The sequence below is a fragment of the Spea bombifrons genome, chromosome 2, assembly GCF_027358695.1.
Source record: "Spea bombifrons isolate aSpeBom1 chromosome 2, aSpeBom1.2.pri, whole genome shotgun sequence".
NCBI classification, from domain to species: domain Eukaryota; kingdom Metazoa; phylum Chordata; class Amphibia; order Anura; family Pelobatidae; genus Spea; species Spea bombifrons.
The window spans coordinates 32,283,691-32,355,779 of NC_071088.1; the positions used below are offsets into that span (position 1 = coordinate 32,283,691).

The 72,089-nt window shown below is 38.4% G+C and overlaps 1 protein-coding gene across 3 annotated transcripts; it reads right to left on the reverse strand.

Moving 5' to 3' along the window:
* Positions 1–25,088: 25,088 nt before the first annotated feature.
* PNPLA4 (patatin like phospholipase domain containing 4) lies at positions 25,089–44,620 on the reverse strand. Of its 3 annotated transcripts, none has more exons than XM_053457394.1 (7): positions 44,478–44,620; positions 43,306–43,491; positions 39,617–39,711; positions 39,277–39,412; positions 32,531–32,596; positions 26,159–26,311; positions 25,089–25,476 (listed from the first exon to the last, which is right to left on the reverse strand). In XM_053457394.1, exons 1-7 carry the CDS (start codon positions 44,523–44,525, stop codon positions 25,345–25,347), a joined length of 816 nt encoding a protein of 271 aa, XP_053313369.1. In that variant the 5' UTR covers positions 44,526–44,620; the 3' UTR covers positions 25,089–25,344. The 3 variants fall into 3 exon arrangements, with proteins under 3 accessions (XP_053313369.1, XP_053313371.1, XP_053313370.1); XM_053457396.1 differs by lacking the exon at positions 44,478–44,620 and adding an exon at positions 44,116–44,206; XM_053457395.1 differs by lacking the exon at positions 44,478–44,620 and adding an exon at positions 44,116–44,138 and having other exon boundaries at positions 43,306–43,486.
* Between the last annotated feature and the right edge of the window lie 27,469 nt (positions 44,621–72,089).

The following is a 72,089-nucleotide window of genomic DNA, read 5'->3' on the forward strand; positions in this document are numbered from 1 at the left end:
ACTGTGCAATCAGTAAAAAATAATTGTTGTTCTCGCCAGAGCCGGCCTTAGGTGTTCTGGCGCCCTGTGCGGACTACTCGTCTGGCGCCCCCCCATCCCAAAAAAAGAAAGGAATCAAAACTTGTAACAAAACCCCAATCACTATATACTACGCCAAACATTGATGTGGTGTAGGCCTACCACTTCATTGTCTGGCTTAGTAGTAGGGATGCACCGAAACGAATTCTGGACTGAAACCAAAAGTGCAGCATTTACCTGGCCAAAACCGAATATGACCCCCCCCACACACACCATAACACATAACAAAACAAATAAATAACAATATTTATATATATATATATATATATATATATATATATATGATTAACAGCAATCACATTCTTATCATGCCCGCAGATTCCAGGATGTACTCGTAGACTACTTGGCATGATAGGAGTATGATTGCCCTATGTACCCCGTCTCACTCCATTCTCCCTATCTACCCCCTCCTAACTATCTACCCTCTCCCTCTTTGAAGTTCACTTACCTTTCAGAAGTCCTGCGGTGAGGGTGCAAGGCCTCTGCCTCCCAGCTCTGCCACTGTATGGAACAGTATAGAGTGATGGGAGTTATGATGTACTTTAGAGCATAATTATATAATGAAAAATACATTGGAAATGGTACAGCATAACACCCATCACTCTCACACACTTACCAATCCACACACATACACCAATCCACACATATACACCAATCCACACACACATACACCAATCCACACATATACACCAATCCACACACATACACCAATCCACTCCACACATATACATCAATCCACATATATACACCAATCCACACACACATACCAATCCACACATATACACCAATCCACACATATACCAATCCACACATACACACCAATCCACACATATATACCAATCCACACGCATACCAATCCACACGCATACCAATCCACACGCATACCAATCCACACGCATACCAATCCACACGCATACCAATCCACACGCATACCAATCCACACATATATACCAATCCACACATATATACCAATCCACACATATATACCAATCCACACATATATACCAATCCACACATATACACCAATCCACACATATACACCAATCCACACATATACACCAATCCACACATATACACCAAACCACACATATATACTAATCCACACATATACACCAAACCACACATATATACTAATCCACACATATACACCAAACCACACATATATACTAATCCACACATATACCAAACCACACACATATACCAAACCACACATATATACCAAACCACACATATATACCAAACCACACATATACACCAATCCACTCTCACTGTCACTCTATGCTTTCCTACCTTTCCTCTTTCAGTTTCTTTGCCTCCTCTTCGCTCTTCTTCTTAGTTCTTCTGTCTTCTCTTCTTCCGGGTCAGAGGGCACGGAGACCGGTGGGCGCGGCTTCAGTGCTGTGCGCCGGGATCTGACAGCAAACCCCGGCGCACAGCAGCTGTTGCCGCGGGGATCACAAGGGAGCGGTATCGGAGGTCTGTTAAAGACCTCCGATACCGCTCCCTTGCGAGCCTGCTCCTCCAGCGGCGGACATTACTGTCCGTCTCTGGAGGGACGCCACTGCCGCCGCGGGGTCTGCCGCAGCGCGGTCCGACGCCCCTGCCGCCGCGGGGTACGGGTGCCCCCATACTGGCGGCAGCGGACCCCGCGGCGGCAGGGGCGTCGGACCGCGCTGCGGCGGACCCCGCGGCGGCAGTGGCGTCGGACCGCGCTGCGGCGGCGGCGGACCCCGCGGCGGCGCCCCCTGGAGTGTGGCGCCCTGTGCAGTCGCACAGGTCGCACACCCCAAAGGCCGGCCCTGGTTCTCGCGGTTCAGTGCATGACAAAACACACCAGAACCAAATTAAACAATACAAAATGGTTTGTTCAACATTTTATGTGGAGTAAAATATGTCAATTTCTGAAACGTAGGTTATCGCTTGACTTGTCATTACATAATACGTAGAAATCATTTCTCTTTGTCATCTAAGTGCTTTACCATTTGCAACCCAAATTCCAAATACATTTCAGTGAGAAAATTGCATTAATATGCTTTTTTTTGTCTCTAAAATACTTTACATTTTTGCCAATAGATGTTTTATCAGCACGAGTCACAGCTTGAAACGTATGATGATTAGATTTGCATGAGGCCAGTAAGAATGGATTTTCTATGCTTGGTATAATTAATATTGCCTTTTTTATGCTACTGCAGTAAGTAACAGTAAGCCAAGGGAATATTAATAGAGACGCCACCTGCATTTTTATAAATAGTGATACTAATGCATCAAGTATCTATCATACATCCTAAGGGAATTGTGCAAAAATCAAAGTCAATTTTTCATTCTTGCTTAGAATGCATATTATATATTATTTGCAAGAATAAATTATCCACTACAGAATGATTTTCATAGGCAAATCAACAAGTCATTAAAATAATATAAACCTTTAAAGTCCCTGTTGGTCACTTTTGTACACCTTTAAAGAAGAGAAAATATTTTTAATAGATGTTTCCGTTAGCAAAAAGCATTTACCTCCATTAAGCTATAAAAATAGGTGGCATACAAACATTGTTTACTCAGAAATTTCTATGCATTCAAAATGTTCTATGTCAAGAAATCTGCATTGAAGGTACAGTCACCACCAACAGCATCAATGGCCATTCTTTGTTCTTAAACAAAGGTGTAACATGATACTGCAACTACAAAGAACATGTTGTACATGAAGAATTACGAATTAACAGACTGCCATCTAGTGGCAATTACAAAGTAAGCACATACATAGACCCACATTTTTAAAGAAACAGTGATGCTATGTTGAGTAATGCCAAAATCACTTTGCATTCAGTGTCTATAGAGTGATCAACACGTTTCTTCTCAAATCCACATACAATGCAATCTTAGATTAATATATATTTCTTAGCTTTGTGTTTCCAGTATCATAGCTTAAACCTATGGTTATAATACAATTGCTTTACCTTTGGGTTTATTCACTAAAACACAAGTTTGTAGGTAAGTTGCAGTGAGTTAAAACATTTATTCACCAACTTGCTTATCCCACAAAAAAGGTTTGAGCTGACCATGCATAACTAAATAGCATATATTTCTTAAATATTACCAATGTAACAATGTATCATGTAGTACTTTTAATATTTGTGAAGAATGCATTTTCATATTTTTAAGCAGTCCAAACTTCAGAGGTCATTCCTTCAGATGAAGCATTTAACAATATTATTGACATTTTTAAATATAAAACCATAGATATACAAAATAATGGCTGCATGTCCAATGTATGGATCCCATTGTTTTAATAACTGATCATTGCACTCATTTCAAAAGAAAAAATCCATTTCCAATCTAAAAATGAATGCCAAGCCTTACTTATTAGTAAATAATTCAAATAAGCAATTCCACTCTCAGATCACATAATCAAGTAACAAATGCTAACCACTTAACCTGACATATACATTGAGATACAAAGTAATTGAACAATTAGTTTACTTAAGCTTAATACTTTTTAAATGTGTCCAGATCTCCTTAATATCAAATAGAATTGGAATACAACCTTACACACACTATATATCATAATGATGTTACAACTGTTTAGCCTACATATACAAATAATTGAAACATACACAATTTTCTCTATTTCATGCCTTGTGCTCTCTTTTGTCTTTTGTATCTCTGTTTTCTCTGAACTCTCTCCCCCTCATTCTTTCTTCTTTCTCACTTCTTGCTTTTCTCTATTTCTTATGTCATACTCTCTCCTACTCTTTCTTTTTGTCTTCTCTCTCTCTCTCTCTCTCTCTCTCATCTTTGTCTCTCTCCTTACTCTTCCTCATCCTCAATTCACTCCCCCCTTTCTTCTCTGTGTTCATCTCTCTTACTTTTCCTCTATTTCTTTTTTACTTCAGCATCCTGTACTCCACTCAACACTGTCCAACAGCCCCTTGCCCCACACACAACTGTCCTGCAGTGCCTTTTACCCCAGACTGTATCGCCTCCCTGCATATAACACATTCAACAGGTTCTGCCTCCTATGACACAATACCCTCCACCAAGTACTCCCTCCCTGTACACAGTATGATTTCACAGGTGCTTCCTACCTCCCGTCACACAATAGTTTCCAACATGTTATCATTCTATGCATACCAACAACATCATCAGGCAGGTACTCTGAGAATTCCCATATATATATACAAAGTATAATATTTAACAAGATCTAAACATAGTGAACAAGATTTAAACGGATTACCTCTGCAATGTTGGTGCTTTTTAAATTGTGGATTGTGAAAATGATCTGATCTATTACTTATTGTGTTTTGCTTTAATGCTCCTGTTTGTGTTACATATTCAGAGGTATTTTCTTGCACTTATCTAATGAATGAATAATTATGATTATTATTGTATTCTTATCTGGGATGTGGGAGATATATCAGGCAGTTAAAGGGTTGAGCATTGTGACTGTTACCTTTGTGGTTGACATCACTACTGTAGGAGGGACAACAAGCCGAAGGAGGTACAAGGCATACATAATAAGAGGGAATCTGACAAATGCTTGGCTACTTTGTGACGTGTTTTACAGATGTTAGTAACGTTATGGATTCTCAGCTTTTAAGAAGAAATGCTTGGGTTAGGGTAGCTGGAGCGGATCTTTCTTCTTTTGTTCCTCATGTCATCACCTGAGAACTCTTGCCGTGGATAGCTTATTCTAATACTGTAATACTGTTTTAAGTTTATCTGATGATATGTATTTCTGTATTTTGATCTATTATCTGAGAGAATTATTATGATTAGCACATATGAAAATATATTAATGTGCACTACAAAAACTACTCTTTTCTTTATTGCACTAGAATGCTGACTCGTATTACATTTAGTCTGTTTTTTTAGAATAACGTCACGTATCAGTGTTAAACATGCAAATGTCCTTTGGATCCCAACGAAGATGTTTCCATTAGCTTCTATTGTAATGTTTTATTAAGGGGTAAGTTGTCTAGACAGTTCATTTAATTGCAAACCATGCATTTTTCACGTCCCTTAATGGGACAATTGAAGCATTGCAAATGCAACCAACTAGCTGCTATAACACATGGTGCATATCCATATACATAGTGAATAAAGTGCATACAAATAATGCAACAATCATCATGTGGGCGGTCATATTTCTGGGAGGATATGTCATAGTATGACAGGCGGAGACTCGATGTCTGTTGTAACACTCCTATGTGTCGGCATGCAATGCTGAAGTGCGTCATTGCTGCAGAAGTGCATCCTGTAGTCCATTCACTGGACTTAAAATGAATAAGTTCAGACCCTACTGGGCATAGTATTATGGATCTCACTATGGGAATGTTTTTGCTCTCCGTCATTTGGCGGAACTACTCCAGCTGGAATGCACAATTTTGCGCTTTTCACAAAGTCTTTGTGTGCTTCAAGTGTCATTGAGGTGCTTGAAGCCGTTTCACCAATTTGTGGGCTGGTTCACCAACAATCCTTTGCAGAACATTAAGAGCGGTGGTGTCCCACATTACCATATCATGCCTCATGTATGCCAATTTCTAACGTGACCTCATTCATATGTTCACCTAAAATAGCTTTCTTACTGTATTTGTGTTAGTTTTATGTGCATATATAGCTCCAATTTCATATTTGTTTACTTGAATGCATATCTGTTGTGTGGTTGGCAGTCATTGAATAAAGCTAGATATTTTGTTAACTGATGTACAGTTCATGTTTATGATTTTAAAGTATTTGGACACACGTCCAACCAGTCATTGAAGCTGGCAAATATGAGCAGTTTGTACTCAGCCCTAACATATTTTCATCCAAGGCCACTTTTCAGACTTATAGATAACTTCCTCAAATAAATTTGTACCAAAACAAAGATCAGGGTCTAGATATTATTCCAGTTGAGCTTTTGTATTTCTTTGTATTGTGACCTGAAACTAAGACTGTGACATTGAGATGTAGTCACTATGAATGAGTCATTCAAGAAATATCCTCAGAATTAGTTTTTAGACATATATGCAGACAGACATTAAGGGTGTAACATTTCTGTTTGGAAGGTATGGTACGTCTGTATTTCAGCATTCTTGGTCTAGTTATATTATAACAAGACTGTGTCTAACTTGGATCAATAAACCTTCATTTTAATTTAACAGCCTGAAGATGCCTGTGAATTTTTCACACACAATACGCCTTAGCTTTTGAAAAGGTGTGTACTTTTAGTGAAACAAAGATTTCCTGAAATAAAGCTGAAACTAAAAATTAGCATGTTGAGCTATTCACAGCAAGATTAACAGAAAAATATATCACACACATCTATTAAGATACCTCTTCAGTGCTCTTTTTGTGCATTTACCTTATGTCACTCTTAATACAAATGTGTGTATATACATATATATATATATATATATATATATATATATTACAGATCCAAATATAGACCCAGCACTGAAAACATCTAATGAAGTGTTTTAAGTCAAATCTACCATGACCAATTCTATAACCAAAGCTTTTCCTCCAAATTAATCTCCATTTCCCATGATCTTTCATTGCAGATTATATTAGAATCCTACTGTTGGCCAAATATATAGCTAGAATTACTATATATGAGCCTCTTGTGCTTGAAATTCGTTTCAACCTTGATGTTATTATTATGGCACCAATTTAGGTCAAATAAATTGAGTAACAAAATTACAGTTCTTAGACAATGGAAGGTGTAAAAAAAAAAAATATATATATACATATTGAACAAATGTATGAAGTAGCAATTCTATGTAATGCATACTAAAGTGTTTCAAGTAGTACAATGCAAATCAGTGCATCCAATCCTGTTTTGTGAGAGTTAGAAAATGAGGGTTTTGTGTTATTTGTCTCCTCCAGTGCCCACTCATAGAACGTTAGCTCAACTCACATTATTTTTTTTTCTTTTTCAGTAAGGAACGTCAGATGGTCACATTATCTCTGCTAGGCAATGATGACCAGAACGAACAGCAGTTAAATTATTTCAGATAGGTCTTCTCCATAAAGTGTAGGACGTTAAGGCTTTATAATCTACTCCCACCTTCGATATAAACCTATGCCCATCAATATACTTTTTGGGGGCTAATGCAATTGTTTAATGAAGTCTGGATTTTAAAAGTGTATCTTTTTCCCTTATTTCTTCTTCAACGATTAGGAACACGTGAATCCATTAAGCAAGTAACTAAGAAGTTAGAAACCTTGATTACAACGAGGTGTCTGTTTTCACAACCATATGGCAAGAAAATCCCCTGAGAGGCAAACACTTGAAACATAATAGATTGAGGAAGACTACATTGCATTAGTAATCAGTCAGCGTATACTGATTATGTCTTGTACTACTAATGGGCATCAAAGTTTCCTGAAATCACATACTTGCAATTAATACTTGCAATTAAACATAGTTTTAAAGATGATACGGATATATCCTTACTGTAATATTGCTTAATTAATTTGCACTTGAGTTTTTATATTGAAATGAACTACTGAACTATCATAAAACTTTTGCTGGAGTCATCCAAGTGCAAACATTGCTTTGCAGGGTAATTCATGCACAAAATGAAAAGATACAGTACAATGCTATCCGAAAACGCAAGGGATTACACCAATCAGGTAGCCAATATTGTAGAAAATATTAAATTAGAGTGCAAGGTGACTGCTGATTTATGTCTGTATCTGGAAACATACTTTGTGAGTCAGGATGAGTATTAAAAAAAAAACAAAAAGGGACTAGGGTAAACAGTAAGCGAAAAACAAAGATTTTTTTTTTTTATTATAATTTAATAAATATTCCAGGGCAGCCATGATTTTCAGGCACTGTCCTGCAGTCCCACATAGCTGAGATCATGCGTCATTTGATAAGATCTGATCTGACCTGACCAGCCTAGAGATCTATAAAATCAATGGAGGTCTGACCTCCTCCCAACATTGAGCTGGGTGCTATTTACTGCTATATTATGAAATAGACCAAATATGTAAAGAAGCATTTTTAAAGAAACATTCAAATATATTTATGGGTGTATGAGGGTATGTAGGATTCTACCAGTCTCCACTACTGAAATGCATGGCTAATTTATTTTGTGTATGGAAGGAGATAGAGACACAACTGTGGCTGTGAGTATAAAATGTCATAGATGCCAACTGTTCCTGGGATAGGCTTGGGATTTGGGTGCTCTTCCCAGGAAGTTGGGGGTGTTAGCAGGGCTGTGTGTGGGATTGGCACCAGTACCTAACTAAAGGGGGGCACAGGCTGCCAGAGGTGCAGGGCTGGTTAGGGAAATCTGTGATCTCCTTGTAACTGGCCCCAAGTTAAAGGAGCACAAAGTCTGTCCCTTCAGACCTCTGCTTCAGCACTCCCTAGCACTGTGTGCCAAGCGCCAGGCTATAATGTCATATCCAAGCCCTCAGGAGGCGCCATAAGTGAGCACTGAAGCTAATCTTTAAAGAAACAGACTTTCTCCCACCACAGGGTTGAAGAATGAAAAAAGAAGAGGGAGGAAAGATAGTAGAGGATAGTGAGAAAGGGGAGAGATAAAGATAGTGAGAAAGGGGAGAGATAAAGACAGTGAGAAGGGGAAGAGATAACGATAAAGAAGATAGACGGTGAGAAAGGGGGAAATAATAAGAGAAATAGGGATAGGTTAAGAATAGAAGAGACAAAGAGAAAGAAGATAGGTAAAGAAATAGGGGATGGTTAATGAGAAAGCGGAAAGAGAGTGTGTTCAGATTTTGAAAGTGTGTGTATATTAGGGCAAGGACTAAGTAACCATGTGACTGCAAGGCCAAGTGTGAGCTACTATGTTTGTGTGTAATTGCAAGCTTGAATGTGTATATGGGTAGGCATTTGTAAGGGCTGTGTATGTGTATATATTTGGCACAATTCCTCACTCAATGGCAGCTGTCCTTCGTGCCCCATGGAATTTATAGTCCTGGGCACAAAAAGTGTGAGAATATAATAATGGAAACACCATGCAAATGAGATACAAGTGATAAAGAGTAAGAAGAAAGGGTAAGAGAAATGGAAATGAAAATAATAAAAACAGAAACCAATAATAAAAACAGAAAACAATAACATAAAATAATGCAGGTTATGCAGGAAAATATAAGGTTACCTGCTAGGCACAGAAATGCTTAATTCTATTTTAAAATCAAACAAGGAATTTGTAGTACTACAAAACCTAAAGGAGAAATCAAAGGCCTGGGTTTAACCCTCTTAGCATCAGAGTGATTAGTAATGTATTATGTCCCCTATAGCAATGAAAGGGTTTAAAAAAACGTATCCGTTACAAAAAAAAAAACATATGTAGTATCATCTGCATTATTAGATGTACAAGTTGCAATAGAATTACCAGGTCTTACTTCAGCAGCTGGGAAGAAAGGTAGTGATATATTAGCCCCTTCAGGGTCTTGCTTGACAGAAATGATATTGAAAACTGTGTTTTAGGAGGCTACAGAGTAATCACCAAGGAAGAATTCATTGCCAGAAAAATCTAATCTAATTTCCTTCATACTCCCATCTTTCTTTCACGCTTGTACAAAAAAATATATAGTTTTGTGACTTTAGAAACACTAGAACAACAGCAAGTACTACATGGAATGATATTGCAAGTACCACACTGGCTTTTAATGCAAGTGTGCAAATTTACAATCAGAAACATGGAAATGTGGTGATTCATTATTAACAAGATAGAGTGCTATTGCTTTAAAAGGTGTTGCTTAATGTAAAGGAAATTATTAGGTTACCTTCAATATAAACCAGGGCTGGACTGGGGATGACAAGGTGGCGCTGGCACTTAATGGCCGGAGGTTGCCAAATGATGTAAACTGTTTAAAAAATGCCCACCAACTAACTATATTGTAAGTCACAAATACTATTGCTTGACACACTCGCTATCTCTACTTCTATCAGTTTTCCCTACTTATTGGTATATGAAGCTAGTTGTGTGATGTCTTCTTAATACATATTTGTTCTTAACGCAATACTCCTGCTTCGGGGGCCCAGGAAATACTTTTTGTACATGCATGGAATAATTCTGCAGAATCTCTACCTACATATGCCACCCCGCAGCTACTTTGGCTGAAGACATTTCCTTGCATGTGATATCCTTTCTTCCAGTCAGCTTCAGCATGGTGGGCAGGTGTCTACTCAGACTTCCATGTGCATGTACAGAAATCGATTTTTTCGGAGCTTGAAGCCGCCAATCAGTGGCGCGAATCGTGAGACCACAAATGAGAAGGGCAGTTGCATGGGGTATTTGGAGGAATGCATTTTAAAGTACTCACCACTCCTTTAGTGGGGCTGTCAGGGTCAGTAAACAAAAACTTTAAGTGGAACCAATGGAATTTTTCTAATCATGTTTTCTAAATATATGATGGGAAAGTGCTATTTTGGTATAATAATAACCAATTAATCCAATTATCTAATTAAAATACATGAAAAAAATATTGCTCAACTTAACTGTTGATCAAGCCTTACGGGACTGAGGCTTTTTATACCCTTAGGATCAGAGTTTTTTTTTTTTTTTTTATCTTATGTTTGGTAAACCATGATTCCCCTTTTTCATATTTGATGAAACCACAGAAATTATATATCATTTTGTTCAGGAGAAGCAGGGCTTTCTTTTACAATCATAGAAATACTAAAACATGATAATTATTAGTGATAATGGGTAAATAGAAAAAAAAACTCTACAAAAATAAAACAAAAATCACATTTTTGCAATTTTGCTTAAAATTTCTTCCATACTGTAGATGCCACAGCTGAACAATGACCCAATGTATGTTCATGCATTCAAGAATGAGTAGATATAGGTTGCAATGCCCAACCTACATTTTTCACTACCTAGAAAAGAGAAGAAGCTTAAATTACCAGAAGCACACTCTTGAAAATGCCTACTTAAAGCAGAATTACTATCCATCCTTTTTTAGACATATAGTATGTTCCCTCGTTCTATGTCGTAATAGTCAGCTAGGGCGGCCAACATATTGTATGGAACAGTTAGTACATGTAATTAAATAGATGACATTTTGTATTGCAATTGATATAGCATTTTAAGGGGGACTTTTTATTTTTGGATGTAGAAAAAATAACATTTTGTAATGTTTACAGCAACTACAATCCACTCGGCTACATACCTATAGTAGGTAGCCAAGTTTTGTCTTTCTTCGGGACAGGTAGACAACTTGGAGATAACATATGTTGTAAAGAACATGCCTTCCTGGCTATATATATCTAATTTCACAAAAGTTGTCTCAATTTTTTATCTGTTTTAAAAATTTGGAAGATGCCTTTCTATAATCCTCTTAATTGTATCAAACTCCATGTTATAGTGAGTAATAAACATCAGATCATCATCAGAGACTTGATTTTTTAAAGTTCTCTTGTTTATGACATTAGAGTTCAGAAGGTCTGCCCTACATTTATCATTAGTCCTGATATAGGCCTTATTTATGGTTGGTCATGGTTGGCAACCCCTTTCAAACAGGCGCACAGACAATTCCTCAGCTTGTCTTTTAAAATCAGTTGACTCAGAGAGGGCCGTATGCATCCTTTACATATTACCCTGTATGACATATTTTTTAATACTATTAGCATAAGGGGTTTGAGGTCAATGGGTTTCTTAAAAATAATTATTTTACCTGTAGTGGTAGGGCTAAGAGGCACTCTCAAAAAATTTTATGTTATTTTGGTATTTTTGTTTCCTTTTTTTGCAGTATGGATCGCGATCCCTTTGGGGGACCTTACACATTTTTGAAACCAGTGATGTCATTTGCCAATTAAAAAATGACAACATTTTTTAAATCTTCACCATTATCTTGGCACTGGAAGGATTACAACTAAGATATGAACTATGTTTCCTATCTGGCTACTTGTATGTGTTTACTTTACTGGTCCAATTTGCTTCAGGTGGTCTACTTTTACCCTAAATAACACAACACATGTGCTTTATGCATGGGATATATTAGAGGCATTATAATTATGCCCGTTTTACTTTAATGAGTGGGTGGTAGATACATGAAACAACCAGGGCCGGACTGGAAACATTTGGACACCAGCCCCATATCTTTTATCTCGTGGTCGACCTCTTGAACCCACACTCATCCATCATGCATACCCAAGTCACACTATTTGCCATCCAAATAACTATAAATCATTAATCACATTGTTTGTATTAAAATCCCAGAAACCAAAAAGTGCCAAAAGGCCCATATTAGTTACAGAGATTAGACATAATGCAATCAAAACATTTGCTACTGTAAAAACTTTTAGATTAAAAAGTTCCAGTTCTGCCAGTGTGTGTGTGTGTGTAAAATGTTCTTCCTTAAGAGGGAAGGATTGTGAAACCAAAGGGAATTATCCACTGTAGAGCAGAATCAAATCAGGCCTTACAATTAAATTGGGTTTCACAGACTCTGAAGACCCCAACCACCGTCCAAGCTTCTGCGACTACACAGAGCCTTTACTGATTTCTGGGCCTAGAAAGTTTTGTCCTCTGAAGTGACTACAAATTCAGGAGGGTGTTCTATCTATAAAGTTCAATTTATTCCTACAGTGAGTAAAGTGCCAGGAAACAGATGACCAAATACACAAAACCAGGACAGGCTCTGCTACACCGACACCCAAACACACAAACCAGGACAGGCTCTGCCACCCCAGCCACCCCCCTTAAGTATTATTTAATTTTTAATGATGTCCCAAGGAAATTCCCCCACCCCTTAAATATGGGTCTACTTACCCCTATTTTTTTGCTTTACATTTTTGCTTTTCCTTTTTTTTGCTCTCTTCTGACATGATGATCCTCTCCTTGTCACAAGGAAATCTTCTGTGAGCCCGCACCACTTGAACGTCACGTCTTGAAAGGGGCCACTGAGCGGCACGGTGTGCACACACAACAGCCGCTTTGAACCAAATGTTGGTCTGCCTGCCCACCCGGTTTCCAGGTGGGCCAGTCCAGTCTTGGCACTTGTGCATTCTGATTCGTACAAATTTTTAATGGAATTTGCCAATTTTGTCAATTAATATGAATCTCTGAAAATGAAAGCTCTGAACTTCCATTTGAATTTTGTTTGTTCTTTCAATCTCTCTCTCATGCTCTCTCGCACTCTCATCCATGTTCTCTCATACTCTCATATACCCCCACGCGCTGTCTGAATTTCTCTCTATCATCTCAGACATGCATTTGGCCCTTTTGCACAAGTCTAATGTAAATATATCATAATAAGTAATAAAAGGTAATATGAAATACATGGAACAAGCATTATTTTTTTCTATAAAAAGTGTGAATAGTTAAAACAAATTTTAAAGGCTGTAAGGAATGTGCTGACCAGGTGGGTCTTGTGATTTTATGGGCTGTCAGATTCTGTTTATTTTAGGAGTAAATTCTGACTTAGACACATTAAGCTGCAGTAATGGACTTTATGAGCTGTAAAGGACAATGTAGTGAGGAAAGGGGAAAGAAAGAGATAAAAACATAACGTTCAAAATTCAAGAGTTTGCAGATATATATATATATATATATATATATATATATATATATATATATATATATAAATATAAATTAATATGTGTGTAAACATACCTTTAGTTTTCTTAATATATTTGACAGTACTAATACACAGTACGTAGTAGAATTAGCCAAGTTATGCTTTGGAATTAAGAGTTTTCTTAGAGCCTTACAATAATGTATTTATTTAAAAAACTTAATTTATAGACTTGTCCATTCAGATTTGTATGAATTGCAAATTTACCGAATTTTGGTAAATTCAGAGATTCGTATGAAGCCCTGAAAACTAGGCCAGATCCTTCCCCCATTGGACAAAAAAAAAGCAAAAAGCTCTGAATTGTCATCTGACAATTTGTGGGTTCACATTCACTCACACTCTCTCTCACACTCTCATTTTCTCTCACACTCTGTTTCCCCACCTTTTCTGCTGACCACTTCTGCTTCTGGTGACCACTTCTGGTTCAACATCTTCTGTCTCCTATCTTCTCTTTTTTCTTCTCTATTCTATCTTCAATCTTTAATCTGCTATATTTTTTCATCGTCTGCATCTTCCCGGACATAACCCAGCAGCAACTTTTGTCAAATGATGATTGACCCTCCGATCAGGGAAGAGGACGTCACCACAATCGCCACCATATTGCCCTCAGTTATCCACAGAGACTTTTTGATCCCCGATGGCCATTATGCAACTGCTCTGACTCCTAGTAAGCTGCAACACCCTTAGTTGAAGGTTTTACAAAAGGTGGGTTTCCTTCTTAGATAACATTCCAGATGCTGACCTCTAAGAGCTGACAGACACTGGGTGAGAGAGATGTAGGGATTAGGTTAGATGACTTAGTTACATAGTCATCAGGTTAAAACATGTAATATCATAATGAATTTGAAAGTATTGCACATAATTCATTGTATCACATAGTGAAATTGCATGACCTTTTATTTAATTGGAACAAAAATACATATAGAAATACACGTGTAAATACTGCAGAATAAAATATGTTCTAACCTATAAAAAATGTAAACCTAATGTAAAGTTTAAGGCTAGATTTTTAGTAATGATAATTAAAATTTGCACTGTAAAATATTTGTTCCTATATGTTACAACCTCTCTCTGTTTCATCTGTAAACAATTTTTTTGGATAATATAAAACAATAAATGGTAACATTAATGACTAGACAGGGGAAGTTCAGGGTCAGATGGAGCCTGGGGCGACATCGATGTAGACATACACATACTGTACATGTGCAACACAACCCCAAGCATTAGCAAGCCATTTGCTGCCCAGTGTTACCACTATTCTTTCTTCTTTTTTTTTTTTTAGCTAGACAAAGCTGAATTAAAGATATAAAATCTAACCAAATGTCAAAATCTAGCCAAGTATTTGTCAGACAGTTTTATTATTTATTTATTATAGCTCCATCATATTCTATCACACTTTACAATGTGTACACAGAGCATAACAAGTAGTGTATAACAACAATTTTCTATTTCAGAAATGAAAAATAAGAAGGGCCCTGCTCAAATGAACAATCTAGAAGCTACATAGTTACATAGTTCATAAGGTTGAAAAAAAGACCTAAGTCCATCAAGTTCAACCCTTCTACCTAACCTTCCTATTCTTGATCCAAAAGAAGGCAAAAAAACCCTAATTAAGCTACTTCGAATTCTGCTATCAGGGGGGGAAATTCCTTCTTAACTCCAAGAGGCATCGGATTTTCATACCTTTATTGTCCTCACTGTAAAGGCTATGTTACACAAGGCATAAAATGTCCAGGCTTTTTTCTAAGATGGGAGTTATGGTAGCATGCTTAAAGGAGGATGGGAAGGATCAAGTAGAGAGGGAGAGATTGAAGATGCGAGTAAATGCAGGGACAAGAATAGGGAATAGGATTGAGGGACATTTATACTGCTTATTTATTGTGTTGTTGCACTGATATAACAGACAAAGGCATGATGCATACACATTCCTCCCCCTCTCACTGCAGGCTAATGGCGCCACTTAATGTGACGTTACATGACTCGGCAGAAGTACAGTGGCAGCTTGCCCTGTGTTTGCTAGCTGCTCTGAAGTACCAGTGGAAGGAAAGAAAATCTGAGAATGTGTGTGTGTGTGTGTGTGGTGTTAGAATGAGTGGAGTGTATGTGTGCTATTTAACAGTAAGTGTGTAAGAGTGAATGAGATCAATTGGAGGAAAAGGGTTTCTGAGTCACATGAATCTGAAAATTAAAAAAATAAAGATATTGTTGCCATTTTGGTTTTCAGAGTGCAAATGACCGTATTTTGAACTGCATTAGATACTATTAGCATTTTTACTTTCAGAAACATATTTAGAAAGGGAACAGATATAGGGCTGAATTCCATGCATGTGTATGTTTGTGTATAAAGTAGGTATTAGTGTGCAGTGCTAGAGTGAGTGTGTGTGTGTATAATTGTAAGGTGTTTAAGTATGTGTGAAACTGTATGGTCTTAAGAGTGTGTTGTAGAACTAGCTTGTCAGGGGTAGGGCAGCTAAGAAATCCTGTGCCCCTGAACTGATTGAACATAATTGATTGTATTGAGTATATGTATGCACATTGCTTCTATTGAGTATCAGTTCCTTGTTTAGGAATCATTGGTAAAAATTGGTGACCTAGTCACAAGTCATCAAATTGAGTTGCTTAAGATGTAAGTTGGGGGCTTGATCAGATTTTACATGATTTCAACTTGCATATATATTTTCCTGGTGTAAATTAGTATATTGCCTATATTAATTGACTACACCATATGTTTCTGATATCACGTATGCCCCTAGGAATGTATAAAATTAGAATGAATCATCCTAATACTTGCGAGTACATTCTACATTTAGTTTTTTCTTTGTAAATTAATTATTGATGGAACATCTTATTTTCTTATTGTAACATTTTATTGTATTACCTTCGTGTCATGTCTCTTTCATTGTGTTATTCTGAAAAAAAATCTCACACAACAAACCCTCCATTTGCTGTTTCCTTTCTCAAAATTAGTCATAGACCTTCTTGAAATTTTTCAAGAGGTACATATTTTTGGAAGTTTTTCACTGAAACAATATTTTATTTTCGATTTCAATACAACCATTAAAAATTAGTATTGTACTTTATTGACGTAACTTTTTCTTTAAAAAGTAGGTCATAATTCATGGACTATTCCAATATCTCAAGCAGGGCTCCAAGGACCATTTAACTTATTATTATTTTATTTTAGAGATTCGGAAGAGGCTGCCCAGTCTTGACTTTATGTTACCAGCTATTGTGAGTAAATTCCCCCAAAAAGTTCCTAAACATAACTTGCATACACCCATTTTAATTGGCACACGTAGATACAATATTTGTAGTATTTATATAGTTCAACCTTTCCATCATATTAAAAGGCTACACTGAATCAATAATAATAAATGAATTGGTTAACTGGGCTTTATTTATTATTTTCTGTATGCTTCAATTACATAAATATATTTTATGCAAGGCATATTATAAAGTATATGGAGTTCCAACTGAATCGATGACACTCATTTCAAGTATGGAAAGCCTTAAGTGGTTTCTTGAATTTGACAGGCTATATTTTATTTATCTGTCAGTCTAGCTACGTTATGAGTGGCTTACTCACAAAATTGTCAACTGACACGATGGCTGTCGACATGGATTTTTCAAGTGATAGTATGACATGCGAAAGGTTGAAAACACAAAAATACACAAACATTTATTATTTTTCTAAAGTGATAAAAAACACAGTTTTTTTTATTATGACTTTTATATTACTGTAAAAATATATTCAAGACATGTGTAGTTAAATGAATTGCACCTTAATAATAATATACCTGTATTATAAAATATATATTTTAAATAATATGGGTTTGCCTTAGTGTCACATACATCACTTTCAGGAGTGAGTTTTTTTACTTAAAACACAAAGATATTATTCCTATGTGAAAGGACAATTTCAAAGACCCGCTTTCATTATATCGCTGAACAATATCTTTCTAAAACGTGATCTTTATTACACTTACCTTATTCTTGCACCTCAATAGATGTGATGTACAAATCTTAGACACTCTTTCCACAGTGGGTACCTTATGAGGAATGTCATCATTGCTGTGATTTATGGGACCTAAAGGGCTACATTGATAAAATATATCTGCACCAAGAGTATTTCCTATCAACACTTTAGTTTACATCAGAGAAGAAACTTATACCATCCCTCTGTAGCCACGAATACATTTGAAAGACTCCTTTTTTCTATGAAGCAGGAACACGCCTAGGCCAACTTGGCCAAGTGCGGCAGGTCCAGGGGGCCCAGTCGGGCTTCTCTGTGTGCTGCAGCTCAGTGGTCCTGTTACAAGGAAGATCTCCCCAACCAGCCCATTTTCCCTATGGCACGTTACCCCTTTTAAGACACAGAGAACTGGATTATGGGGATGGTGGCTGCTTCTGAGGGTGCTGCCCTTGGACACCCCTGGACAGTGCATAATGTATTAATACTGCTGAATGAATGTGTACATTTTTGCAGATTAGTCTTTGTCAAGGTTTTCTATACTAAATAAGTAGTTTAGCTTGAGATCTACAGTTTAAATTCCCTGAATTCACTTTACATTATAAAGGTCAACTCCAGAGTGCTTCAGCTCCAAGAATAGCTTATGTGGCCCTGTATGAGATATGTTTAAACTAGTGCGATTTCTTGTCACCTCGCTGATTGAACTATGTTTTAGAAAGAGCCAGCTCATTCCTGCAGAAATTAGCCTGGGATGGCCCTTTATAAAGGAAATAGAATTCAGGGGGAGTAAACTACAACTTTGCTGCCAACTGCTGCTTTAGTAAATAAACCCCTTTAATATTGTCAGTTTTTTAATATGTAATAAACAGGAATAAGTCTCTACAAATTTTAAAGGCAGATCCAAAGCCTGATTTATTGGAACATAAACATAACTAGACACTCACACTAACGCACCCAGACACTTACTACCACAACCATACAGACTAACTCACGTGCCACTTAAGCCTTGTTTTTCCCATTACACAGATTTAAAAGGAAAGCCTCAGTTTATGTGATAATTTTAGAACTTGTTAATTTTGTCATCCTGGAGATGCCAACCAACGTGTTGACTAACCTGGCAGCAAAGACTTCTGCAACCATGACAGACTAGTTTAACATGTGCAGGGAAGTTTATACAGCTACAGTCTCTTTTGAAGCAGGGAGGACCACTTCCTTAGTAGTAGGGTCCATAATACACTAAATGTATTCTACACAATGAATGGCCAGCACACAGCAATTGAAATACAAGAGGTCACTAAAGTGACACTCACTCACTTACCCTGTGAAGCATTAGCCTGTCCTTAATGCACTACTACAGTGAAGTCACAAAACGTGACGGTAAGTGACTTCTGCCTACTACTTAAAATAAGGGGCACACTGCTGTCTTTCTGGAAGGGGTGATTGCACCACTGCCCCCCCCTTCAGATCCACCAATGACAAATTTGTGTATTGTTACCAAAAATGCATCCATTATTCTAAATAATTGGAAATATACAATTAAGCTTTCTGTTAATGTATCTTTTCATCTTCTATAAACTCTGTGGTGATTTTGTTAAGGTTTTATGTTAGAGAAAACCTTATTCTTTAGTCAGATTTTTTTTGTCTGTGTTACATTTTTATTTGTTTCAGAAAGTGGAAACAAGTAATTAATTAATCATATGAGAGAAGCATTTCTGCACCTGTCTTTCTCCGTGAATCAGTCTGCACTGTTCTTGGAGTACTAAAGCACTCCAGGAGGCCGGGTATCAGAGCGGGCAGCATGGAGAAGCAGGCAGACAGTATAACAAGAGGAGTAAACAAATGAAGCAAAGCTGCGGAAAAGGAGACAGGGACACAGGTTGGTTGGCAGAGAAGGTAAGGAGACACTAAGAGGAAGCATGAGAGAGTGAATGAGAGTGTGACAGAGAAATTTAATTAAAGAACGTAAGAGTGCATGCCAGAGTGTGAAAGAGCATGAGAATGTGCGAGAAAGCATGAGTGACAACAAATCATGTTTCCTAATGGAAAAAGACCTCCAACCTTTGCCCTTCCAAAAGGGCAGGAAACAAAATTTGTGTTGTCTAATGGACCAAAAACAAAGCAAAAAATTTGTCTGAATAATTTTTGGTCCATGTGCAGAAGTCTAGTGTGCTGTATGCACAGCAAACACTTTTATTAGCTAAACTGGAGTGCAAACTTTATTGGAAAAAATAATTACAGTAGAACACAAGCTTTATTACCTAACTGAATTATATGAGACTGCACGCTTTCAATGGAATTACATTAGAGTGCAAGCTTTATTGGTGAACTGAATTACATTAGGATATGAGCTTTATTGACGAACTGAAGTATGTTAGAGTGTGAGCTTTATTGACAAATTAAATTACATTAGAGTGCAAGCTTAGCTGACAAAATGAATTACATCAGAGTGCATGATTAATTGGGAAAAGTACACCTGGCACCTGACCCACTTTTTAGAATGATTTTAGTTGTTTATCTAACGAATTGTACAGAACTTTGGAATATGATGCACTATATAAAGCAATAATAATAATAAGCATAATTAATGTCAAGGAAACTTGAGCTTGAATCCATTTGTCTGGAATACAAAAAACTACACAGGTTCCTGAATCATTTATTTAGATTTATAGTGTATGCATAATATTAGCCTTAAGGCATTGATTGGACATGTGCTAAGAGGAAATTATTTTTAATGCCCTGTTTGGAATAAATATTCCCAAGACTATAAATTACCAATTTAACGTTATTTCTAGTTACCTAGATTATGAATATTTCACAGTTTCAATATCATCGTGGAGTACACAGTGAAAATGAGTAGGGAGTATTCCACCGATTTCACCCAGTACTACCATTTCAAGGAGCTAATTACAAAGCTGATAATACTGCAAATATGTTGCATATTAAGAACCTATTCTTAGCAATGAAATAAAAACAAAGATGCTTTACTGTAGATCTGCTTTGACTGCACATAGCAGGTCATACTTAATAAGAAGATATACTTTCACAACCATAGATAGAAAAATGTAGGAAGTGCTAGTAATCCTGACATTTTTAAGGAACTACAACTCTTTATGGAGAGTTAATTATGGTTATTATTATTATTATTAATAATAATAAGTTTTACCATCATAACTGTGATTGCCCACTAAGTCATTTAGTGTGCCCTCACAAAATATATATTGTTTTTTTTAGCAGGGCTTTGTTTTGAAATAATAATTATATTTAAAAAACATCATTAAGTATAAAAAAATATATAAAAATGTTCACAATTTCACCTATATAAACTATAAAAAAAAAACTTCAAAAATGTGTTTAGGTAAGTAATGTCCGCCGTTAGAGAAGCAGGCTCGGTTGGGGAGATCAAGGATCTCCCTCTAACCGGCTTAAAGTCAGTCTAGGGAGCGGGAGGTCTGTTAATGTCCCGTGCGATGCGCGGGGCAACTGATGCCGTGCGTCGAGATCTGATGTAATATCCCGTTGCACAACACTGAAGCCTCGCCCAACGCCTTCCGCACTCACTGCACCGGAAGGACACAGAAGAAGAAGAAAAGCCAAGAGGAAGAACCAAGAGTAGAAGGAAAAGTGACAATTACAACATGGATATTAACCTCTAGATTGGAAGCTTTAAATCAGGCTCCTATTTACCTTTTGTATAGGTTTGTCTGTCAGTTCTAGTTTTGTCATAGCCTTTGAAGGTATGTACTGTATTTCCCAGTTTCTTTATTGAAAGCTTGGGCTTTAACAGGACGCTTAAATCATGACCTTAATTATTAGTGCTGGTTCTTTAGAAAAAAAATGTATACTTTGCATTGAATGTTATTAATAGTTACACGGAGAACCTTTACATCACAGATCCCCTCAAACGACCCTTCTTTTCTTTCCCTTTCAAGAGCTGAATGTGGAGACCATTAACAAAATAAAATATTAATTACATAAGTAATTTGAGGCAAAACTAAACAGAGCAAGAAAGAGAGGGGAATTTATAGTAAATAAGGGCCATTCTGCATTTCTATCTCTCTATAACCAGTAGAGAGAGATAGGAAGAAAAAGAAAAGTACAACTGTGTGTATGAAATGCAATATGTGATAATTATATTTGTGAAAGCACAACTATAATTTTACAGAATATAATGATAAAGTATATGAAAATTATTATTTGTATTTCAAACTAAGTAGTTTTTCTTGTGTTTTTCATCAAAGAAAACATCTTGATCACTTTCTTATTTTATTTGAAAATGATAATTCAGCTTTCATACTTCACATTTACACCCTGACCATCACTGGATAATCATCAGAAGCTATAAAGGCAAATTGAGCAGTAACTTAAAATATAAAGCTCACTCTTAATGAAAGAGATGACCACGCTAGAAAAAGAGCTATTATAGTAGGCGAATAGGAAATAAATTGGCTCGTTAAGTAGAACAGAGCGAGAGTAAAAGCATAGGACCATCTTTGAGATCATTTTTATCTTGGGAATCTGAGTGCTCATAATAACAAGGAAAATAATTAAAAGTTAGCCCTATGAAGTTCCTGAAACTTTTTATTATTTGATTTACAGAGTTCATTATTGGATGACACCCTAAAATTGGAAGACAGTAAAGAAATTATAAACAAAAAAAGGTTGTCTTTGTCCTTAACATGTCTATTGTAGATCCAATGTTTCAATGTCAGGATATAAAGGTTACAAATATCTGTCAGAACACTTGAATGCGGTACTGTTGATGTTTTTTTTTTTTATATACTGTCTGTATGTAACAAATATATATATATATATTACCGTATTGGCTCGTTTATAGGCCGCACCCCTTTATAGGCCGCACCCTAAAAGTGAGGTGCTTTTTTAAAGAAACATTTAGATTCTTAGAAAAAAAACTTAGTGTTATAGATATGCTGCCACTCTGCCCACCCCAGATATGCTGCCACTCTGCCCCCCCGAGATATGCTGCCACTCTGTCTGTCCGTCCGTCCCCAAGATATGCTGCCACTCTGTCCCCCCCTGAGATATGCTGCCACTCTGCCCCCCTGAGATATGCTGCCACTCTGTTCCCTCCCCGAGATATGCTGCCACTCTGCCTCCCCCCGAGATATGCTGCCACTCTGTCCCCTCCAGATATCCCCCCCCCTAGACTTACCAAAGCAGACTCCCTGGTGTCTAGCGGGAGACATCTGCACGATACGCCTACACAACTTCCGGGAGATTGTTAAAGCACATCGAGCAGACGTTCACCGGCTGCGGCTATGCGAGCGTTAACAACCTCCGCTGCATGTCCCGGGCGTCGGGCGATACGTATTGCGCATTCCTGTGCTAAACCCTGCAAATAGGCCACACCCCACTTTAAAGACTTAAAGTGGGGGGGTGCGGCCTATATTCGGGCATATACAGGGTACTTTGGCGTAGTGGTGGGCTTAGCATAATATGGCCATATGATGTGACTAAAACTCCAATTTTGTCATCTTAGAAAGGAGTTTATAACCTATTTGATGTGAGTGCGCTGATTTAGAGATTGTGTGTGGCTTTGGTCTTCAGCAGCACCCCCTTAAATTAATGCTAGTTCAGGTGAGTGCAACCAACAGCAGAAGCTCACTAGGGTTGGACCTCCTTAATGCAGAGTCAAGTCAAGGATCTGAAATAAAACTTTCTAGACTCCACTAGACCTCTAAAGGTGTGCTGTGGTATCTGGCACCAAGACTTTAGCAGCAGATCCTTTAAGTCCTGTAAGATGCGAGGCAGAGCCTCCATGGATTCATCCTGGTGCCATGTGTTCTCCAGGTAAGCGACACACATGACCCCGGCCATACAAATGATGTAAAAGAAAATGTGATCCATCAGACCAGACAACCTTCTTCCATTGCTTCGTGGTCCAGTTTCTATGGTCACGTGCCCATTATAGGTGCTTTTGGCAGTGGACAGGGGTCAGCATGGGCACCCTGACTGGTCTGCAGCTACTCAGTCCCATTCGCAAAAAACCTTTCCATAAGAACCAGCATTACTTTTTTCAGCAATTTGAGCTACCCTAGCTCCTCAGTTGGATTTGAGCACACAAGCCAGCCTTCACCCCCCCTACCATGTGTGGAGGCACAGACAGATTCAGAAGTCCTTAGCCAGGTAAGTTGGCAAGCTGTTTTGGGACAAAGTCCCTTACCTTTTTTCTCAAATAGTGGGATAAACCATAACAGTTGAGGGGGAACTTAATGTAGCGTGACTCTGCTCGTTTTTTGGATCTGCCCCTGTGGTCAGTATTTTTTTTAAGAGAAGGTGGGTTAAGAAATGGAGAGGTGCAGTTTACAGAGGAAGTGGTGGGTCATGAACAGGAAGGGGTGTGACCTGTATAGGAAGGGGTGGGTCAGTTTAAGTTTGGGGGTGCAAAACCTAAGTGGTAGGGTACCAGCAATAAATGAAGATCTTAAGGCATAAATAAGGCGTCACTTCTGTAGATTTGCATACAAATAGCGCCAAGGACAGTTCCTCTTCAAAAACGCTTTTACCATAACATCTATAGATGGCTAGAAACTTAGACAATATAGAGCATATGACCCCATGTGACCAGGAGAAGTACAGTTAATAGAATCTTAACAAAATCAATGTTTAATTATTTCATGGTCAAATACATATAGGGTTAAAGATCTTATTTATGAGACATGCCGTATTTGCCCGAATATAGGCTGCACCCTTACTTAAAGACTTAAAGTGGGGGCGCGGCCTATAATCGGGGTTTAGCGCAGGAATGCGCAATTCGTATCGCCCGAAACATGTATTTCCGGGCCCTGGACAGGCAACCGTGGACGTCTACGCGATGCGCTGAGACAGTCTCCCTGCCAGCACTTTCCACCAACCTCTGCTGTCTGCTCGATATGCTTTAACAATCTCCCTTGCCGGCACTTCCTGACTTGACTAACTGCATAATAGATACCAAAATTTTTAAAATACAGTGTGTTAGTTAGAATACTGATTTACTATTCCACTAATGTGTATTTGTTAAAGAAATCTAATTTTTTCTTTAAAAAGCACCTAACTTTTAGGGTGCCGCCAATGATTGCGTGAGGCCTGTAATCGAGCCAATACGGTATTTCTCTTGGGTCTCTTGGAAATAAGCATTTTTATATGATAGTGTACTATACCGACATTTTCAGCAGAGAATTAATGTGAAAAATACACAACAATAATTAAGGGAAAAAAAGAGACTATTTCTATCTGAGACATACTCAATATAATACATGTAATTACCAAGCCATTTTTTGAGGGTAGATGGAAAAAAAGAACATTTCAAACATGATTAATACTTTTCATCAGTAGCCACATTATTCATCATAGCAGACAAGCCTATATCTTATGCACCAAGTGCAGGCTATGATTTTAATAGGATATCTCATAACATATCCTCTCAAGAATAAATATTTTCTAGTCTTTCAGAACCATGGCTTCACTTTGTAACCTTGTGTAAAAAAGAAAACAACAAAAGTTATATCTGTGTACAGTGGAAATTTATTTCTCATTAGACACGGCCTTCAGTTACTCCTTCACAGTTCTTTAGCAGATTCCTTCATCAATCTGAGACATCAACAAGATAAAGAATGTTGGTTAAGACATTACTTGCAGTTAATGTATTTTTGGTTGATTAATGGTTCTCTAAACAAATACATCAAGAAAATGTGTCACATCATCTCTTCATAATCAAATATGTTGCTAAAATTATCAGTGATCGGAAACGGTTTACTCTATTCAAACCAGTTTTCTGTTTGTAGAAATTTCACTGCGTCTTCAAATCCATCTTGAAAAATTGACTCCATTTGTTCTTGACTTGGTGGGAACAATGCTTGATTAAGTCTTTCAAGATTGGCTGTTGATAGCTGTAGCAAAGATTTAAATGAGGACAAATCCATTATTTACATGCCTAGACTGTCAAAACACACAAGTGCTGTGCAATGCATAAGAATTTATTTATTTCTAATTAAAGAGCCCAAGACAAAAATAATAAATTGAAAACTTTTTATGACTTACATATTTAATATCAACCTTGCAAAACCAAACTAGTAATTTTAGATCAAATTGATCAAACTCTGTCTAGAATTTTATGGTTTGATATTAAATAGTTCTCACCTTGCATCACTGGAGAATGTGTATATTTCACAGAAATAAATCCCAAGCTTTATGTACTTAATTCTGTTATTCTAAATGTGGAGGAGGACGGGCTCTCTTAAATTGTATAGAATATACGGTAGGTATCCAGTTGTGTATGGTACAAAATGCTGCATAGTTAAATAGTGACATGAGAGGATTCTATTTAAACATATTTTTCCTAATGAATATGATATTATAACAATTTAAATAACTAGAGCGGACTATTTGATAATAAATCACAAGCTATATTTATGAACTATGTCCTATAGACAGAGTTTTATCACATTAAAATAGTTGTCATTTGTTCAGAAAGTGTACCAATGCATATCCATTTTACCATCTACAAAAATTAAACACTATTTCATGTAATACAAGTTTAAATTGCACAATTATTAAGCAATAATAAATTACCAATATGTCCTGCTTCGCTACTTTAAGATATAAGTCCACATGTCCTATATCTTCAGGGCAAATATTGTGTCGACCACAAAAAGGTGACACTGTTATAGTGCGTCCAATGGGCAAAATGGGAAGACTGTTTGTAAAACCTCCATCAAACCATTTCTGTAAAAAAAAATGTAGAATTTTATTATATTACATTACATTAATTTTTACTGCACCAGTCGATTCTGTAGGACCATTAGAATAGAGGTAATGAAAATTAATAACGTTAGAATTGACAATCTGACAATAAGTTTTACACACATGAAGACACGCTGGTACAGAAAGAGAGGAGAGTCATGCCTGCATGTAATCTATTAGGAGGTTCGGGGGGGGGTCAGATGGAAGGATAGGGACTGTCCCTATCAAAGATCATTTGATTGTAGGTGGGTTGATGCGGAGAAGTCAGTGGCATGAAGATCTTGACGGTGGGAAGGATTTCAAACTGCAAGTTGAAAATATTAGGAGGGGGGTGACTGTTCCTCTAAATGGGTGGTCTTTCAGTAAGTATTTAGAGTTAGTGGAAGTAGGAGAGGGAATGGGGTAGGGAATTTCAGTGCATAGTGTGTGTGTAAAATCCTGGATATGCGAGTAGGTAGAAAAATCAATTATAAAAGAAAGTAGCAAAAGAAGATGGTTAGGAGAGTGTTTAGAGATAAGTACAGATATACAGAGGGTCACAGTGTTGTTAAGGGCTCTATAGATCAAGCTGAAATATATGTATATATATATATATATATATATATATATATATATATATATATATATATATATATATATACACACACACATACATATCGATATATACACACACACTCTATTTGGGTTAGACTAAGTGTCTACTAAACATAACTAAGTCATTAACCCCTTCGTGACAAAGGCTGATTTTACTTTTTGTACCCTTCGTGACAATGGCCTTTTTAACATTTCTGCGCTGCTTGTGTTTAGCTGTAATTTTCTTCTTTCCCGTTTACTGAACCCACACACATTAGATATTGTTTTTTTCAGGACAAGAAGGGCTTTCTTTAGATGACATTGTTTTGATTGTATCATATTATTTACTATTAAAAAAAGTATAAAATATGGTGAAAAATTTAGAAAAAAATGACTGTTTCTAACTTTTAGTTGAAAAATCTTTTACTCATCTATAAAAGGTAATAAAAAAACCTGCTAAATAGATTCTACTATTTGTCCTGAGTTTGGAAATACCCAATGTTTTTATGTTTTTTTGCTTTTTTCTACCCATTATGGGGCAATAAGTACAGGTAGCGTTTTGCTATTCCAAATCTGGTAATTCTTCCCCCCTTGTGCCATTTCGGGTATCTTTGAACCCGGCCAATGCATTTTACCCCATCAAGTCATATATTTTTGAAAACTAGACAGCCCAGGGTATTTCAAATGCTGGTATTTTAACTCTTTCCATGCACTTATTCTACCAGCAGCCTATGTCAAACTTTATGGTAGTCATTTTTTTGCATTTGTTTTGCCACACACATTTTACTTCAGGTATAAATTAAAAAGTTCTCGTTTATGTCACTATCACAAAACACCCCAATATGTGTTCAGCAACATCTCCTGAGCGCAGTGATACCCCACATGAATGATTTTGCCTGGCTGTTTGGGGGCAAAAGGGCCACATTTGGGGCATGCGCATTTTTCAATGTTGAACTTTGGCATTTGGGGATCCACTGCCCATGCCCTATTTGGTACATCTTTGAGCCGGGCCATTTCAGTGTGCCCAACAAAACCATATATTTTTGAAAACTAGACACCCCAGGGTATTTCAAATGCTAGTATTTTAACTCTTTCCATGCACCATATATACCACCAGTCTTTGTCAAACTTTGTGGTAGTCATTTTTTTGCATTTGTTTTGTCACACACATTTTACTTCAGGTATGAATTTAAATGTTCTTGTTTATGTCACTATCACAAAACACCCCAATATGTGTTCAGCAACATCTCCTGAGTACAGCGATACCTCACATGAATGATTTTGCCTGGCCGTTTGGGGGCAAAAGGGCCACATTTGGGGTATGCGCATTTTTCAATGTTGAACTTTGGCATTTGGGGATCCACTGCCCATGCCCTATTTGGTACATCTTTGAGCCGGGCCATTTCAGTGTGCCCAACAAAACCATATATTTTTGAAAACTAGACACCCCAGGGTATTTTAAATGCTGGTATTTTAACTCTTTGCATGCACAAATTTTACCACCAGCATTTTTTCAAAGTTTGCAGTATTTTTGTGTGTGTATTTTTCCCACACACACCTACTTTATGTATGAATTTACAGCTCCTGGTATATGCCGCTGTCACACGACACCCCATAATGTGTTCAGCAACATCTCCTGAATGCAGTGATACCCCACATGCATGGGTTTGTCATTTTTTGGGGGAACTAAAAGGCCACATTTGGTACGTGTGCATTTTTCTAATTGGAAATTAGATGTGTGGCCATCCTTCCCCCGGTGTTAATTGGGACCTTGTTGAACCTGGCCAATTCAATTTACCCCATCAAATCACACATTTTTTAAAAGTAGACACCCCACGGGCATTTAATATGCTAGTATTTTAACTCTTTCCATGCGAGAATTGTTTTAAGCTAATATGCTAATTTTAGGACTTGCTCACAAAAATATATTTTTTATATATATATTTTATTTTTTTTTGCCTTTTTTTTTAAAAAAATTTAACATTATTTTTCAACTTGGAGGTTCCCCTGATAGTGACATCAGTGGGAAATGATTTTTACATTTTACTGTTTTTTTACTATTTTTTTCTAATTATTATTAATTTAATTTTATTTTTTTAATTTATTTTTACTAATCACACTGTGATTAGAAAGCTGGGCTCCATTGACTTGCATGGTGAATGCAGTACCTGTATTCAACCTGCAAGTGGAGCCAGAGTTCTCTAGATGGTCTGGACCATCTAGCGAACTTTAAAACTTGTTTGTATCTCTTGCAGGGCGGCGGCCATCTTGCTTGATGGCGAAGATCACGGGCAGCTGCGGCTGTGACCGCTCTCCGGAGCGGTCACAGCCCATCGAAAGGTAAGTGTTTGGTGTCGCTGGATGCCTCCTGATCGAGGCATTCCAGCGACACCATTTAAGTTTAGGAGGCGATCGTTGATCGCCTCCTAAACGCTTTTAAAACGGGCGTCCGCCGCCATACAAAGTATGGCGGATGTTGACGCCCCGTGGAGGGGCCAGAGATGCCTTCGTGCCGATCGCGGCGTTGCTGAATGCCTCGAGGTCGCATTTTGGGTGCAGAAAGCGAAAGTAAATCGCTTTCTGCACCCGTTTAAAGACGTGCCGGTCCTGGCACGTCAATTGTCGTAAAGCACATGCTTTTCCGTGTCGTGCCAGGACCGGCAATTGTCGTTAAGGGGTTAAAAGGACACTGTACACAGTAAATGCAAAGGATCAAACAATTTCTCAAAGAATATAATTTGCTGAATACAAAACAATTTGACTATTCCTGCTAGTGGAACAGACCAGTGTACATTAACATCAGTAAAATATTTAAACAGAGAAGTCATCTTTTACGTTTAATTAGATCCTCTATATTTTCTTTTCTACACACAGACACATACAATTTTTTAATCTGTTCAATTATACTAAGCATATCAAAGATTGATTTTTTGCATCATTTGAATACCACGGATCAAATCCTTTTAACAAACTTGCAATTCAAACTGTAATTTAAAGCTTATTATTTCTTTTACCTTTTACTTTACAAGTATTGAGAACGATAGCAGTTTTTAGAGATGTTGCACCAAAAGAGACTAAACATGACCCAAACAGAACTGTATACCTACTTTTGGCCCATATATATATATATATATATATATATATATATACACACATACACACACAAACACATATATAGTATATTTATTATACAGTTTGTGTATTTATATATTTATAGTACGTTTGTGTTTGACCCATTCGTTTTCGGGTTTTTTGGTTCAGACAAAAATCTGTGGGTCATTTTATCCCAAATTCACACTTACTCATTCTCTCACACTCTGTAAATGCTTCTCTACCTTCTCTGCTGATCAATTGCAATCGATGGAGAGGATGTCACCAAAAGTGCTCTGATTTGGTGGATAAAGGAAGAGGATGAAAGAGAGAAGATAGAAGAGAGAAGAAGATAAGGAAGAGGAGGTGGTTGTCAGAGAAGGTAGGGAAACATTTAGAGAGCATGAGAGTGTAAGCGTAATTGAAAAGGCCCACAAAGTTCGGTAGGCCTGCACATTTGGTTCAGTCAAAGAAAGAGAACAAACAGAGAGTTTGTGAGAGAGTGAGAGTGTGAGTGAAAGGGCCAACACATTTTGGACGAAAATACAAAGTTTTTTGCTTTGTTTTCTTCCATTTTTCAGGCTTATTACGATTGGCAGAATTAACAAAAATTTGGTACATTTGCAATTCGTATTAAGACATACCTCTTAGTTACTGAAATTAGGTGTTTCAATGAGACCCATTGCTATAGGTGTATTAAATGAGGAGCCAAGCCACGCAGTCTGCATTTACAAACAATTGTGAAAAAACTGGTTGTTCTGAAGAGCTCAGTGAATTCATGCGTGGTACTGTGATACGATGCCACCTTCGCAATAAGTCAGTTTGTAAAATCTTATCCCTGCAAGATTTTTCAGGGTCAACTGTAAGTTGTATTATTGGAAAGTGGAAGCGTTTAGGAACAGCAGCAACTCAGCCACAAAGCCACGCAAAGTCACAGAGTGGGGTCACCGAGTGCTGAGGTGCATGTTGCCTAAGAGTCACCTACACTTTGTCGATTCCATTGCTGAAGAGTTCCAAACTTCCACTGGCATTAATACCAGCATAAAAACTGTGCGGTGGGAACTTCGCGGCATGGGTTTCCATGGCCAAGCAGCTGCATGCAATCCTCACATCACCAAGTACAATGCCAAGCATCGGATGGAGTGGTGTAAAGCATACTGGACTCTGGAGCAGTGGAAATGTGTTTTGTGGAGAGACAAATGGGCGAGTCTGGGTTTGGCAGATGCCAGGAGAACGTTACCTGCCTGACAACATTGTGCCAATTGTAAAGTTTGGTGGAAGAGGGCTAATGGTATGGGGCTGTTTCTTTTAGGGGTTGGGCTAGGCCTCTTATTTCCATTGAAGGGAAATCCTAATGCTTCAGCATACCAAGATATTTTAGACAATACTATGCTTCCAACGTTGTGGGAAGTTTGGGGAATGCCCTTTTCTATTCCAGCATGACTGTGCCCCAGTGCACAAAGCAAGGTACATAAAGACATGAGTTGGATGAGTTTGAGTGGAAGAACTTCACTGCCCCACACAAAGCCCTGATCTCAACCTCATTGAGCACCTTTGGAATGAACTGGAACGAAGCTTGCGAGCCAGGCCTTCTCATACAACATCAGCGCCTGACCGCACAAATGTTCTACTGGATGAATGAACACAAATTCCCACAGAAAACCTCCAAAATCTTGTAAAAAGCATTCCCAGAAGAGTGGGGGCTGTTATAGCTGCAAAGGGGGGAAACAACTACATATTATTATGTTATTATTATTTAGAAAGTGATGTCATCAAAGTCCATGTCGGTGTTATGGTCAGGTGTCCCAATACTTTTGTCCATATGGTGTATATATAAACATAGAATTTGTCAGCAGATTAGAACCATTTGGCCCATCTAGTCTGCCCAATTTCAAAATACTTTAAATAGTCATTGGCCTTATTTTATAACTAGGAGAGCCTTACGCTTATCCCTTGCGTGCTTAAACTCCTTCACTGTATTAACATCTACCACTTTTGCTGGTAGGCTAATTATTATTATTATTATTTATTGTTTTATATAGCACCATCAAATTCCGTAGCGCTGTACAATGTGTACACAGGACTTAACAAGTAGTATGTAACATAACAAATTGACTAACAGAGACAACAGATGAGGAGGGCCCTGGTCAAACAAGTAATACAGTTCTTTCTGATATTACTTTTAATCCTTTGCCCCTCTAATTTATGACTATGTGCTCTTGTGGTGATAGTTTTTCTTTTTTTAAATATAGTCTGCTCTTATATAGTGCAGATTCCCTTTAAGTATTTAAATGTTTCTGTCATCCGTTGCATCTTTCTTCTAATCTGTACATGTTAATTATATATGTACTAAGAAGAGTTGTTAGGAAGACAACTCAAATAGCACATAACATAACATGGCTATTTATTTGAAGAAAAAAAACATATTAATTAAATTAGTTACCATAAACATTTTCATTTCAAGTCTAAAACGACTTTTTAATATCAAAAGTTCAATAACTTGTATGTGACATATAGAATGACTATATTCATTATCACCTCTCCTTTATATTCCACAGCTTTGATTCCAGCATACACAGGAATAAAACAACTTGCCAAGAGTACCTGCAAGAAAAAAAATAAGCTTCTTTAATGAACATGTACTTTTGAAACAGTATCTGATAAAGTGGTGTCAAAAATAATAACATAAAAACATGACACCCTTTAATAAATGTATAAAAAATTTTTTTTTACATTAAGCACCCAAACATACTAAGAAAACCAAATAAAAATAATGTGACATTTCTTATAACTTCCCTTTAGGTTTCTGTGCAGGAAACAGTTCTGAACTCTTGAAGAAGTTGCCTTTGTGAATAAAGGTGATGAACCTAACCAGCTTCTTGTTACATAAAAGATATTGTACAGAATAATATCGCAGTAGCAATAACTAGCAAAAAACAGATTTCCTTTCTTTTGTACAATAAACCTATTTCTGTAGGTTTATTTAACCCTCTGGGTGACAGGGGTCGGGTTTTTCCTACGTAGGTACATTTTCGGATTTTTGCTATAGTTACCTTTTGATGACAACCATAGAAACAGCTTACACTGTATTAAACATGAGGAATCTGTCTTTATCAGAAGTCTTGCATGTAGAAAATAATTTTTTAGCAATTGCTTTTAAAAAAAAAGTGCTGGGTTGCGAGCATCACTATGTCAGAGACACATGACATTGGATGTTCAAATACCACATAGCTGGCACTCTATGGAATAAGCATTAAAGGTGCTGTTCCACATAGACTGCTCAATACATAGACATGTAAAAACTTGCTTCATTCGTAATAGTTCAAGGAATGTTTATTATGCGATGCAAAAGCAAACACTGACTGGATATTGGCATACAATCAATTGGTGTTTTTATCAGAAATATATATTTTAACAACAAACATAACACACTTAACCAGGTTTATTTTTTTAAATGCTGGAGAGCCTAGTTAAAAGGGCATTTCAGGCATGATATGCACTTTAATGCATATGATAGCTGCGTGGTCCCTTTAAATGTCCATGTGGTCCATTTTGCAAATGCATGGAAGAATTCTGCAGAATCTCCCCAAATGCATATTAAGGTACACATATAATTATATGCATTCTTTTATAGTTGTAATTTGAATCTATTTTATATATAAAAAAAAAAAAGTACTGACATTTTTTGCAGATACTCACATTTTTATTTCCCCCCAAAATTAGTATGGATGTTTCCATACACTATATGTATGTTATGTTGTTACCTGGGATGACTGTTACAGGAATAGCCAAGTCACCTCCACCTCCATTTCGAAGATGAGACATTAGTCTGCTCAACACTGTTTGCTTTACTATGGCTGTCCCTTTAAGTCAGTTGCTGACATCTCTACTACAAACATTAACTAGAATGTTTAAATTGACTGAGATCTTTTTCAGCTATACTGTACTGTTCTTCTGTGACAATTTCAATTGTTAAATGCCAACGCGTATTGATTTGGCAATCATCATTAGTGTTCAGCAAATAAAATAGCCGACAGCACCTGCAAAATACTATTCTTTCTAAGGCAGCCCATTGCATTCTACGCACAAAGGGCTATTCGTAGAAGCTTTTCACAAAGTTTTAATCGAATATACACAATAGCTGCAAGGACAAAACTGACCAAGATATTTAGAATGCCGCTCAAACTTTTTGGAACTGGAATTCAATTCCACAATACTACCAATAAGAATTCACAGGGAAATGCAGTAAAATAATGCACGAGTAACATTACTGTTGTGATGGGCGAATGTCTGCTTCATAATTGGGTATGCCTGCCTTGTGTCACCTGAAATGAGTGTTGGAAATACATTTAGCATACAAAGGCAATACATGCTTAATATTAATCCTATAAAGTTAGAGTATCATCTACACATATAGTGATCAAAGTATGCAAGAACTGGGGGGTCAACAGCAGCAACACCATTGACGTAAATTGTTAATGGTACAAAAAGCATGTAATCGTTAAGGATAGGTTTACTCGCTGTATCTTGAAGGTCCTGCATACGTTTTTGCTACCAGAGGAACAAGCCAGGTCTGGTACAGTAGAGCGACTCTGCCTGGGGTGTCTGAATGAGGGGGGACACCTCAGCACCTACACCTCAGCACCTGGGTGCGTACTGAAGCAGATGCTGCAACAAAGCAGATGCTGCAACAAAGCACCCCTGTAAGCACCCAAATTGCTCGCAGGCGCAGATCTCGCAACTAAGCAGAACGTACAAGCAAGGGGAACAATAGATATATATAGGCTGTGTATGTGTCAGTGTACAGTGTTACAATTAGTATGTGTGGGAGGGTGACAGTGTACAGGGCTAGAATGAATAGCCATGTGTGTATGTTAGTGTACAATGTTAGAACAAGCACAGGATTACAATGAGTATGCTTTGGGTTTGACAGTTTACAGTGTTAGAATGAGTGCGTGTGGGAGTGTGTTTGTGTGCAGTATTTGAATGTGTGTGTGTGGGGGGGGTGTCAATATAGTGTCAGTCAGTGTATGATGTCAGTGCCCAGTGTATGGTGTGTTAGTGTTCAACTGAGTGTGCATGTGTTTGAATAAGGAATAAGTGTGTGTGAGCCAGGAAGGTGGTCGGCAGAGTGACATGCAGGGAGCAGAAAACTGAGAAGTGAAGAAACTGTACAGAGTAGGGCTGAGCAATTTGCCAGTGCCTGGGTGTGATGAACCCTGTATATTCAGCTTGAGCCTGCATAAGAAATAATTGCTTTTCCCTATATTCTGTACAGCTTCATCGCTGCTAAACCCTGCTAGGCTTTAAAAAAATGTTGCTGTTGCTGTAAAAGTGATGTTGAATGTGCACATGCAATGTAGCTTTGTCCTGATTTGTCATCGTCCTATCTCCGTGTCCAGAGTCCAAGCTAAGATACTTTCTATGGGAGAAAGGGGGGTTGGGCAGGGTGGGGAGTTGGCACGTGTAAGTTGAGATATGCGTCAGGGCAAATCAATCTAATGACCTAACCCTCACAATGTAGTGAAACAGCAGGCATAAGATATCATATGCCAGCACATAGCTTTGCTAAGTTAAGAGGTGGCCATGTGGGGCCTGCAATTGGTTAACGGCTTGATCAATTTCACAGCTCAATGGCTGATCAGGGGAGATCTTATGATCTCTCCAACCTGGCCTTTTTTTACTACTAAGTGGTATAGTGGGGCTGCTCAGTAGGACAGTCCCATATTTTTACTACTGTTAGGATACTTGTGAGGTCTGTTCTCTGCATAAGCACAATACATTATATTTAGATAGTGTTTCATATGTGGGCAGTGGTTTTCCACACCTAATATGACTTCTTTCCTAACCTTCTTGTAGCACAGCTAGTCATGCCTGGCACAGCTGAGCCATGACCCTCCCATGTCTAATATGAAGATGATGGGATAGAAGGTGGCGCGTTTGCATATAGGCAAACAAGTTAATAGTTGATTGTCCCATACAGTATACTTGGCATTTACTCAGAGTGCCATCTCTTATAAGTGCAACAGGAGACACAATAAGTGTTTTTTAATTAGAACAGCATGTGCTTATTTTAGTGAATACTCAAAGACGGAATCCATAGAAAATCTGCCAACTCTACACGTATTACTTGCTTAATGGCAAGTTAACAATAGACCCATACATGCCTTAACGTGTACTTTTCCATTCAAGGATGCAAGTAGGAAAAAAAGCACTGCAATATGGCAATATCACGACACAGACAAATATACAGTATAATGTAAGTCTTTATTTAAAAGAGAAATTAGTTTAAAATAATAAAAACTAAGAAAACTATGATTTACATTTACCTATTGTGTTACATTTAAACAAGACAAAACATTGCCCAAAGATCTATGATTTCGGTGTCCTCAATTAGTCTGAACTTTTGGACTTAATCCGGAGGACAACATCACAAATCCATGAAATAATTACTGAGGAATTTATAATCGCATGTTTTCTGACATTTCAACTAGCATTCCAGTTGGACTATTGTCAGATGCTCATTAAAGTAAATTGCCATTTTTATTATTTTATTTTCAACAAACAAAATAATCAGCACTGACACCAACATTATTCTAAACACACCAAGGCTTTAAATTATACCAATTGTAATTATATGGGGTCTCGCACATGCTAGGCTTTGGGTAGTATATATGCAGCAGTTGAAGTTGGGCGTTGTTATTCTATGACTCATAGCAAAATAAAGATCGTTAAGTACAATTAGTGGACTCAAATTAAATATTATATACCCGGAGAAAAGGAGTTGAATGAGTTTGTAAACCATGCTAACAGATGCCACAATTTAGCACTTCTGACCCTTGTACAAGGTGATCTGGCTGTTAACCTGGAGAATAACTCGATCAATTATTATTTAGAGCTATCATGATGGATCCTATGCAACTTTAATCAGTATGACCTCGAGCTGTCAATTTGTGCTACATTGTTACTAATGGCCAGCGACTAACAATGACTAATCTCTATCAGTACATTCATAGAACTGGCACTGCTGAACCGAAGTGTCATGCCACAGAGTGCGACAACCAACAATGATAGACATATGTTTTAGCCTTCATGAGCCTCATCAGTGAGATGCAAATAGTATATTTTCTAGGTACACTAAAATAAGCGTCAATGCTAGCAGTACCATCTTAGACTCTTTAGGGGGGATCGCTAGGGTTTTAAAAAAAAACTGAGCAGCATCATTAATACAGAAGGGCTAATAACTAGCTGGGCCACCCTCAGTGACAACAACTGCAATAACGGCAACTCCTTACATCACTATGGAGTGATTGTTTTTTCTAAGGTCATACCCCAGCATCTCAATTGGATTCAAGTCAGGTCTTTTACTAGGCCACTCCAAAATCTTCATTTTGTTTCTTTTGAGCCATTCAGAGATGGACTTGCTTGCATGCTTTAGTCCATTGTCCTGCTGCATATCCCAACTGCCCTTGATCTTCTTGAAGATGTTCTGGTAGCAGAATTCATGGTTCCATCAATTAGGGCAAGTCACCCAGGTCATGAAGCAGCAAAGGAGCCCTAGACCATGGCGTTCTTTTTGTGGAATGCTGTGTTATATTACATTGTGTTCCTTGTCATTGTATTATTGGTTGATGCATACTGTCTTCCTTGTATATTATATGTAAATTCTACCTTTGAATACATTAATAAATGTATTTCTATCTGGTGCCTACTTTTTTCGGGCTGGCACCTTAACCTCCCTCTATTTCTTTCAGGTCTGAGCTCTGGTCACTTGCCATTATATTTGCAAACACTAAATTGTGCGTGTTGCGGCCTGTACTGCATTATCATTGCAGACAACACATTAAGCGACGGTTTACACCTCTTGTTTAAGTTTTAAACTGAAACTAAACATTTTATAGATATTAAAAAAAATTTATGTGCGTAAATAAAATTGAAATTCATTACATAACATGCACTGTTACATATTACTACTTTGCCTTATAGTAAAAGATTCAAGAGACCCTACAAAAAATTGGGTCTGTTTTGGCCAGTGAAAATTGCTAATGTATAGAGAAAGTTTAAAATTTTAAACAATTAAATTTTAAAGGTTGATGTGGAAGCAAAGGAGTTTCCTTTCCAAGATTTCCAATTAGGGAGACATTAAACAGTCCATGTACGAATAAATTACTGTAGTGCATATATAACCACACACTTAAAAGCAATACCGCTCTCCTTTTATGTCTGTAGTTGCTGAACCCTATTGCCTATTTCTTATTCCCTTAACACTCAATATGACAAAAATGTAATCTTCTGTAGGAATCAACCCAAGGTAATCATAAAATGTTAAAGGCAACTGGCGAAAATGTAATTCAGAGTGAATGGAGGGTTTATAATTGGGCTTGAACAAAGTCACCTACAACTGTTTAGCAATTTGAAAGTTATGAAAGACTGTTTATGTCTTAGATTGACATGAACCAAAAGAGATTTTCCTTTTGTTTTATGATGTGAAATTTTTGCCGGCACCACGTTGTGACAAATCTGTCTTTCCAACAAAATAAATATTTTCTTGAGGCAGAGGTTTTTTAAGGTTATATTATACAATGTATTGGCGGTAGAAATGAAATGGAGAAAAGGTGGGTTATTTCAGAGGATAAACGTCTTGAAAGGAAAGAGAAACAGACCTGGGCTAGTAGCCTGAAGGAAAGCAAGGGACATTTGTTGGAATAAATAAGGCTGGAGAGGGACAGAGGGAATAGATAGATGGGTCTGGTCTACAATAGTTTGTGGGCCAATAAACTTGGGCTCTCCATTGTTTGTATTTGCCAGTGGGATGATCTCATAGCGTCACGTGCAGTAATTCCACAAGAGTACACAATATACGCCATTTTTTGCAGAACTCCTTGTGCAAAATGGGAAGTGGAAGAATTTTATCATAAGATGAGCAAGCAATAAATCTGCACTTGTAACAGAAATCTTGGAACAATATATTTTCAATAAAGGCTACATGGGGATGTCTCATCAATAAGAAACAGTTTTGTTATTGCATTAGTGGGTGCAATATACATTTGGAAAGGGTATAGGACTTAGCAAAATCAACTCTATGGACAGGTGTTTAAACATTTTATGCACAAAAGATGAAGTAATTCAGATATGAAATAGATAATAAAACAATGAAATGCAGATAGTTTAGCATTTGCTGTATACTAATCTTTACAACTTCCACTAATTTCATTCTGTTAAACAGCTCCTCAAGAAGGCCACAAAATGTTTCCATTTACCAAACTGAGTGATAACATTGTTACCTTAATGAGTTCCTCTCTGGAGGCAAATTTTGAAACCAGTAGATTTTCTCTGCTTTTGGTATTTGTGATTGATATGCACAGACGACTCTCAGCTATCTCATGAGCTTTAAATGGAAGAATCGATTCTATGCCTCCCCTATGGCAAACAAATGATAAACATTACTCAATTTTAATTATTTATCACGCAGTAAATATTTTAAGACAAGCTGGGAAATGTGCTGTATCTCCACACCTCAAAAAAAAACAAATGTATCTTTTCCATTCTATAAGCTTCTAGGAATTCTAGAATATGCTCATCTAATTAAATATATGCATTTTTGGTTTACATTATTCTGTTTACCTTAAATATTCCATGAAGTTGTATCTTGGCGTAACCGCCCCAAGGGTTTGCTTTCTAACATCCTCAGAAAACGAGTAGAGGAAATCCTTGCTTTCCTACAATTATAATTAGAGCAATCAATATGTTTCCGTATGTATTATGAGTGAAGAGGTGTAGTTTTAACAACCTGTTTTAAAAAATTTACGTTTCTTCAGATAAAACATGCATTTAGCTCTCAAAACATGTTAAATAAAATTTAACAGATCTATAATCTCATTATTTCCTTTACAGATTACATTTTTTTTAGGTTTTTATGGTATTACCACGTGCCCGCTTTTGTGTCACATAACACTTAGGTGTTCCCAGCAACAATTATGAATGAGACAAAAATTCACATGTTTAAAGAATTATTTCTAAGTAGGGGGTGGACATTTGGCAGTTTGAAAGTAACAATGTTTCTAATACAAAATTGAGATATAAATTATATTCAGAAACGTAGGTAGAATAGCACCTTTCACTATCATCAAGCAAGACAGGCAGGCATTTTTAGCTCACTTCAGTACAGTATAGGCAATGATTGGGTTGTGAATAAAAGCCTTTCTAAAAAAAATGAAATGAGTTGAAAGTGATTCAAACAGGGCAGACTGTATATGCCCGTTAGTTCTTTTCTGCTGTCACAATGTATCTATTTATCTAGAATGAGACATACTAGGTTCACCAGACACGTTACACATACTAAAGTGGAGGAGGTATTTGAGCTTCCCTATACAGTTTCACGTCAGCTGTGGAGACATTTTTAGAAATAGTTTTGAAACTGACACAAAAAAGTAATTTTGTTTTTTATTAATATTATTACCGTATTGGCTCGAATATAGGCCGCACTTTTTTCCCCCACTTTAAGTCTTTAAAGTGGGGGTGCGGCCTATATTCGGGGTCTAGCGCCCGACGCCGGGCAGGCAGCAGGGTTAGGATACAGATCCCCCGCAGCGGTGCAGGGGACCTGCATCCTACTCCCCGATACGCTCAGACAGCCTCCCGTGCCAGCACTTCCCACGGGGGGGAGTACCGGCACGGGAGGTTGTCTAAGCGCATCGCACGGACGTTCACCAGCAGCGGCGATGCGCCGTTGCCGGTGAACGTGCGCACGATGCATTCTAACCCCCCCGACTTACCAGGGCAGACTCCCGGGCGTCTTGCTGGGCCGGCGGAAGACATCTACGCAATACGCGTACTTCCGGGAGTTGTATACACGATGTGCATAGATGCCCCCCTCCGGCCCCGTAAGACACCAGGGAGTCTGCTCTGGTAAGTCGGGGGGGGGGGGACAGAGTGGCAGCATATCGTGGGGAGGACAGAGTGGCAGCGTATCTCGAGGGGGGGGAGGACAGAGTGGCAGCGTATCTCGAGGGGGGGGAGGACAGAGTGGCAGCATATCTCGGGGAGGGGGAGAGGACAGAGTGGCAGCATATCTCGGAGGGGGAGGACAGAGTGGCAGCATATCTCGAGGGGGGAGAGGACAGAGTGGCAGCATGTTTTTTGGTGCTTTTTTAAAGAAAAAAACTTTTTCTTTAAAAAAGCACCAAACTTTTAGGGTGCGGCCTATATACGGGGGCGGCCTATATCCGAGCCAATACGGTATATTTTTCCTTTCATAGTGCCAATAGATTCTTTCCTAGGTGCTGCAAGGTTAGGGGCACACTTAAGTCACACAGAGGCAATGCCCCTGCACCTCCTTCTGCTGCCACAGGCATCCATGGAGGAGGCAACCTTGCAACTTACAGGACTTAAAGGATCTGCAGCTAAGGCCTTGGTGTCAGATACCACAGCACACCTTCAGAGGTCTAGAGGAGTCCATTCCACGGTGGGGGGGGGTTAGCATAAGGTTGCTGACGAGTCCATGAGTGGTGATCTGGCTATTGCACCTCTTCCCGAGTTTTGTCTAAAGGCTGTCTTATACAGCAGGCAATTACTTTCAAGGGATCCATGTATAAAGTGGATATAGAGGCAAAAGGTGACTATTGTTGACATTATTTGCATCTGCCTACCCAGAATCCCTTGTGGTTGTGGCAGCACCATCATATTTCTGAGGTAAAGATAACCCTTCTGGCTTGTCTAGTGTATGTAGATGAGTGTTTAATAATGCTTCTACTACCCCCTTAATTTTAAGTGGAAGGGTTTTCCATAACCTTTACCCACCATAACCTATGTAATGGTATTTCTCGTGCTACCCCAAGCCTTTTTTAACCCAGAATCACACCCTCATGCTGATGAGTCCCATTAAGAATGAAGTGTAGAGAGGCTGTGTGATATGTTTGTGGCTGCTTCGGGAGCCTGGAATGAGCTGGCTGCTCCAGCAAGGCCCTCTAAGGGATTGCTGTGTTCAGCTCTTCCTGGCTGAGATGATAAAAGGCTCGAAGGGACCCATTACACACGGTTTTCTGACTTGTAAAGAAAAGAAAGCTGGGGTTCTGAGCCTTCTTGGTGTAATGAGAAGTGTTAAAAGAAATTGAAAAAAAAAAAAAGCTGTCTGTGAGTGTTCCTGCTTCTCAGCCTTTTGGCTAAGATCAAGTATAGTACCCTTAGGGAGGAGGGGGAAACACTTGATCTTCTGGCCTTAGGGCTGAGGTAGCAAGGAGCCCAAGGTGCTTATTTGCCCTAGCATCATGCTTGAGTCACTTTTTCATGGTCTGCACGTCCACTGTGAAAGGTGTATGCACGATATGCACCAAAGTCCTTGCTACCTTGTATGCTTCATTTCCCCTGACCCTTATGGGCTTGTGGAATGAGCAGAATTTTTTGGATTTCGGCCAGAAACGGCTGGACGCTCTATTTATTGCCACGTTTTTGCACGTGTGCCTATTAATTGCTGGTTTGAATTCACGTTACCTAACACGGTGAGGCAACTACATGTTTTTTTGGATTTCATTTTGACACTTTTGTTTTTGGGCACTGCACTGCAGTTGCAGCTTGATTCAGCTGGTAGAGGTATAGTGGAGCCTTATGGCCCCTTACCTCTTCCATAAAGGGGTCTTACCCTTTGGGGTTTGACCTGAAGTTAAAGGGGTCTTACCCTACGGGGCTCGACCCGGAGATCCGGCCCTCCCGCAGGGGGGGGGATTTAGTCTGGTACATCCCCTCGGGAGAACCAGAAGTAGTTTTTCAGGCTTCTGCTGCCTTATAAGAACAGAATGCAGCACATAGAGGAGCACGCACCTCGGGCTCCAAAACAAACAAACAAAAAAAAACCTGTCCATGAGTGTTTAATAATGCTACTACTACCCCATGGAAAACTAAAAAGCTCCTAGCTGTGCAAACACCTTTGCATAACAATCACTTAACTTTTCAAACCTAAACTTGGATTAGCTAACACAATGTGCCATTGGAACACAGGACTGATGGTTTCTAATAAAGGACCTCAGTACGCCTATGAAGATTTTCCATTAAAAAAACATTTCAATCTACAATAGTCATTAACAATATCTACACTGTATTTCTGATCCATTTTATAGTATTTTAATGGGCAAAATTTGCATTGCCTGACCCCAAACAGTAGTATAGTATCCATATGATGCCATAAATAATTTACAAAATGTTTTAAAACATGAACTGCTTAAAGTGAGGTTTAAAAAAAATATATCTATAGATTATCACCCTACTCCGCTCTCATGACAGGGAATCTCTTTCGGCTTCCAGATCCTGTATTTAATTACCTTTAGTTTATCTGGGGCTGTTAAAAGAACCGCAGCAGCCAGAGATCCTGCAGAGGCTCCAGCAAAGATTTTAACTGTTCTGAGCAGTCTCTGGCCATGCCTTAGAAGTGCTGATGCTGCCCCCAAGTGGTATATCCCAAGAAATCCACAGGCAGAGAAGGACAAATTTACATGGCTCATTCTGTCCTAAAAAAAAAAAAAAGACAAAAAAACAGAGCTAAGAGAAGAAAAGATGAAGATTAGGAATCCATAGATTAACAATGTTGGATTAAGTGAATAAATATCTTTCAGGTACTATATTAATATAACTTGACAAACATATACAAGCATTTAGAATGTCTGCATGCCCAGCAATGTATTCCTGGAGCACCTGCTTCACCATTTCACTAAACAATCTTTGGCACTCTAGGGTTTATTCACTATACATTATGAAGGTTCCCATTCAGTGAGCTCCTGCTGCAGGAAGAGCTTTGATGTCCCTGCATAATGTATAGTTAAATTAGCATGGTTTCTTCACAGTCTCCTCACTCTTTGAGCTAGATGTGTCCCTTCATGATGAATAGTGAATTCAGTTCCATAATTAAAAGCACAACTCTCCATTTTGTGAATAGACCATTTTATCTTCTGTGGTTAAGCATGATGTGAGTTGATGTTTCTTGGGTTTAATTTCTGGCTGCTTGGTTTTATTACAGGCACCGTAACACCAACCTAACAGCAATACATTCCTCTTTCTTCCTCGGCAGCACTCATGCTAGCGCAAAGCAGCAGCTTTTGTTACATAGTAAACATTTGCAAAGCCAGCATTCTGACCTTTTCTCTTCTGCCATAGAAACCAGGAGGTGTTTTTTTCCCCTTTATTTAATCTGCCTTCCTTCCTAGATCCCCAGCCAACCAATAACGGCGAGTATAACTATAGCCAATAGAAATACACGTAGCATGCTTTATGTAAGTTAGATAAGGGATTTTGCCGCGGGTTTTTTCTGAGGAAAGCTGCTTATAAAGATTACATGTTGATAGGAATCTTCCACTAACAATACTTCTATTGTTTTCCCTTTCTTATTTTATTACAAACACGCACTGTAATAATTTAGCTAGAGTCGGTGCAAGGCTTAGGTGAATGATACAGTTTGCCTTTCTCTGTCCCCTGCCCTTCTGATATATATAATTCATACCTGTGCTGTGACAGCTACCACTGGCTTCTTCATTTCTTGCAAGTACATGTCAGCGCTTGCTATTATACTGAGAGCAGAACCTCATACTAATGTATTATTTACCTGCTACATCTATGTTACCTCTGTGCTGACATGGACATCAAGTCCTCTGGAAAGCCTGTAATACAGTCAGCACACGTTCAACTGCTGTGCGTAGGCTTAACTGTTTAGAGCTGCAGAGTCTGGTACACAATAAAAGTGTGTATAAATATATACCTCCTGAATGCATTTTTTTTAAATTATAGAGGGTCAAAGCACTATGACCAGGAGATGTTTCTTGTAATTTTATATTACTAACAGGATGGGTAAAATAGAGCCTAATTACTTTTTTTTCAAACCTTTTTTCTTCCTTTATTGAATCGATTTTTTGTACTGATCTCTTTATTTTATTTTTTTTCCTGTTTCCAACCCTGTTTTTACTAGACTTGTGCATTTGTATGAAACATGAAACAAACATGAATGGTGCACTTTCGTTGTTCAAACCGCATACCGAATAAACAAATATGGCGGCCGGTAAACGTACATGTTAATATCGCCTGTCATGCCATGGCATGAGTAACTGGGGCTTGGCACTGAATGGGTTAAGGCTAAGTCCAGTAACATTTGTTCACACCTTTCCTTTTGGAGTCAGAACCCAAAATACAACTTGATTACCCCATGCTAGGTATTGTCACCTGCGACAGGAAGGTATTCCTGTGGAAGAGTAAAGGGCCAGACATCCTGGCTACATCTCCCTGGGGTGTGGAGACAGGGTATCAATAGACACAGGGTAAAATTATTAAATGTATAATGTCCAAAATATGATGAGTACATAACCTTTGGGCCCTATCGTACATTGCATCCTTATGTCTGTGATGTGCTGGTTTCAGGGAGACCAAACACGCCATGCAGGCATGACCATAACAAGTGTTATGCGAACGTGTCCTTGTGCTAACTGATACAGGTGTGGAGTTTGGTATGAAAATTATGATGATCCTGGTGTCATAATTATGCCAAGCTCAGCCAGCGTCATATTACATATTTTGTGATCCCAGACCAAAGTTGAGAAGATATAACCCCGCCTTCAGAAGGTCATAGTTCTGAACCCCCTACTTCCATCCCCTTGCTCAGGTAACAGGAAAAGGGCGGTCTTGGGGGGGGATAAAAAGGTGGGCAATTGGTAATGGAGAGAGAGCCTGTTTTTACCATCACAGAGACAACATCAAGGCTCCAAGGAAGTATGGTATGATACTCTGTTTTATCCCTTTTGTTTTCTACTGTTTTATACTTGTACTATTTTAGTCTATGTCTCTTTTTACATGCATTTTTGTATAACAGCACTGTGACCCATTTTATGCTCAGATTAAACATTTTTAATCAGTTCTGTCTTTGTTCTCTAACCGAATTCAGCCTAGAGATAGCCTTTTGTATACATATAGATATGTCACGTTACTAAGCGGTTAACTATATAGATGTCAGTGTGAGGATTGTGTAGTTATCGAAGTCTGATTGTTTTTGGGTAACCTAAGACGCCCTGTTTTAAAGTTCTTGGTGGTGGCAGCGTGTTTTACACTGGGAGTTTTGGGGTGACTGGTTGGGGTTGGTGGTGGTTGCTTGGTGCCCTGCGGGGAAAGTGACCAAACGCGCCGGAAGTCTGGTTGGCGTTTGACCCTTGTTACGCCCATACTCCCACGTCGCGGCTCGGCCGATAGCCCTGTCCGTGACATCGCCTAGCTAATCTCCCTGGTCCAACTACCTCTAGCCTACCTTGTCTACGTAGCATCGCAGGGGTTAACGGTAATCCATAGGATTGCGCCAGGAGTTAAAGGTCTCTAAGAGCATCAACCAATGCCAGAGCGACCTTAACTCTTGGAGCCAGGAGACCAATGGTCTCCCCAGGCCAAGTTGCTCCTGCAATGGTATAGCTTTGATTTCTAACTCACTGTTAGATGATGTTCTTCATTTGCACGTGTCTTGAACTTTATAGCTTTTACGGCTTTGCGAGTAACATTGTTATTATGAATGGTTTCTTGAGATTGGTATATGATATATGTTGGAATATGTATCTTTTTTTTGCCATTGGTATTAATTTATTGAATTTGTGCTAGATTGGTTACCCAAACATGCAATGTCTGTGAGTGAGAAGTGCCCCTTCTTTGGATTTTCTGGCTTTGGCACCCCTTTTACCTCTTTTTTTTTTCGTGCTTTCTGTCTACCTTTTGCAGTCTTTTTTTACTTCTGTTCTATGGTTCCTCCCGCTTTGGCAGTTCCTTTTTCCCTAAATCTTTTTTCCATTTTACCTGCTCAACATCTTTTCTTCACTTTTTCTATCTTCTTTACCTAGTTTTTCTTTTATCTTTCTGCCTTTTTATATTCTTTCTAACTTTCTGCCCCCCCACTTACATATACATTCATACATGTATTTACATGTATATACATTGTGTGAAAACAAAGTACATCAATTGTATGGCTTTACATATCAGCACATAATAACAATAAGGAGGTCTTTAGGAGGTCTAAAAATTAGGTAAATACAACCTCAGATGAGACATATTGACAAATTACCCTGTGTCATGATTTACTCAGCAAAGATAGAGCATGGACATGGAGAAGCCATGTGTGACAAACTAAGTACACCTTATGGTTCAATAACTTGTAGCACCACTTTTAGGAGCAATAACTTGTATGACTTTATAAGTCTCTCACATTGTTTGTGAAGGGATTTTGTCCCACTCTTCCTTACAATGTTTCTTCTGTTCATTAAGGTTTGCAGGCATTTGTTTATGGACACCTCTCTTAATTCCCCGCCACAGCATTTCAATTGGATTGAAGTTTGGACTTGGGCCATTGCAACCTTGCAAGCCTTGAGTCTTTTCTTTTTCAGTCATTCTGTTGTAGATTTGGTGGTGTGTTTGGGATCATTGTCCTGTTGCATGACCCAATTTCAGCCAAGCTTTAGCCATTGGACAGATGGACTCACAATTGACTCTAGAATATGTTGGTATACACCACCGTGCTTGACATTTGGTGTTTGTGCTGATATGCTGTGTTTGGTTTTTTGGCCAAATGTGCTGCTGTGCATTATGACCAAACATATCCACTTTGGCCTTGTCTGTCCAAAGGACATTGTTCCAGAGTGTCACGGTCTGCCCAGGCTGCGGAGCTGCATATCTGTCCTGCTGTAGTTTCTCTGCTTTGCTTTGATCCATTCCTGGATTTCCTTTTGCTTTGTTCTATTTTCCATTCCTTGCTTCTGCTCCGGCTCTTTGCTTCAGCTCTGCTTCCTTTATAAGGTGTGCCCCACCTGTGTTCTGTTTGTCTCAGTCTGCAGTCTTCAGTCTAAGGTATGTCTCAGTGCTATGTGTTTGGTTTTCATGTGTGGTTTGTTTTGTACCATTGTCAGCAGGGATTAGCGTTAGGACCCACCGTCATTGGAGTACTTTGGCGTAGTGGTGGGCTAAGCATACTATGGCCATATCATGTGACGAAATCTCCAATAGTTATCTTGTAGTCCTAGGCTAGTTTCTGTATTCATGTTTGTCTGTCTCTTATGTACCTTTGCCCTTCTTCCTTATCATCTGAGGATTCCGGTTCCTCTCTCCTCTCCCCATCTCCCTGTTAATATGTCCTATCCTTGCTTATAGGAGAAGCGTCCGAGGGTTCCGGCTCCTCACTCCTTCCCCTGTGTTCCTTGCCTTCTTCCCTGTCCTTTGTTGTGCCCTGTAACATGTATGTCTTGTCTGGTTATGTTTATTCCTTGTCTTGTGCCTGTTTATATCTTTTGCAATTCATGTCATGCTTCAAGCCACTTCTCGTGTACATCCTATATCATGTTTCTTGCCTGGTCTCCCTTTCCCTTGATTGTTATGTGTCTGCTACATTAACCCTTTGCCTAGCTTTCATTCTCCCAGCCTGCAGCATCCTGCTCGTGATCCGTGTGATATGCTTCATGCCTGCTCCAGGGTGCCTGCAGGATTCGTTTTGTTCTGGACTTCATCTGCTGCCATATCAGGGCGCTGGTGTTTGGCTGCACTACCCTAGGTGCTCAACGCCTGGGCGAGTGTGGTCACCCTGCAACCAGGCCCTGCCCCAGACTCCGCTACTGCATCGAGACTCCTGCAAACAACCATCGGGCGCGCTGGGTCCTTCCAGCCATCAGCTTGGACCCAGTCCGTGACACATGGCCGCAGGTAAACGGCCAGGAGTTCGCGGAGTGGAGTTTGCAGCGTCAGCCCTTCCAGTGGGCCTCCGTACCCGTCAGCCCTTCCAGTGGGCCTCCGTACCCGTCAGCCCTTCCAGTGGGCCTCCGTACCCGTCAGCCCTTCCAGTGGGCCTCCGTACCCGTTAGCCCTTTCCGTAGGGCTTCCTACCGAGCGTGCCCTTTCCGTAGGGTTTCCTGATGTGTGAGCCCTTTCCATAGGGCTTCCTACCGAGCGTGCCCTTTCTGTAGGGTTTCCTGATGTGTGAGCCCTTTCCGTAGGGCTTCCTACCGAGTGTGCCCTTTCCAGAGGGTTTCCTGCCAAGCTTGCCCCTTCCGGTGGGCTTCCTGCCAAGCTTGCCCCTTCCGGTGGGCTTCCTGTCATGTTCCGGAGTTGCGGCCAGCGACCCACTATGGACTCCCAGTATGAGTGCCTGCATCCGGGCTACCTTGGTCGAGTATTCTCCAAGTGGGCAACCTGCCGTGTACCCTGAAAGAGGGTTTCCGGAGTTGCGGCCAACGACCCACTATGGACTCCCAGTATGAGTGCCTGCATCCGGGCTACCCTGGTCGAGTATTCTCGACCCTGGGCTACCCTGGTCGAGTACCCGTTAGCCCTTTCCGTAGGGCTTCCTACCGAGCGTGCCCTTTCCGTAGGGTTTCCTGATGTGTGAGCCCTTTCCATAGGGCTTCCTACCGAGCGTGCCCTTTCCGTAGGGTTTCCTGATGTGTGAGCCCTTTCCGTAGGGCTTCCTACCGAGTGTGCCCTTTCCAGAGGGTTTCCTGCCAAGCTTGCCCCTTCCGGTGGGCTTCCTGCCAAGCTTGCCCCTTCCGGTGGGCTTCCTGTCATGTTCCGGAGTTGCGGCCAGCGACCCACTATGGACTCCCAGTATGAGTGCCTGCATCCGGGCTACCTTGGTCGAGTATTCTCCAAGTGGGCAACCTGCCGTGTACCCTGAAAGAGGGTTTCCGGAGTTGCGGCCAACGACCCACTATGGACTCCCAGTATGAGTGCCTGCATCCGGGCTACCCTGGTCGAGTATTCTCCAAGTGGGCAACCCGCCGTGTACCCTGAAAGAGGGTTTCCTGAGTTGCGGCCAGCGACCCACTATGGACTCCCAGTATGAGTGCCTGCATCCGGGCTACCTTGGTCGAGTATTCTCCAAGTGGGCAACCTGCCGTGTGCCCTGCAAGTGGGCAACCTGTTGTCTGAACCTGAACCCGTGCCTGAACCGTGCCTGTGCTTGAACCTGTACCAGTCGTGTCTGCCCAGCAAGTGGGTTACCTGCCGTGTCTGCCTTGTCAAGTGTCTTATGTACCTTGCCTTCGTCTGGCCCTAAATGTCAGCTAGAGACTACTTCCTCAATCCTGTACAGTCATTCTGATGCCTGTTTTTGGAGGAGATTTGTCTACTAGCGGCAGTGCTGGTCATCGAAGGACTCCTACGTTTTTCGGACTCTGTATGCTGGTTCCTGGGTTGACTTGTTTCCTCCGTTCTCCCGTCAGGGAGCGGGCCTTCCTTCTATTGCTGTTTCTGTTCGCGTCCGGAGGCCGCTCTTTTCGGAGGGGGATACTGTCACGGTCTGCCCAGGCTGCGGAGCTGCATATCTGTCCTGCTGTAGTTTCTCTGCTTTGCTTTGATCCATTCCTGGATTTCCTTTTGCTTTGTTCTATTTTCCATTCCTTGCTTCTGCTCCGGCTCTTTGCTTCAGCTCTGCTTCCTTTATAAGGTGTGCCCCACCTGTGTTCTGTTTGTCTCAGTCTGCAGTCTTCAGTCTAAGGTATGTCTCAGTGCTATGTGTTTGGTTTTCATGTGTGGTTTGTTTTGTACCATTGTCAGCAGGGATTAGCGTTAGGACCCACCGTCATTGGAGTACTTTGGCGTAGTGGTGGGCTAAGCATACTATGGCCATATCATGTGACGAAATCTCCAATAGTTATCTTGTAGTCCTAGGCTAGTTTCTGTATTCATGTTTGTCTGTCTCTTATGTACCTTTGCCCTTCTTCCTTATCATCTGAGGATTCCGGTTCCTCTCTCCTCTCCCCATCTCCCTGTTAATATGTCCTATCCTTGCTTATAGGAGAAGCGTCCGAGGGTTCCGGCTCCTCACTCCTTCCCCTGTGTTCCTTGCCTTCTTCCCTGTCCTTTGTTGTGCCCTGTAACATGTATGTCTTGTCTGGTTATGTTTATTCCTTGTCTTGTGCCTGTTTATATCTTTTGCAATTCATGTCATGCTTCAAGCCACTTCTCGTGTACATCCTATATCATGTTTCTTGCCTGGTCTCCCTTTCCCTTGATTGTTATGTGTCTGCTACATTAACCCTTTGCCTAGCTTTCATTCTCCCAGCCTGCAGCATCCTGCTCGTGATCCGTGTGATATGCTTCATGCCTGCTCCAGGGTGCCTGCAGGATTCGTTTTGTTCTGGACTTCATCTGCTGCCATATCAGGGCGCTGGTGTTTGGCTGCACTACCCTAGGTGCTCAACGCCTGGGCGAGTGTGGTCACCCTGCAACCAGGCCCTGCCCCAGACTCCGCTACTGCATCGAGACTCCTGCAAACAACCATCGGGCGCGCTGGGTCCTTCCAGCCATCAGCTTGGACCCAGTCCGTGACACAGAGGTCTTGTGGTGCCATGTTCTTTTAAGAGAGAATGTTCAGTCGTTGTACTTTCATAAACTTAAACAGTTAACATGCTGAGGTCTGTAGAGTCTGAGAAATAACTAGTTTTTTTGCAATTTCTCTGAGCTTGGGGTGAATTTGCTGGGACCTCCACTCCTGGGTAGATTGGTCTTGAATGTTTTCAACTTTTGAATAATCTTTCTCATTGAAGAATGATGGACTCCAAATTGTCTTTCCTCTTTGATAGTGTGTTAACACACACCTGAATGCTCTAGAGAAGCAAACTGCTGAAACTTCAGCTTTTATAGAGGTGGTCACACTTGCTGATGATCAATTAATTAAGGGCAGTTGATTAGCAGCACCTGATACTTAGCATCTTAATTCCTATGGAAGCAGTAAGGGTGTACTTAGTTTTTCACACATGGCTCCTCCATTTTGGCTTTATTTTTATTGAATAAATCATGACACGGTATAATTTGCCATGTGTTCATCTGAGGTTGTATGTACAGCATGTTTTCGTTGAATGTAATGTGTGTCAAGGCCAAAACAATTTTTAGAACATATGTATGAACCAAGTAACATTTAAATACATACAGCTTCATGTTTGATTTATCTAAAGAAAGAGGAGAGAAAAGCGAAGAGAGGAGAAAAGAGGACAAGAAATTGCAAAATACAAAAGCAGAAGTGGTCGACAGAGAATATAGGGAGATTTTTAGAGACTGTGAGAAAAACAGGAGTGAGAGAGAATTTGTTTCTGAAAATGAATGGGTCAAAACCAAACCGAAAAAATGTGTCCAAATGTTTGCACATAACGTATTTGTCTGAATACAGGCAGCACTTTTTTCCCCACTTTAAGTCTTTAAAGTGGGTGTGCGGCCTATAATCGTGGTTTAGCGCAGGGATGCGCAGTTCATATCATACGCAGTTCCGGGCACCAGGCAGGTTTTTTTCTTTCTTTTTAATTTAGCCCTGCTGTGGCAAGCAGCAGGGTTAGGATCCAGATCCCCCGCAGCGCTGCAGGAGACCTGGATACCCCTCTCCGGCAGCCGGTGGACATCTACGCGATGCGCGTAGACAACCTCCGCTGCCGGTACTTTTGCCGGAGCTTCTTTAACGGAGCACCGCCATGACATAACCTTCTGGTGCTCCACCAGTGAGTCTTGGTGTGCATTGGTAAGTCTGGGGGGTCGGAGTGGCATATCTGGGGGCAGAGTGGCATTTGTAGGGAGCATAACGCATATCTGGGGGGCAGAGTGGCATATCAGGGTGGCAGAGGGGAATATCTAAAAGTAAGGTGCATTATGAATTAAGGGAAGGACCTTAAAATGGCTATTGGTTTTCAAAATTTCTGTTTTGTATGTAACATATTCTGACTAACTGTATAATAGATACCAAAAATGTTAAAATACATGTATTCCTGTGTATTAGGTAAAATTCTGTTTTACCATTCCACTAATGTGTATTTTTTCTTTAAAATAATTTTTTCTTTAAGGGTGTGGCCTATAATCGAGCCAATACGGTATACAGTCGTATATAGTACTTCCTCTTTGAATTCTATGGTTTTACATTTCAGGACATGATAGCAATCATCCATTCCTCAGCAGGTCTAAAAATTAGGTAAAAAATAGGTAAATTCAACCTCAGGTGAACACCACATGACATATTACTGGTTATGTTAGTGTGTGCATCTGGGAATGTTAGCGTATGTGGGTCTGTTACTATGTGTGTCTCAGTATATGTGTGCATGTGGGTTAGTGTAAGTGTGAGTAGGTATGTATGTTAGCGTGCGTGCCCCTCCCGAGTCCAGGCTCTGGGTCTGCACAATCCCAGTAGTGCTGCTTGCCCAGAAGTGTATCGTAATACTTAGGAAAGTTTTGACAAAGTATTTATAGATAGAGACTAAAAATAGGACATTGCTGAAACTCAATATTGGTTGTTTCAGATAGGATTAAGAGGTTTCTGTAAGCTTGTAAATAGTTTTCAGGGTTATCCAAGCTGAGCCCTACTGAAATCTTCCTGAACTCGATTGACAGCTTGCAAACGGCTTCACATCAAATGATTACAATGGAAGTCAACTAACCGTGCAGGCCCATATGTATGTGAAAATAAACATTTGCAGCCAAAATGCTCCTATAAAAACTACATATATATAGTATATTACAGTACATATGGTAACATTATTATGTTGTCCTGTATAAAGTTCTATTATTCTATTAAAATCACCAAAATGCATAAAAGCTGCATACATTAAAATCTCGCAATGTACTTGAATTTTATGTTCACGATATTAAAAATAGAAGCTGCAGGTGGAAGTAAACACCATCATTACCCATCAGATAAACTGGAGTAACTGAAAGGGAGATTAATTATATTCCCTATAATAAATTAATCACTGCTACAACTATAAGGCATTATTTATATTTACTTTTCCAAAAACTGATATCTTGAAAATGTGTTTTTAGCAGCAGATAGCACCCAACAATATGCAGCAGTCACTTTGATTTATATACTCTTTACTCTTGTAGAGGCTTTCGGTACAATACACAAATTGCTCTGATATGCATTGCCTTTCTCACCAGTACTGAAAGGACTATATAAATGTGCACATTTTTAAAATGTACACGTCAACTTAATTTACAAAAGAGGAAACTAGCTGTTATTTGATTAAGATGCTTGGTTTTCTTTTATTATGTTTAATTTTCTGTACTACATTTTTCTTGCAGAAAGGAGATTTGATCATGCCAGCAGTGAAGCAGAATGAGCCAAGTGAGAATTCACCTTACCTTGTAGAGTTGAACATGAGCCAAGCAGGTCTTGTCTGCAACATTAGGAAAGTCCATATGAATGTCCTCCCTATGAATGTTTGTAAGGAGCACAATTACATCTCCAGCTCTATTCAGGCATTTGGTTAAAGGCATCACTGACTTACTCTGCTATAACAGAAACTATCCACCATCATTGTTTAGCTTGAATATGATTTGGCTCTTGTGACTGTGCACTGCTGACATACCACACTTATGTGGTATCTATGCTCACAATAAGTGGGTGATTATTTTTGTTTTCTTTCTTGTACTTGGTAGCCCAGTGTGCAGGATCCATCCCAAAACGTGTCTGCCATGTGAAAAAGTAGCACTAGAACAACTGTGGGGGTAAAGAAACCCTAAACTTATACTTCAAAGTTGTTTATGACTCATCTAATTCATTGATGCCCTTGGGGTGAGCTTTCAGGCTTACACTTTAAACCAATTGGACCATGAAATGTATCACCATTTTTATACAAAAAATTACTATTTTGTGTTATTACCATGTTTCACTAGATGTTTACAAAACATATACAGTGTACTCACTTTTGTTGCCAAGGTTTAGACATTAATGGCTTTGTGTTGAGTTATTTTGAAGGTACAGCAAATTTACAGGCTGTACACTCACTACTTTACATTGTAGCAGAGTGTCATTTCTTCAGTGTTGTCACATGAAAAGATATAATAAAATATTTACGAAAATGTGAGGGGTGTACTTACTTTTGTGAGATACTGTAATTAAATCTATACATATTCAATTAAAATGTACTCAGGATGTTGTAGTTATAGAATATATAGTTATTTGAACCAACCTCATGGATTTTGGTAGTATTGGTAGCAGGGGCGTACCTTGAGTATTTGGCACCCAGGCGGATCCTGTATGTGGCACCCCTCCCACACACTTTGAAATGTACACCCACAAAAAAACAAATGTTGGCAAGAATATTAATTTCATAAATTTGCAAACTGTCAAGTGGGAAAAAGTAGAAGCCCGAAAAAATTATTAACTTCTAAATAAATTAAATACATTGAAATAAATAACATTTACTGGACAGATATGGTACAGCATAACCCCCATCACTATATACTGCGCAGACATTGATGGTGGTACAGCGGAACCCACATCACTATATACTGAGCCAGACATTGACAGTAGTATAGCATAACCCCCATCACTATATACTAAGCCACTTGTTAACGTGGTAGACCTTCCTGTGCCACCTCTGCCCCTCAGACTGCCTTCCTGTGCCAGCTCTGCTCCTGAAACAGCCTGCTTGTGCCACCTCTGCCACTTAAGTAGCCTGTCCATGCCACCCCTGCCTATTCAGTAGCCTGCCTGTGCCACCCCTGCCCCTTAAGTAGTCTTCCTGTGCCACCCCTACCCCAGAACAGGCAGATTCATGCACACCTCATAGGGAACCAATGAGTACAAAAACGTGTCAGAGTAAAACTTAAAGCTTTATTTACCACATCATTAACGCATGAGGAGAACACAGTCTCACAGGGGTGCTCGTTCTGATTTGCTAAGGTTTCTACTATAGCGGAAGGAGACGCCGCTTTGTGCTGCACTCAGTGGGAGCAGGCCGCCGTTAGTGGACGTGGAGAATCCGGGGCTGTTGAATATTGCCTGTTTTTTGTTTGTTTTAATGGGCATCACATTTGCTAATTTCCAATCTTCTGGGACTGCTCCTGTTAACAATGATTGATTAAATATATCTGTTAACAGTTTTGCTAGTACACCACTTCTAGCGACCACTCTGTACTCTGCCTCTTCCTGGAAATCAGGGACATAAATAGGTAAGTCCCAGGGGAAGCAAGAACTGCACAATTTCTGAAATAAAGAGGTAAGTCCCTGTCCCACATTTACCACTTTTATGTCCCTGATTTCCAGGCGGAGGCAGAGTTCAGCGAGGTCACATAACATCACGTATTCGAGCGACAAGAATTGTAGGACTCCTATGTAGTTTTTTTCTACACCAAACTTTTGATTAATTAATTTCTGAAACAGCTGACTAATCAAAATCACAAGAAACATTAAAAACATTTAGTCAGCTGTTTCAGAAATTATTTAATCAAAAGTGTTTGGTGCAGAACAAAAACTACACAGCCGTCTTACACTTCTTGTCGTGTATTATTGGGTTTTATGCTTTTCTTATCTTTTGAGATTTTAATTTGTTTTACATGGGATATATGAATAAACCATTATATGAGAAGATAAGTGCATTATGCTTCTAAATGCACTCTAGATCTGTTTTGTCATCTTCATTTTTGTTGGAGTAGAAGGTTTATAGTAGTCTGAAGTATTGTTGATTCAAATAATGAGTAACCAAAATCTGTTTGTCTTATTTATGTGGATTATGATGGATTAACAAGTCTCTGTTATCTTCATAATTCTATTTTATTTTCACATTGTTTGACTTTTGTATAAAACATGTAAACATTTGAGCACCTGCAGCAAAGATTATGATTTTCAAAGAACAATTCAATCTGATTTAATATTTTGTAACTGCTTGGTAAAACAGCCTTTCTGCACTTTGTTATGTTAGTAATGAAAAAGTAAGAAAATGTTTTGTCAACTAATTGTCAAATTGATTCACTCAATACAAAGGAAGTAATTATAAATAACTTGTTCATGCAAACCAACTATGATGTTATGTAAACAGTCCTGAAAGAGCATTGTACCCGTGAGTATCTTGTATCATAAATGTTATATACGGAAGGACCACTTCCTTGTTGAACCAATTGACCAATTGCATGACTGTCACCAGTTTGACCATGACCATGGTTGTAAAGAAAGGAACAATATTTAAAACATGTTTTAAAAATATAAAACAAAAATGTCCTTGATTTTGAAAGAAAAGCATATTTTGTCCATTAAAATAACATCAAATGGATCAGAATACAATGTATGTGTAATGATGGAAATGACTATTGTAGCTCTTGATTAATGGAATACCTTCAAAGGCGTACAGAGGCCCTTTAGCAGATACCATCACTCCTGTTTCACCCCTTAGCTCATCCAACTTTAATGGGCTAATTGATTATTAATACAATTGACCTGAAAATGTATACATTTCTGGCATTGACCCTTATCACATGCATACTAATAAAATAAAAAAAAAGAAACACAAAAAACTTGTACTGGAGCAAAAATAAACATTTTAGTGACTTCTCCCTTTTTCCTGTCATAATGACAATGTTTAGATATAAACATCTCTTCTGTGCTTTACACTTTAATGATAACAACCCTCCTAAATAGATCAGAATATAACTGTCTTTTTGAAATGAGCTCATCCCAATGCCTTAGAGCTGCATTGTTCTGAATAACGTGACTGGGAAAAGAACTATTGTTTTACATTGTTTGAAAAAAAAACATTATTTTTGCCACAAACATTTGAAGAAATTAGTGTTAAAATGGCTATAGGAAAAGTGACAAAACAACTCAAATGAAATACCATGGGTTGTCCATTATTCAGAAACATATTATATTTGCAGACTAGGTCTCTGTGAGCTTATAGAGCTTGCCTATCAAGTTTGAAAGCTTGAAAAATATGCACATCTTGAAATAAATTCTGTAAAGTATTTCCAAACTACTATATATGGAAGTCCTATGTATTTGGGTTAATATTCAAATCAGGGTTAATTTTGCTCAATTGCTTTAGTTGTGTGAAAATTATATTTTCCCTTTGTTTTCCATTTTTATGTCCAGATGAAACCATTGGTTACACATATAAATATAGTATCAAAAAAGCACTACTTGTCTTTAAAAACATAATATTTAATACAAGTAGGAACACATTATGATTAAACAAATACATTTCTTCAAGTTTTAGCACTTCTCTTATGCCAAAAAAACCTCTGGTCCTGGGGTGCCCTAATCATGGAGGGATTAAACAAAAGGCTCATATTAAATCATGAGCCGTAGTAAAAAAAATATTTTAATGTAAGGGGAAATTCTATAAATGCATAATGTTTTTGTATGTTACAATAAATGAACTCTCTATTTTTTTCCAAAAACTGGAAAATTCCACTTGTTTTGTGCAAACCTGTTTATTAACTCATCTTCACGTAAGTAATTGTTCAGTGTGGTTATATGTGATTAAAAATCATGAAATAATTTTAATAGTATGGTGTCCCTTTTACTGATTGTTGTGGGTAAGAAGCCCCATCCCGATGTGTATTTTTATATTTCAAGTATAAGTACTACTCATGGGAAAAAGGCACATAGCATGACAGGGTCAAGAGGATCAAATTAACTTTATATTGTAGAAACAAACAATTACATTTCAGTCACTCCATGGGACTTTTATAACTGTGTTTACTTTTTCGGTAAAAGTCCTGTTGGGGCAGAAATGTCAATTGTTGATTTCCACAATAGAAAGTTGATTGGAACCTCTTAACCTTGCCAAGGTGTTCCTCTTTATTTCTTTATTTGACCATTAACCCTGTGTGCAGGAATCACCTTGTGTTCATAAATTTATAGTATAGCAGCTGTGTTTTTAATTAAAATAACTGTATGTCTGTCCCACCATAGTATCTGGGGACCTGAGCTGTACAGAACGTATAGATGACATGGGTGCAGGGGTTGGCAGGAGAGCCTGAGCCAAGGAACCACAGAGTGACATGAAAGTTTGCAAACCATTGCACCGATCCCTGCTCTGTGTCTGTGAGGCTATGATGTCAACACAGTATGGCAACACGGCTTTTATACATATAAATATTATATGTGATTTGCATGAATATCTATGTACATAGCATGCATTGCTATAGAAAAGTAAAGCGAATTGACCTTGAATTTAAACTCAATGAAACAATTCAATATTATTTAATTAAATGCATAATGTAACGTTGCTAAATAGTAATATGTTTTCTTCATAGTTCATCTGGCATTGGGTAAAACATGCTGAAATCTATTTGTAATTTTTTTCTTTAAGGAAGGAAAACCATTTTAACAAATAGTGAAGGAAAACTATCTACTGTTCTGTATTTTGCCCGTTGCACAAAAACTCATCTGCCACACTAAGGCAATCCATATAAGGAAAAATAACAAAATATAATATTGCTAAGAGCTTCACTAAGAAATCAATTGATCAGTCAAGTTGGGGGTTAACTGACTGCACTCGACCTCAGCTGCATGCCCTCACATGCTAACACTCTCAAAAGCAACTTGCAGATTCCCTTAGTTGCGAAGGTGTAAAGTGTGTGCAGTTTTAACATTTTCTGCAGGCGAGGGCATGCGAGTCACATTTACATTAAATTACTAGTAGTGCTATTAATATTAATATTATAGGACCCCCGGCGAAGTAAGGGGATCTGACAATTGCACCCTGTCTTCTCTCATTCCAATGCACATTGAGGAATAACTATAGTACCTGGGGGGGGACATATGGACCTTTATAGCCCCTCCCCATGCCCTGCTAATTGGGATGAGGTTAAAAACAATATATAAAAGCACCTTGGGAAGATTATTGAACTTGCATATACTCTGGTATCTTGTATGTGTGTGTATATGGTTTTTTGTGAGTGTTTATGCGAGTTGGTTTCAGTAAGTTTACAAGGTGGAGCTTTCAAGACCTCAAAGGTACCTTCTTCAGATATCCTCTTCCTGTCCCTTATTTACGAATACTGTAAGGGGCACCGATCGTATAAAGCAAACAACTGTACATGGTAAGGACACGTGATTTTATTTGTCAAAAATCTCAAACAGCAACAAAAATATACACTTTTCCCATTTATTAATTTAAACTCGTCTAACTAGGGAAGCGCATAGGATATTTACCATTTGACACTTTGTTAATATTTTCTAAGCATTGCATTTTCTAAGAAGTGGAGAGTTTTGTTCAATATATTTAAATGAAAACAAAACTCTTGAAAAATGTGTTATGTAACGCAACAAGAAAAAATATAGTTGCCTTGCAGAGCTACTTAATTTAAAGAAGTGTCAGCTATAAAGCAAAAAGATCCAAATGTGCTCATTGTGTCAGCCTAGATGGAGAAATTTATAGCTGCCAGTTACTTAATAATAGAGATCACAGTCTTATGACTTTTAGTTCTCTTTTTCTAACATACACAAGGAGAAAATTTACATTTTATACAGATCCCGAACTGAAGTTCTAAGACAAGAAAAAAAACGAATTTACTTGAGCAGCTCATATTAGCTTTTAATATCAATACAAATGTAAAAATATAAAACACAGACACATATACAACATATATAATAATGTAGAATAATATATAATGATAAAACAGTATTGTATCTAATGAACAGGCATACATGTATTTTAACATTTTTGGTATCTATCAGTTTGTCAGCATATGTTATGTACAAACAGAAAGCCTATTGCCATTTGAAGGTTCCCCCTTAATTCATATGCCCCTCTGCCCCCTGAAATGCCACTCTGTGCCCCTAATATGTTTCCTGCCCCCAGAAATGCAACTGTGACCCCTAGAAATACCCACCTGCCCCCTAGAAATGCTTTAGGCCCCCCAGAAGTGCCACTCGGCTTCCTAGAAGTGCCACCCCCCGACTTACCAATGCACCCCCAGACTCCCTGGTATCTAGCAGGGCCTGTTCACGTCTGTGCGATACGCGTAGACAACCTCCGCTGCTGGCAGTTCCGCCAAGGCTTCTATTATGGAGCCTTGGAAGGTTATGTCATGCCGGTGCTCCACCATAGAAGCCCCGAAGTGCTGTCAGCGGAGGTTGTCTACGCGCATCGCGCAGATGTCCACAGCTGCCGAAGAGGAGGATCCAGGTCCCCCGCAGTGCAAATTGTATTAGCAGACTCTATATTCCTCCAGTTATTTCTTTAATTATGTCCCTCCACATGCCATGTGTTGGAAGGGGGTAATCCCACAGCTGGTGATTTAATGGACTCCTGCATTTACTTAGCATTTATGTTTTTTCTACATGTTTAGTAAAGCTGGTTTTAGAACTACATTTTGCTAGTTTTAGCCAATGGCATGAATGCTGTCATTCGAATTACACTCCCTGACCTGCAAACACACACAATTTAAAGTAATATGGACTTGCTTGTTCTCGCGAGATACACAGATAATGGTAAATATACAAGTTGTTTTGAGGGTGTATGCATGCAATGGCATGCAACTCTTACTTGAATAGACCCAATAGCCCAATTCTCCTGTTTGTATTGAATTGTTCCTCAATTTTTGGAAATTCCAATGAAGGCTAGTAAACTAATCAACTCATTTGGCCTCCAGTATCACCTATATGCAGATGATACCCAAATCTACCTGTCTTCTCCTGATCTCTCTCCATCTCTCCTGTCCCGTATTACCAATTGCTTGTCTGCTATTTCTTCATGGATGTCACAACACTACCTGAAACTTAATCTTTCTAAAACTGAACTCATTATCTTCCCTCCCTCCATCTCCACTCCACTACCTGAATTCTCTATCACCATTAACAACACGACTATCTCTCCTACTAACCAGGCCCGATGCCTTGGGGTCATCCTTGACTCAAACCTCTCCTTCATCCCTCACATTCAGTCCCTCGCCAGATCCTGCCGCTTGCACCTAAAAAACATCTCTCGTATCCGCCTATTCCTCACACAAGAATCCACAAAAACCCTGGTTCATTCCCTTATCACTTCCCGTCTTGACTACTGCAACACTCTTCTGGTTGGCACTCCACTGTCTCGACTCTCTCCTCTACAGTCTATCCTAAATGCCGCTGCTAGGCTCATCTTCCTTGCACGTCACTCCTCTTCTGCTTCCCCCCTCTGTGAAACCCTCCACTGGCTCCCAATTACCTTTAGAATTAAATTTAAGATCCTGGTACTGACATATAAGGCCTTCCATAATACTGCTCCTCCGTACACTTCTGACCTCATTAGCAAATACTCTCCTACTCGATCCCTACATTCCTCCCATGGGCTAAGGCTCTCCTCCTCACTCATCACCTCTTCCTTTTCCCGTCTACAAGATTTCACTCGAGCTGCCCCATATCTCTGGAATCAACTCCCAAGGAACCTTCAGCATTCACCCTCCCGACATTCAAGAAACATCTAAAAACCCACTTCTTCAGAGAAGCCGCACCATCTTAGCTGCTAGAAATTCCTTGTCATCGATACAACCACCACAATACCTCTCACCCTTTCTCTATGCCTTATGTTTGTCACCCCATTTCCCTCTAGATTGTAAGCTTGCGAGCAGGGCTCTCTCCACCAAATGTATCGGTTTGTCTTAGTCTGTCAATTCTTGTCTTGTCATTTCCCTTGAATTTATGTATTGTATTAAGCGCTGCGTAAACTGTTGGCGCTATATAAATAAAGGATAATAATAATAATAATAATAATAATAAAGAAAGCATGTAAAAAGAGTGATAACGAAAAAAACATGGTATAATGAGTAAAATGGAGTGTTTCACTTTATTTCAATGCCTGCACTATTCTTTGCAAACACCTGCAGCAGTTCGCTAAACCTAATTTGTCAAAACCTGAAATCTGTTTTCAATTAAATTAACAAAAAATATCCTCTCTGCACCCAACTCAGTATGGAAATATATGCTTTCTAAATTATACATGTTTATGGATCTGAGTAAATCTTCGGATTTATTTCCCGTATAAAAACAAATCATTTTACGTAATATGTTTTTCTGTATCTGTATTCATCATATGGCCTTACATGTGAAGCTATTTGTATAGTAATCACATTTCTATCTAATTTTAATCTGAAAGATTTTATAACTGCCTGTATATTTTTCAGAACAGACTCTGCTCTATGACAGCACTGCAGTTTTACTCTGTGAGTTGTTAACACTTGATTGCAATGCATATTTAATTGTTATTCATGGTATACCACAAAGTTTGTTATTCTACTCTTGAAAAGCACGGAAATGTGTAGACATTAAAGCAGATCTGTCACTTTTTTCCTATATTTTACAGTTCCACACTATAGCCTTAAATAAACCATTGAAGAGGTGTTTACATATTAAAATAAGCAATTCAAACATATTAAATCCCATCTCTTTTTAGGATATAAATGATCCCCTTTCCCTATTAAGTTATGTCTACCCTATTGTTAAATTGGGGATTATTGTTTCCTTTGGGCAATTATTGTAAAGCAGCAACAGCAGAAAGCGAAGTGCTGGGATAATCAGGGATGAAAAGAATGAACACTATTTGTGTGTGGGGGATGGGTGGCAGATTGACACCCTGTTTAGGGACCTGTGGGGTGACAATCAGACTTTGGAACAAAAAAAACCCTATGCCTTTATATAGTTCAGCATCAACCTCCACCTTGTGAGTCTACTCTTTTGATGATAAGTAGATAAGTCGAAATGTTTAAAATACCACCTTTTATGGTGCATGTCTCTTTAACATTACTAAAGTATAACATATGACATTACTCATGATATTGCATTTAATCATGGTTATTGTGGTTTGAATTCTCCCGTTCCATACCTTTGTCTGATCCTGACTTTGCCTGCTTACCATCTGAACTCTTAGGATCCTCCTCTAGTTAAATTGTGACATTCTGAGGAATGGAGGGGTTAGGACCTCCATAAACATAAAACCAGTTTGTTATCCCTTCTAACCTCTCTTACCTTGAAGTCCTGCAGGCAAGGGGAGCAAGGTTTATCCAAAGGATGCAACCAGAAAATTAAAGTTTGTTTTTCTTTCCTTACCTGAACAAGCTCCATCAATGATAATCACTGATACGTTGCATACTCTGTTGATTATAATGGAAGCCTATTACGAATTCATCTACTGTTAAAGGGTACTTTGAATAGACCTTCTCTTCCCTACCTGGAACTTGCAAGAATGTTCCCATCTTGAAATACACATTTTGTTCCTAGAATTTTTATTTGAATATATATAAAAAAATTCTTGTTGTAAACAAACAGTTATCCCTAAACCAGGGTTATAGGAATAGCTGATATAATGTTAAAATGTTATAAATATAGTGTTGTAAATATAGTAAAACTATGAAAAGGGTTAAACCAGGCACATTTCAATGGGAATCCACTGTGATAACAGACTTAATTATAGACACTTAAAGAATCTGCACTGCACTTTGTACATTGTGTGATTTGTTTTGCCAATATTGCCTTTTTCCCAGCATTTTAAACTATTTTGGAAGCTATTTATCATATAAGTGATAATGCAAAAGTTTTCTCGAGTTTGCAACATAAGCAATTATGCTATCCCTGCTTTGTTTATTTATATGCTGATCTTTGGTAAATTAAAATGTTTGAAAAATCAATATGGTTTCATTTACAATCCAATCACTTGAAGGTCTGAATTTCCAGATAATGAATTGTATTTTACTAGCAGATACATTTGACCAAGCTCTTGTTTATTCATAACAAACAGATTTTTATACAAAAAAAATATGATCAGTTCGGAACCAAATTTCATAAATATGCAAATAAATATATTGAATTTCCCATTGATTTAGATCAACCTGAGGTTCAGTGGCTCACAAATCAGCAGCTGCATTCACTATGTTGCCTGAATACCAAAGTGGCTGCGTGGAAACGATTGCAGTAAGAATGATCCTAACCTACTACAACAGATGCTTTTGGAAAAATAAACTGGGCCATTGAAAGACTAAATGTGATTTGTAGACAGTTTCAGCTGTAGTATATGGGACAGTTCTCAGTTATACAATACATATAAAGGAAATGCTACTACTACATAATATGAAACAATCTGGAATTCTTGAATTGTAGTGCAAACTAAGTTTGAAGTAGCTTTTAATAACAGTCTGCGTCTATCTGTAGCACGGGGAGACAGGAACGTATCGGGGTCACGTGACGTCAAGTGACCCCACGGTGAAACCGAGGCTGCCCGCACAGTGTGCGCAGGAGCAAGAGGGAAAGCTGCAGGAGCGATGAAAAGCACCGGGGGGCTGGTGGTGGGATATATGTATAGGTGTGTGTGTGTCTGGATGTATACTTCTGTGTGGGTGAGTATGGAGGTGTACGTGTGTATAAGCATGGATGTGTACTTGTGTGTGTGTAAGCATGGATGTGTACTTGTGTGTTTGTATGCATGGATGTGTACTTGTGTATGAGTATGTGCATGGATGTGTAATTGTGTATTTGTGTGTGAGCATGGATGTGTAAGTGGGGTGAGATGGAGTGTGTGTTAGCGAGTATGAGTAAGTGTGTTTACATATTTTAGCCTGCACTTGGGCAAATTATTCCCACACATATAAAGCAGTATTGGTTCTCACCAGAATTAGAGATCTGCTGGGGCCTCTAAATGCCTCTCCTGCAGGCTGATCCTGAGCACTGTAGCTAGCAATACAGGGCTATAGAGCCCTGCTTGATGGTCATTGTGATCAGCTGTGGCAAGGATCATAATGAAAAGGGGAGCCAAAAGGGAAAACTTTCTTCCCCCACTCAATGTGCAGCCCTAGGAGGCATTGGTAGACCCAGAGGGATATGGTCACCATTTGAGCCACCCATCCCATGTCTATGGAATAGAGGTTAAAATGTTATCCCTTTAGAAAGGCGTGGTACAAATCTATTATAGTTAATGAATGATGTAATGTTTCCTACAACCACTTAATGCATGCTGCTACCAAAATCCCCTTTTTTATTTATTTATTTTTTAATGGCCCCTTTCCATGGCCCGATAATGACCCAAGGTTGTCAATTGACAATACTGTATGACATTAAAAGGTAATTTTTTTTAAATCTTGTTTTTTTTTTACGAGCTTCACAAAAACTTTTGCCCTTGACATATCAATATTTAAATGAAGTCATGTTAACAACCTTCATGTGCATCATAAAATAGAATACAACTTATTTTATTTTAATGTTTCTGTACATGTGTAAATAATCATCTTTTTTATCATATACCAAAAAAAGCGTTTGCTTAGAACCAAAAACATAGTAAGCTAGTATGTTATTGAATACATGGAATCTTATTCAAAGGCATTGACTTAGTTAAACATACAAATGGAAAGGTAACTTCAAGACTTATTTATTGGGGCCCTTGTGGTTATCTTAGCCAGGGGTCTATAGGTACTAAACATAGCCTATTTCCTGCGCTTCATTACAATCTAAAACCTGCCTAATCCCAACAAACTCCCTTTTCTTTAAGAACCTACATCCAGTCCTACATCCAGACTAAATAGATTGGTTGTTATTCTAAAGTCCAACCGCTCCCCCATAGCATTATTTCTTGCTTTGTGTTGAAAACACAATTTCTTTTACTGTATACAATACATTATTACAATGTACGTTCAGGAAGTAGCTATAAATGGTTCCCAATTTGATTAGCAATTTTAAATGACTGCCGTCGACCAAAGTCAAAGAGAACAATAAGTGTAAATGCTGTGAAAACTGCAAACAAAAAAATAATAATAAAGCAACACAATTTTCATCATTTTTATTGTTCATTAACTCTACTGCACTACACGTGTAGCAGTCATCTAATACATAAAAAAGTTAGTATATGATTGCCATTTCCACCTCAAGGCTATATTGATTTTCTTTAGTGGAAATTCCCTAGGATCATATAAAAATGCAGGGGAGTTGTGGTAAATAGAAGCATGTTCGGAATTAAAAGGCCTGTAAGATAAATACTACTGACCTTTCCGGAGCAGAGTGATTGAAGTATGTTTACAGGGGATTTCTGTACCATGTATATATGACACCTTTGCACTTTATAAATGTATTCCAGAAACCCACAATGCTTAAATAGTAAAACCATATGTGAGTAAAAATGACTTGCATTCCTCGATAACGTGCCAAACCTTTTGAACAACCGTGTGCTTTATGACTTGAAAAGACAAAAAAAAAGTCAATTAGAACGGTAGCAACAATTACGCTATGTGATAGTTAACGCTTATCTTCAATCTTTAATAACAAAAACACGCATTGGAAGATGCCCACAAACCTGATTTATTTGTCAGACGCTGAAATAATTGTCTTTAATGTGAAAACAGATTGAATCTACAATTCATTTGCATTTAATTAAAAAAAAAAGTCCATTACATTGCATGTTAAATATATTAATTTCATTTCCATGTTTTTTTTTATTCAGTTGATCATTACTATAAAATAGTTATTTACATAATTATTTTAAAATATATTTAGCATAACAATTGTACAAAAACATCAATATACAAATAATATGAATAGCATAAAGGCCTGAATTGTATTAGTGTAGGAAACATTTCTCAAATACTAAAAAATATGTTGAAGAGTCATTGATACTTTTGAGGTTGGAATGTTGAAATTGTTTATTATTATTATTATTAATATTATTATATTTATTCAATAATATTTGTATATTCATATTATATAAATTTTATATTTTAATTTTCCTGCTTCAAAAATATCAATGCAGTTTTAGTTCATAATATTTTCATAACCTGCTGCATACATGTAAAACCGGGACACATTATTGTGTTTATAGTCAATTCCATTTTACTTGGAGCAGAAATAAAATCAAATAAAATATGCACATATTAAACACGAACAAATTGCCAACACTCAAATGTTAACCTGTAAATATATATAAATATACATTAAGTAAATACATGACTTTAGTATTACATTTTGGAGAAAGCGCTCAAGCACATCTGCACAAATGTGTTAAATAAAATACATAAATTAAATACAGCCTTTAAATTAGACTACATTAGGTACGATGACTATAATGCTGTCGGCTGAATGCAGTCTTTTGCAAGGCGTCTTCGGAACTACAAAGTTGATATAATCATGTAATTCTAAATAAGCTAGATAAAAAAAAAAAAAAAAAAAAAAACAGTAGCAGAAACTAATATTCAGTTCTAAGTGTTAATGTCAGGTTTTAATGCCCTCAGACTGAGCATGGAAATTGGTTGAGACTCTATTCCTCATTACAAGTAATGAAAGCATTTCCCAGACCCCAGCAGGAGACTGTACAAACTGACATGATCTCCTGTGTATCATGTGCTATTTGACTTTCATCTAAATTTTCAGTTTTTCCCAAAAGACAAAGGCGTATTGTAACAAAATGAAATGTTTGCTAACAGTGTATCGGTTTTCAAGGGCATTGATTTTTGCATGTTCAGGCTGGAAGCCCAACTTATTGAAAACAATATGCACAAATTTAACCCCTTAAGGACAATGGGCGGCCCCTAAACCCATTGAAAACAATGCATGTACGGGCTTTGTCATTAAGGGGTTAATATATAAAAAGTCATCGTTTTAAATGTAATCTACATTTAATGTCTTGTAATTCAGTGATCAGTGTTGGAAATTCATGACTTATCATCTTAATATTGCTGTGTTTATTTTACTGAATACCTCTGCGTAGAATGATTTTTATGGACTATAAATTTGGGAGTAGACTTGAGATTTACATCCTGGTCAGGAGGTATGGAACCAGGGGAGGGCCGACATTTACACACAGAGTAACACACATGCTCACTCTAACACTCCCACTTATTCTAACACAGACACACGCTAACTCACCTTGCATGGAACCTGTGTTCAGAGCAGCTTGCCTACACCTGAGCCCTGTCAATTGCTCCCTCAGACGAGCCTGCCCCTACATACAACCAGTGGCATCTAAACATTTTGTCTACTCTTGCCCCTTATTCTAAGGAGGACATTAGAATTCTAATTATGTATGATTGGCTTTTCAAAACAAGTCTCCATAGGCATTTGAAACAACATATATCTCTAATTTTGCAGAAACATTCATTTTGGAATCCTCTTAGATAAATAAAATAAATTGTTTCTGATGAACTTGAAGACAAGATACCGGATTCCTTATATTATAAAACTAATAACTCACCAATTTTAGGTTCTTTTCTGATAGGGTGTTATAGACAACAGAGCCAAGATCACATGCTTCAAATATTACTCCCTAAGGTCTTGTTGGCAATAATTACTTAATTGAATGATAAATAAATAGTATTTTGGCTTATTCATACTCATATCTTATTGTTTCTGTACATTTTTAACACTGACATGATACCTATCTATGTAAATGAGACATTAATCTGAATAATTACACATTACATCTATGAAAAATCTATAAAACACAAGAGTTGCTGAATACTCCCCTACTATTCCAGTATAAAGATGTAAAAACTGAACATGTTAATGGGGATTGTCTCGCAGACAATGGAGTATATTGAAACTGACAGTCAAGATAGCCAGACAAATCTCTAGATTAATCAAGGCACTTATTTCCATATTTAAAACCTAACCAACTAAGGGATGTATAAATGGATGCAATTTATAACACTGTATATAGTCAGAGTGGGAATTAGGTTGACCTCATTTACTGGAAAGTCAGGCAACTAAATATGTTTAAGAACTGAGTCTGAATTTCTGTTAAACAAAAGTTAGCAATTGTAACGCTACTTGCACTAGATATTTCACAAACATGGTAGCCATAAACATATAGTTACATCTTAAATTATTATAAATGCTACAGTAATTAGTAATGTAAATAATTGTAGTTTGTGAAGTTTTAATGGCACACTTTCACTTTAATTACCCTTTGATTCCTAGCGCATGATAGAGAGCATTGCCTGCAATTTAAATTATACATTTCAGGAGTTGAAGTTGGTAAATCCTCCCTATATCAGGCAATTAAGGGTTAAACAACTAAACACCTTTTAAGAAGCATTCTGTCTATATAACAAACACATCTGCCAATATGTTTTTCAATACATTTTTAACACAATGTACTAACTTACAAACTTACAAAAAATTGCACGCACTAAAGGCCTCTTTCCTAAATCAAAAAATATTTTAGTCCTTAAGAAGGGTTCAAATAAATGACACCAAACAAAAGCATGAGTGTGATGGGTTCTTTAGGTACCTAGTAATTGTATTAGGAACTACCTTGGAGAGGTACTGCGAGAGCTCTATCATAACTTCATTCAGAGAATTGTAGTATGTCCGAAGAATCTGTGTCAGTCAATTGTATCAAAGGTAGTCCTCTGCCTTTATCTAACAGGTGATGTTATCATGGTCAAAGCTCCAAGCTCAAAAGACCCATGATCTGGATTGCTTACCATCACTAACATAAAAGACAAGAAAGCCATTGCCATACACCTATGCGGTGTCCAGAGAAAGAAAAATCTGATCCAGAAACTGATCTTTATCCAGACACTCTAGGTCACATGAGGATAGTTCATACTTCAGGAATCAGAAACCTTATTCACAGTTTAGACATGTCAATCACTTCTTTTTTTATCACAGGCCATCTCATGCTCACACACAAACCCTTACACATACATAATAACACACAAACACACTCTCATTCTAATTAACATACATTCATTCATAAATACCCCCCACACACACCATCATCCCTTGCCTCACTCGCTTATACCGCAGGCTAATGTAACCTCGCATTACGTGACCCTGCCGCGTTCCTGTCTCCCCAGTCCAAAATTGTTTACAAATCGCCAGTCCATATCTGAATACATCTCGTCGCATTAAATAAGTGATAGGCATGGAAAGAAGGGCTATGTCAAATCTATAATATCTAAAATATATGTTTTTCTGAAACAAATATACTGTGTAGCATTTGCTTTTAGCACTAAATTAAATGTATGTGATGATTAGAGTTGTTTTTTACAGTAAAAATAATTATTTTATTTTTAGATTATTTTATTAATTTAGTTCTGCTAGCAAAATGTAAGTAATTACTGTGTATTCACAACAAAATGATTAAAAACATTTATTTTGGCCAGAATTGTGCTTAGTTAACGTTATATATGTTGAAAAAAATAATTGTTATCTTGAATAGAATAACTAAGTTAAGCATATGTGGGAACGGTTCTAACCGCAACTAACCCAGTTCTCCAATTATGATTCTAGAACTTGCTCTATCAGCCATTTACTATGGTTACTAACACTCAACACAAAACCTGAATGTCTTCCAACCATTTGAACATTTAATTTATATCTCTGCAAAAAAATATTTCAAAGCATCTTTTTGCGTAATTCAATTATTTTGTACATTGAAGCTGCAGTTCTTAATTGTTCCTGTAGGGGCTGCTGCATCCTTATAAAAGCGACACTGTTCTTCTGAGAATTGTTTTATAACTAATGTATGGAAAATGTTACAGGGAATAAAATCACTGCATACTGTTTTAAAATTCCACAAAAATCTAAATTTTACAGTTCACATTTCTTTTTTAATCTTATTTTTATTTTCACCTAAAGCATGTAGAAGTATATTTTCCTATGGATTATCTCTACAATTCCAAGCACAATTAGAAGTTTTTCTTTTATTACATAATCATTTTCATATGTATGTCTATTTCATGCAAAATTAATCAGTCCTACAAAAATATCCAGATGTTCTATAAGGATACTAGACCTTCCTTCCTCGTTTTTTTGGTTTTTTTTGTTTCGCACAGGATGTAAAAAAGTTACCAGCCTGCCTTATTTAAGCGTCACAACATACAAACCCAGAATCGGACGGCAAACAAGAACCAATCGGCCAATTGTTCCTGCTGTAAGTTGGTACCTGATCTTGACTTCGATTCAGGATAGCCATATGCCTATCCCATTACTGTAAATTCCCTCATTGTAATAACCTCTACCATCACTGGCAGTAATCACATGTTCTGCACTGGAGGTTGATGGACTGGAGATCAAAAGCTGACCTGGCCCAATGGCCGGTTAATGATGTATGTGCAGACTGGCCATCTAGCACAACAGGCAAATGTCCAGTGGGCCGCTGGCCAAAAGAGCCACAGACTCACCCAATCAACTGCGCCAGCGATCTACTCTCTCCCCTTTTTTGGTATTTTTTTTATAATACTCTAAAACCAGTTAATCTTCTTTGTAGAATTCCTTCTGTTTATCAAATATATTTCAGTGGTTCTAATCCAGTTTATTTTTAACTGCACTGAAAGATACATTCTAACTTCATTTTAACACATGGAAATGTAGATACAAATGTATTATCAACAGGCTAATAACAGGCTTCCTTTGTAAATGCATACATTTAATTAAAAAAATAAATATGTG

Bases quoted from the DNA above. Each gene is read 5' to 3' on its own strand.
- PNPLA4 (XM_053457394.1), bottom strand. From the start codon at position 44,525: ATGTACTTGCAAGAAATGAAGAAGCCAGTGGTAGCTGTCACAGCACAG. The intron at 39,712-43,305 runs GTAATTAAATAC...TTATAATTGTAG, and splicing joins CAGCCCCAGATAAACTAAAG to GAAAGCAAGGATTTCCTCTA. The intron at 26,312-32,530 runs GTGATAATGAAT...TTTTTTTTACAG, and splicing joins CTGTGGAATATAAAGGAGAG to AAATGGTTTGATGGAGGTTT.